The sequence below is a fragment of the Budorcas taxicolor genome, chromosome 23, assembly GCF_023091745.1.
Source record: "Budorcas taxicolor isolate Tak-1 chromosome 23, Takin1.1, whole genome shotgun sequence".
NCBI lineage: Eukaryota > Metazoa > Chordata > Mammalia > Artiodactyla > Bovidae > Budorcas > Budorcas taxicolor.
This window is the reverse complement of record NC_068932.1, coordinates 29,060,871-29,132,959: the sequence shown is the minus strand read 5'-3', so window position 1 is coordinate 29,132,959 and position 72,089 is coordinate 29,060,871.

Sequence of the window (72,089 nt, the reverse complement as noted above, 5' to 3'; positions counted from 1 at the left end):
CTTCTTTCTTCCCATTTCCCTCGTTTCCTTTGTAACATATTTGAAAAGACTTCTCAACGAATTAGTTTTTTATTCAGTCCTATTTTCTCAGAAGCATACAGCTCCCACAGATGTCTTATGGAGCCTTATTTTATAAGCACAACCTTCTGTTCTCACTTACCAATCTCCTAGATATTGGTCTTTTTAGCAAAAGGAACACTGAAGTTATCAGAGATGTTTGTTAGGATTGAATTCTTGCTACAAAATATAACTCTCCATGTCTGTAATTCTACATACAAATTTTACTAAGTCTGGAATTTAAAAAGCTGTTACTTTGTGAGTCTGAGTCCTGTCAAGGGACATTATGTATAGAAATCTACCACATTCTTTGGGTTAGGTGACATATTAAATCATTTATGAGGCGATTTCTAGCAAAACCTTCTGTTTTTCACTTTTTAGTTTTTTGCAATATGTCAGAAAAATGTTTAAAAACCTAAAACAGAAAAACAAATTATAGATTCAGCATGTCTCTCATTTTCCCATTTGTGTGTGTGGGTTTGTATGTGTATTTAAAATAAAAATGCTCGTAACAAAATACCGGAAATCCTTCCACACTACTTTTTACTACCCAGTTATCCTTCCCAGAAGTAAACTCTTTTTTATTTTAGTTGTTTATTTAAGTTTTTATTTTTAAATAATATATTTGTATTGATTTTTAAAACTTTTCTTGTCTTTTCAGTAATGTACAGTATCTATTGATATGCTGTAGTAATAAAGCTATATCATTCTTATACAGCACCATATCCTCAGTTAGTTTTTCCTATTCTGCCAGTACATTTATTCTAATATTCTTGGAATAAATATTCACTGTGTATATTATTATGAATATTACACTAGTCATTGAAGATACAGAATCATATTTTTTCTTTATGGAATATTTTATTTTTCCCTTAATTTGTATCTGTTATTTTGATCAGTTTCTTGAGTTTCAATATGCCTATTTTAATGTTTCATTGAATATATCAAATGCCTCTTGATCAAAATTTTCCCTGAAACACTCAAACATATCTAATATTTAATCTTTTAAAAAGTTTCCATGGAACTCTCTCGCTAGGAATCTTAATTCACCTGTTGCAACCTAAACTGGTTGATTTTTAGATTTTTTACAGTTGATGTTTCCTAGATTCTATATCTTTTTCTTTATTTATAGGCTTTGTTTCAGTAGGTAATAGTTCTTAGATTCCTTAGAAAAGTCTTCAAACAAAACACCACAGTATTGAATGTATGAAATGTCTATTTCACACTTGATTGAAACCTAAGATGAATATATAATTCTAAGGTAAAAATAATTTTCTTGAAAATGGCATGTTAAGTACAATTGTGAATTCTTTTTTAATCCTTCTGTTTTTTTTTTTTTTTTAATCCTTCTGTTGAAAGGAACAGGCTTCCCAGGTGATGGAGTGGTAAAGAATTCACCTGCCAATGAAGGAGACACAAGAGATGTGGGTCGATCCCTGGGTTGGAAAGATCCCTTGGAGTAGGAAATGGCAGCCCACTCCAGTATTCTTGCCTGGAAAATCTCATTCACAGAGGAGCCTGGCAGGCTACAGTCCATGGGGTTGCAAAGAGTCAGACATGACTGAACGATTGAATACTGAGAGCTACAGTCCAATTCCCTCTTCTTGAATCTGGGTTGGCCTTAGTGACTTACTTGAAAAACTTATCGTTGTTTAGTCACTAAGTCATGTCTGACTCTTTGTTACCCATAAACTGTAGTCCACCAAGCTTCTCTGTCCAAGGGACTCTCCAGGCAAGAATACTGAAGTGGGTTGTCATTTCCTTATCCAGAGGATCTTCCCAACCCAGGGATTGAACCTGGGTCTTCCGCGTTGCAGGCAGATTCTTTACCATCTGAGCCACCATTAGACTGGCAAAAAATATTTTGGGAATTGTGGAGGTAGATCATTACAACCATTGTGGCTTCCACCCAGTCATCTTGAAAACCTTGCTCTAGGGAAGCTGTCCCCTGGGACCACCATGTCATGAAGAAGCCCAGGACAACCATGTGAAGAGGCTGCCTGGAAAGAGAGCTGCTTGTGCAGCCTTCAGATGGTTAACCATCCCAGCCCATGCCCCAGATATTGAGAGAAGAAGTCATTTTGGAGATTTCAAACCCAGTAGACATTACTGGAGAAATAAAATAATCCATCCAGCAACAAAAACTGAGGCCCTAGACTTATGGCCCCAGTCAGCCTATCCCAGCTATTTTTGGCTGTTTGAGTCCCTTGGTTGAGGCCTCTTGGGGAAGACAGGACTGTCACCACTGTGCCTGGCCACAAATTTGTAGGTGTAATCAAGTCATTATTTCTTTATGTCACTAAATTTTAGGGACAATTATTTGTTACTTAGAAGTTGATTGAAAGTCTGCCTCTGTCTTCAATAATGTGATTGAAAAAGAATGAACTTCTGAGTTCCTACTCTGTTGGCTTCTCTGAAAGCTTTTAGGATTTCTCATTATTCTGAGATTCTGAAATTACACAAAGAGGCACATTGGTTTTCTCATTCCGTTTATTATGCTAAGCACTTGGTGGACTCTAAAACTGGAAAGAGGTATATTTTGTCTTTCATTGTGTGGATGTGGTATTTCACTTCACATTAATTGATTTTCATGTGTTGAATCATTCTTGCATCTCAGGAATAAATCCCATTTGGTCATGGTGTATGTTCCTATGAATATGCTGTTGAATTTAATTTGCTAGTATTTTGTGGAGGAATTTTACATCTATTTTCATCAGAGATATTGGCCTATAGTGTTCTTTCTTGTAGTGTTTTTGTTTGGCTTTAATATCAGAGTAATTCTGTTTTCATAAAATGTATTTGGAAGTACTCCTTTTTCTTTTATTTTTTGGGGGGAGGCGAGAATAAGTGAAGTTTTGAAATTCATTCTTTGAGTGAAATGGTGTATGACAAAACTATAGTAATGAAAATAGTATGTTTTTGGCACTAAAAAAAGACATATACATGATAGAATAGAATTGAGGTCAGTTAATATTTCAAAATGGAAGAGAGAATATTCATTGAGAAAAGGATAGTCTCTTCAGTAAGTAGTGCTGAGAAAACTGGATATTTGCATGCAAAAGAATGAATTTAAATTTCTATCTAATTCATTCTATCTCACACCACCCACAAAAACTAAATTGAAATTAAAAATTAACATTATTAAGGACTTAAATGTAAGACTTGGAATCATAAAACTTCTAGACGAAAGCACAGTGACAAAGCTCCTTGATGTCAATCTTGGCAATGATGTCATGTCTATGACCCTAAAAGCACAGCAACAAAATTAAATTTAGGCAAGTGTTAGTACATCAGACTAAGAAGCTTCTGCACAGCAAATAAAAACAATCAACTGACTGAAAAGGCAACCTGTGGAACAGGAGAAGACATTTTCATATCATATTTCTGATAAGGGATGAATTTCCATAATTATATAAGTAACTCCTACAACTCAATAACAAAAGTCTAGTAATTTAAAAATAGGCTAAAGACTTACACAAGACTGGGAGCTGACTGGCTCAAATCACGAACTCTTTATTGCCAAATTCAGACTTAAATTGAAGAAAGTAGGGAAAACCACTAGACCATTCAGGTTTGACCTAAATCAAATCCCTTACAACTATACAGTGGAAGTGAGAAATAGATTTAAGGGACTAGATCTGATAGACAGAGGGCCTGATGAACTATGGACGGAGGATCATGACATTGTACAAGAGAGAGGAATCAAGACCATCCCCATGGAAAAGATATGAAAAAAAGCAAAATGGCTGTCTGAGGAGGCCTTACAAATAGCTGTGGAAAGAGAAGTGAAAAGCAACGGAGAAAAGGAAAGATATAAGCATCTGAATGGAGAGTTCCAAAGAATAGCAAGGAGAGATAAGAAAGCCTTCTTCAGTGATCAGTGCAAAGAAATAGAGGAAAACAACAGAATGGTAAAGACTAGAGATCTCTTCAAAAAAATTAGAGATACCAAGGGAACATTTCATGCAAAGATGGGCTTGAAAAAAGGACAAAATTGTATGGACCTAACAGAAGCAGAAGATATTAAGAAGAGATGGCAAGAGTACACAGAAGAACTGTACAAAAAAGATCTTCACGACCCAGATGATCACGATGGTGTGTTCACTCACCTAGAGCCAGACATCCTGGAATGTGAAGTCAAGTGGGCCTTAGAAGCATCACTATGAACAAAGCTAGTGGAGGTGATGGAATTCCAGTTGAGCTATTTCAAATCCTGAAAGATGATGCTGTTAAAGTGCTGCACTCAATATGCCAGCATGTTTGGAAAACTCAGCAGTGGCCACAGGCCTGGAAAAGGTCAGTTTTCATTCCAAGCTCAAAGAAAGGCAATGCCAAAGAATGCTCAAACTACCGCACAATTGCACTCATCTCACATGCTAGTAAAGTAATGCTCAAAATTCTCCAAGCCAGGCTTCAGCAATACAGGAGCCATGAACTTCCAGATGTTCAAGCTGGTTTTAGAAAAGGTAGAGGAACCAGAGATCAAAAAGCCAACATCCGCTGGATCATGGAAAAAGCGAGAGAGTTCCAGAAAAACATCTATTTCTGCTTTATTGACTATGCCAAATCCTTTGACTGTGTGGATCACAATAAACTGTGGAAAATTCTGAAAGAGATGGGAGTACCAGACCACCTGACCTGCCTCTTGAGAAACCTATATGCAGGTCAGGAAGCAACAGTTAGAACTAGACATGGAACAACAGACTTATTCCAAATAGGAAAAGGAGTACGTCAAGGATGTATATTGTCACCCTGCTTATTTAACTTCTATGCAGAGTACATCATGAGAAACGCTGAGCTGGAAGAAGCATAAGCTGGAATCAAGATTGCCGGGAGAAATATCAATCACCTCAGATATGGAGATGACACCACCCTTATGGCAGAAAGTGAAGAGGAACTAAAAAGCCTCTTGATGAAAGTGAAAGAGGAGAGTGAAAAGGTTGGCTTAAAGTTCAACTTTCAGAAAACGAAGATCATAGCATCTGGTCCCATCACTTCATGGGAAATAGATGGGGAAACAGTGGAAACAGTGTCAGACTTTTTTGGGGGTTCCAAAATCACTGTAGATGGGGATTGCAGCCATGAAATTAAAAGATGTTTACTCTTTGGAAGGAAAGTTATGACCAACGTAGACAGCATATTAAAAAGCAGAGGCATTACTTTGCCAACAAAGATCCATCTAGTCAGGGCTGTGGTTTCTCCAGTGGTGATGTATGGATATGAGAGTTGGTCTGCGAAGAAAGCTGAGTGCTGAAGAATTGATGCTTTTGAACTGTGGTGCTGGAGAAGACTCTTGAGAGTCCCTTGGACTGCAAGGAGATCCAAACAGTCCATCCTAAAGGATCAGACCTGGGTGTTCATTGGAAGGACTGATGTTGAAACTGAAACTCCAATACTTTGGCCACCTCATGCGAAGAGTTGACTCATTGGAAAAGACCCTGATGCTGGGAGGGATTGGGGGCAGGAGGAGAAGGGAATGACAGAAGATGAGATAGCTGTATGGCATCACCTACTCGATGGACATGAGTTTGTGTAAACTTCAGGAGTTGGTGATGGACAGGGAGGCCTGGCGTGCTGCGATTCATGGGGTCGCAAAGAGTTGGACACAACTGAGCGACTGAACTGAACTGAAAGACTTAAACAACATGTCTCCAAAAATTTTTAAAAATGGCCAACAGGTATGTTGAAAGTGCTCAACACCAGTAATTATTAGAAAAATGCAAATCAAAGCCACAATGCTATTATATCAAACCATTTAGAATTGATTTTTCCAAAACACAAAAGACAAGTTTTGGCAAAGTGTTGGTTATACAGTTTTGGTAGGATTGCAAAATGCATCTAATGTGCAAAATAGTATAGTAGTTCCTCAAAAAATGTAAACTAGAATTGCTAATAACCTAACTTCTCAGTGTCTAGACTGAGAAGTATATATATATATGGAATCTGGATCTCAAAGAGATATTACCATTCCAATGTTTATTGCAAGACTGTTAATGACAGTCAAGATATAGAAACAACCTAAATTTTCATTGGTAGATGAATGGATAAAGAAAATGTGGCATATGCACACAACAGAATACTATTCATCTTTGAAGAAGAAGGGAATTCTGTAGTATGTGACAATTTTAGATTAACCTGGAAGACATTATGCTAAGTGAAATAAACCAGTCATAGAAGGATTAAAACTGCATGATTACTCTTGCATGAGGCATCTAAGGTAATCAAATTCATAGAAATAAAGAATAGAATAGTTGTTGTCAGGGGCTAGAGGGAGAGGGAAATGAGGAGTTGCTAATCCACATATATAAAATTTCAAATAATGAATTAGCTCTCAGTTCAGTTCAGTCGCTCAGTTGTGTCTGACTCTTTGCAACCCCATGAACTGCAGCATGCCAGGCCTTCCTGTCCATCACCAACTCCCGGAGTCCACCCAAACCCATGTCCATTGAGTCCAACCATCTCATCCTCTGATGTCCCCTTCTCCTCCTGCTCTCAATCTTTCCCAGCATCAGGGTCTTATCTAATGAGTCAGCTCTTTGCATGAGGTGGTCAAAGTATTGGAGTTTCAGCTTCAACATCAGTCCTTCCAATGAACACCCAGGACTGATCTCCTTTAGGATGGACTGGTTGGATCTCCTTGCAGTCCAAAGGACTCTCAAGAGTCTTCTCCAGCACCACAGTTCAAAAGCATCAATTCTTCAGCACTCAGCTTTCTTCATAGTCAACTCTCATATCCATACATAACCACTGGAAAAACCATAACCTTGACTAGATGGACCTTTGTTGACAAAGTAATGTCTCTGCTTTTTAATATGCTGTCTAGGTTGGTCATAACTTTCCTTCCAAGGAGTAAGTTTCTTTTAATTTCATGGCTGCAATCCCCATCTGCAGTGATTTTGGAGCCCAGAAAAATAGTCAGCCACTATTTCCATTGTTTCCCCATCTATTTGCCATGAAGTGATGGGACTGGATGCCATGATCCTAGTTTTCTGAATGTTGAGCTTTAACCCAACTTTTTCACTCTCTTCTTTCACTTTCATCAAGAGACTCTTTAGTTCTTCACTTTCTGCTATAAAGGAGGTGTCATCTGCTTATCTGAGGTTATTGGTACTTCTCCCATCAATCTTGATTCCATCTTATGCTTCTTCTAGCCCAGCATTTCTCATGATGTACTCTGCATATAAGTTAAATAAGCAGGGTGACACTATACAGCCTTGATGTACTCATTTTCCTATTTGGAACCAGTCTGTTGTTCCATGTCCAGTTCTAACTGTTGCTTCCTGACCTGCATATAGGTTTCTCAAGAGGCAGATCAGGTGGTCTGGTACTCCCATCTCTTTCAGAATTTTCCACAGTTATTGTGATCCACACAGTCAAAGGCTTTGGCATAGTCAATAAAACAGAAATAGATGTTTTTCTGGAACTTTCTTGTTTTTTCGATGATCCTCTAGAGATGTGATATACAACATTGTGCCAATAATTAACAATACTATGTTAGATACTTAATAATCTGTTTATAGGATAAATCTCATTCTAAGTGTTCTTAGTTTAATAAATACATGAATAGAACCACCAAACAAACTATGATCGGAATTTCGTCAGTTCAGAGAAATTCTCTAATAAATGTTGGTTGATCATTATCATTTTAAATTAGAAATTTTCATTCCATTATGCCCATTTGGAAAATAAAATTATTCAAATCCATTGTTCGTTGCTTGATTATCTGCAGATATTGTTTGTCATCACCATAATTGTAACTAATTAGTCATCACTTGCTGTTAAACTCATTTCCATGTTCATGTTTTGGCTCAATTTTGTCCCATGTTTTCCCTTCTCTTTATCCAAATACTCCTAGTCAACAGGGTCCAAGTCAAGTTTCATGTCCTTAGGAGGGTTTCTTAGTTTTCCATCTGTATTATTATCTGTCTCTTTTTCTCCCAAATTGCTAAAGGTTAGCACTTAATTTTTGTCTCTATTATATGGATGGAAGCAAGCAGTTCCAGATGAGTGCTGCCCCACAGAAATCTAATGCAAACCAAATATGCTATTTAATTTTACTAGTAGTCACCATAAAAAAGATTAGTTGAAAATAACTTAAATAATGTTTTTATTTAACTCAAAATATCTTTAAAAATTATCATTCAACCTGGGAGCAATATAAAAAACATTAATGGGACATTTTATATTCATTTTTGGTATGTAGTCTTCAAAATATAGTATGTATTTTATACTTGCAGAACATCACACAATGTGTTCTAGATAGTACTCTTTTGAGTTACTTATAATTTTCTCTAAGTAACTTTATTTGTATAAGAATTTTTATGATGAGATTTGTCATATTCTAATGTTTAAATGAACTTTCCTGGTAAGTTGAAGTAATCAGAGTTTAAATATTGCTTCTCCTGTTCTTTTGCTAAATGGCAGCTCAGGAGTTACAAGCTCCTTAGGACATAATGGCATGCATTATGTCAGACTCATTAGTTTTATTTTTACAACCACATTATGACATTTTTGTTTCTCTGTATCCTCTTACTACCTGGCATGATGTTGAGAATATTTTGAGTGTTCGACATCCTTGATTCCCTCCTTCCCCTTCTTTTTTTCTCACTTTCCCATTATTTTCCCTCTGTTCCAAAAAACTTCAAATTGCTTAAACAGCATGAGATAAAATGATGTTAATCCTATTGCTAATTATGTAATCAGGATGTTTTAGAATCTTCATTTAGAACTTTAGCTTCATAAATAATATGATATTTAGCAAGATACTTTCAACTGACATGCTCAGTGGTCATTTCTTCTCTAGGAAAAACAGTACTAGTTGCTTCAACTTTTCCTATGAAATGTTTGTATACATTCCAAACTAAGGAAGTTTCCTTTGTGATTGACTAAAAAGCATGCAAACAAACAAATAAAAAAAAACCTCATTTAAAATTATGTCCCTATATGCTTATGGTGATTGTAATAATTTAACCTCATGAAAATACTTTTTAATCAATTTCAGGGTTCTTATTGAGCCACAATCTTTGTTACATTATTTGAGAACAATATGGATGCCATTAAACATGTCTAAATAGAGAGAAGACATTTATTTTAATTGGATTTTTGAGTCAAATGAGACATTTTGATTCCATTTTAGCTTTTAACTACATTTTTAACTTAAATGTACTTTTAAGTATAGCTTTAAAACATCTCCTACTAAGTAACCACAATGTTTTAATTTTTAAAGTAATCATATTATAAAAATGTATCCACAATGGTCTGGGACTGAATCATTAAATATTCTACTTATATGCTTTTTTCCCCCTTAAATCCTTTTTTAAACTTACTTAACTGTACTTTAATTTTATGGAGTTTTAGAGTAGTCAGATACAAGATGTTATTCCAAATTTTTCAGGTTCCATTTTCAAGATCTTCAACAGAGAATTTTCAGAAGTAATGGAAATTTACAAAATATATATAATTTCAATAAGTTATCTAATGAAGAGTCATGGGTACAAACTGTTGAAAGCTAAAAAAAGAGAAGTTGATGTAATCAGTGAAGTAATTGGGGGTGTGGACTGGAGGAAACAAAGAAATGCTAATTTATACCCAGCAGTTTGGATGATTTCTATTATAAAATATCAACTTCCTAATATTCCTATTCCGGGCAAATTGTCCCTTCCAATTACTTTATTTTGAAGGACAGCTGAAGGGGAAGGAAAATTTTTTTGTTGTACAAAAATAAAATGATTCATCAGCTTTCTAGACATATATTATCTCAAGAACAAACCTGACTGATTCCCTCGCACAGACTATGCAGAGTAAGAATGTGACTAATACCACAGGGAAACAGTTATCTCCTGTGGGCACTTCTTGGGTGAAGACAGGATCCCTCTTCTAGTGCCTCAAGATGACATTATTAGTGTTCACTATGTATGACCAGAAAATGCAGTGGGAGAATTAACTGCAGGAAATTACATGATAATTAATGAGGGTTGATCTGGAATGAGCACTGAGCCCAGGTTAAGCTCAGAGAGGAAGCAAACAGAATAGTGACATATATAGTGACATATATATAATAGTGAAACATATATAGCACTTAGGTGCTAGGTGATGTTCTCAGTTACTTATGTCATTTACTTCAACCTACTTGCTAGATGGATAGGACTAATTTTGTTATACACTCATGCTCAGAGATATTGTAGATTTGCTTCCAGACCTCCTCAATAAAACAAATATCACAATAAAGTGAGTCAGTTCAGTTAAGTTCAGTCGCTCAGTCGCGTCCGACTCTTTGCGACCCCATGAATCGCAGCACGCCAGGGCTCCCTGTCCATCACCAATACCTGGAGTTCACTCAGACTCACGTCCGTCGAGTCCGTGATGCCATCCAGACATCTCATCCTCTGTCGTCCCCTTCTCCTCCTGCCCCCAATCCCTCCCAGCATCAGAGTCTTTCCCAGTGAGTCACCTCTTTGCATGAGGTGGCCAAAGTACTGGAGTTTCAGCTTTAGCTTCAATCCTTCCAAAAGACACCTAGAGCTGACCTCCTTCAGAATGGACTGGTTGGATCTCCTTGCAGTCCAAAGGACTCTTAAGAGTCTTCAACACCACAGTGCAAAAGCATCAATTCTTTGGTGCTCAGCTTTCTTCACAGTCCAACTCTCACATCCATACATGACCACTGGAAAAACCATAGCCTTGACTAGACAGACCTTTGTTGGCAAAGTGATGTCTCTGCTTTTGAATATGCGGTCTAGGTTGGTCATAACTTTTCTTCCAAGGAATAAGCGTCTTTTAATTTCATGGCTGCAGTCACCATCTTCAGTGATTTTGGAGCCCAAAAAAATAAAGTCTGACACTGTTTCCACTGTTTCCCCATCTATTTCCCATGAAGTAATGGGACCAGATGCCATGATCTTAGTTTTCTGAATGTTGAGCTTTAAGCCAACTTTTCACTCTCCACTTTCACTTTCATCAAGAGACTTTTTAGTTCCTCTTCACTTTCTGCCATAAGGGTGGTGTCATCTGCATATCTGAGATGATGATATTTCTCCCAGCAATCTTGATTCCAGCTTGTGCTTCTTCCTGCCCAGCGTTTCTCATGATGTACTCTGCATAGAAGTTAAATAGGCAGGGTGACGATATACAGCCTTGACGTACTCCTTTTCCTATTTGGAACCAGTCTGTTGTTCCATGTCCATTTCTAACTGTTGCTTCCTGACCTGCATATAGGTTTCTCAAGAGGCAGGTCAGGTGGTCTGGTATTCCCATCTCTTTCAGAATTTTCTACAGTTTATTGTGATCCACACAGTCGAAGGCTTTGGCATAGTCAATAAAGCAGAAGTAGATGTTTTTCTGGAACTCTCTTCCTTTTTCCATGATCCAGCAGATGTTGGCAATTTGATCTCTGGTTTCTCTGCCTTTTCTAAAACCAGCTTGAACATCTGGAAGTTCACGGCTCCTGTATTGCTGAAGCCTGGCTTGGAGAATTTTGAGCATTACTCTACTAGCGTGTGAGATGAGTGAGTCACAGGACATATTTTGTTTTCAGTGTATGTAAGCATTATGTTTACACTATACAGCAGTCTATTAAGTGCAAAATAGCATTGTGTCTAGAAAAAGTACATACCTTAATTAGAAAACATTTCATTGCTAGAAAATACTAACCACCATCTGAGTATTCAGTGCATTGTAATAGTGAAATCAGAGATCACTAATCACAGATTTCCATAACAAATAAAATAATAAAAAAGTTGGAAGCACTGTGAGAATTATCAAAACCTAACCCACAGATATGAAGTGAGCAAATGCTGTTGGAAAAATGATGCTGACAAACTTGATGACCCTGGGTCACCAGAACCTTTAATTTGTAAAAAAAAAAAAAATGCAATACCCATGAAGAGCAATACAGCAAAGCACTATAAAATGAAGTGTGCCTACTTTTACAAATGAGGAAATGGATGCACAGAGATGTTATGTGACTTTCTAAAAGCTACACATATGGTAAACTGCAAATTTGAAGTTTGAACCCAGAAGGTCTGATGGCTGAGTTTGAACTATTAGCCTTCTGTGGTGTGCTGAGTTACAGGTAAATTTTCACTAATTATGGTTTGAAAAGTGAAGTTAATATTGTGTGTTTAATTCAAAGCTATCTCTGTTCATTGACCTGCATTCTGATACATATTTCTAGTTATTATATTTACAATGAAGAATAAAGTGAGTTGAAATGAAGCTGGCTTTTTGTGGAGACTCAACATAGGTGTCAATTATTAGGAATAGTATTTCTGAAGTTTCCTTAGCAGTAAGATTACCTCACATTCTTGTTAAAATTGCATGTTTTGGAGCCCCGACTTCAGAAATTCTGATTTAAAAAGTCTAGTTTACATTCCTACAATTGGTATTTTTTTAAATAAATGATGCAAGGTGTTCTGGTACAGTTTAGAAAACTGTTTTATTAGATATATTTCCTGGCACCAAGACTGCTTAGCTGGCCCACATATTGCCCTCAAAAACAGCACACTTAACTTATTAGAATGCTTTCTACACTCTGGGGTCATTGTGCATTTACTTCTATTTCTCTCGTCATGGACTTTGAGATCTCTAAGGGCAAGAATCACATTACACCACTGGTGTATCTCTAATACACTGACCTTCCCTCAGATAGGTGCTTAACTGTGGAATGGATAGGAATAAGGAATGAATAAATGATTATGAGGCAATCTTATGCTATGCAAAGTGATGAATCATTTTCAGATGACTGGGTTTAAAATGCTTCATTGTCTCACTTGGTTGAATATGTGTGGATACAAAGATAACATTTTTTTTGTTTGTTTCAGTGATCTATTCTACATAACAAACTATCCCAAACTTATTGATTTATGCTTGTTTTTACTTCTCTCTCTGCTGGTATTGCTCAGTTTCAACCTTTCCTTTCAAATTCAAATTCATTTTATAGAATTTTTCAGAACTCGCTCATGGACTAAACTATGGTACTCACTGAAAATGTATACATTTATCTGGCAGTTCTTTTGAATGAGTCCAGGTTCCAGAATGGGGCATTTGCATCACTTTCTTCTTGGATGGGAGACAAAGCCTTGAGCTTTTGCATTAATGTCTTCTGTCCTAGCAAGGACCTTGATCAATGATCAACTCACATCATTCATTTTAACAAGTATTTATGTTGGCATGATATTAAATACCAGAGACCAATTTAGTATGCAGAGGGATTTTCAAATTTTTACATTTCCCCACACATAATTCCATTTTATTCTTGAAGTAACCATTTGAGCTATACAGACCACTCAATATAATTCTTATTTTTTCAAAAACTACTGAGTCTCATAAGCAGAGTGATTGCCCAAGGTTAAACAGCTGCTTAGTGACTCTGTTGGAACTGGAACCCATTTCATAAAATTGGAGAGAGAGTACAATCCAGATTCTCTCTCAAAGAACTCATTCAATTAAATCAACAAACATTTACTGAGCCAGCCTCCAGTGATGGCTAGTGAGCTAGGAACTGAGAACTCAAAGATGAATAAGAAATTCTACTTGCCTTGAGTAGCTGAGATATGACAGGAAGTAGACTTGTAAGCAAGTACACTAAAATCGACATAGCAAGTGATATTATAAAGATATGAACTAAGTACAGCTTGCAGAGGAAAGAGTAAAACCCACTGAGGGTCAGCAGAAAAAGCTTTTGTTTTCTTCTTAAGTTCAGTTTTGAGCATGAGAAAGACAATTTAGATTTGGGTACCAGCAAGATGGGAGTTAGAGGATATGAGAGCTGAAATGCTTCCAGGAAAAAGGAACAGCTTGGCAGAAGCATAGCATGATAAAAGACTCAGCTTGTTCAGGGCAAGTGCTGGCTTATAAAGTGGTGCCCTTTATACAGAGGGCAAGGAGAGACTGAAGACAGGGAAAAGTCAGATTGCTAGGTGGCAGAATTAATAAGCAAAGGGACTTACATATGAGGCTTGTCTTGGGTGGCCATGAGATGTGTGGATCTTTGCTTTTGTCCACTAGAATCTTAAAATTTATATACAAGTCTTATCTAGATCATGTATACCATTGAGATGGTCTCAACAACACATTGCTCCCTCAGGGTTGCATCAGTTAAAATGGCTCTCACAGTGGAACAGAATGTACCTCTCCCAAACAGGGGAGGAGGCAAGGAGCCTCCAATTGTCTAGATCCAGCTGTTAGGTCAACTACTGATCATGTCCTCTTGATGACCTCCTCCAAAGTCAAGTGGAATTTGCAGTGCCCTGAACCAGGACTTGGCAGGTTAGGAGTATGTCAGGAAGGGTAAAGATCTTGATGTTTCTCTTCACCAGCATGAATTTTATTTATTTATTTGAAGAGATTCACTGATAGCCTTTTAAGAGAATGGCCGAAAGAGAAGGAACTGTTATGGGAATGCTTCATCTCTGTTATTCCTCACAATTTGTTTGAATCTTATTTGTAGATATATGTCTCAGCACAGCAAATCTTAAGAAGGAAGTTTAGCTACCATGTTTGATAACTCAGCTTGCCTTTTGGAAGTGTTACCATCCTAAATATGCTTTTGAATCACATGCAGCCCTCCATTTTTTTTAAATTTAAAATATATTTTTGTGTTCCTTATAGATCAATATTCTGGAAACAGTCCTCTCTGGATAAGTAACTGAAGAGGAGGGTACAGGGAAGGTGTGAACAGCCTTGAGTGACAGATTAAAATATCTGGACTTATTCAGGTACTGGGAAACCAAGATAGCTTCTATGCAGGGAACTGTGAGGACTAGGTTTTACTTTTAAGAAGCTGTTTCTGGATTTCACCTTACCAGTTACATGAACTAGAATGGAGAGAGTCACTGAAATTGGAGAGACCAGAAAGAGGACTGTTGGGAAAGCATAAGACACCAGGGCCTGCTTTGGTGATGTTGCAATATCGTAGTATTGCATCCAGAAACACTATGAGCTACAGCCAGCTTCATATATAGATTGAGTTATTAGGAGAAGTAAAAGAGGAGCAGGGGTTTAAGGGTAAGTCCAAGGTTTCTAACTATGAAGACTGCTTTTCCTGTATTCAACATTGAGAAAGAAAAGAAAAAATAAATTAATGGAGAGAGAGGATAATGCTTTCTCTTGTGGCAATGTTAGATTTGAGGAGCCCCTTAGATATCAAAGTGAATGTATCCAGGATGTAGCTCCTGACTCCAAGTTCAATTTCTGTTGATATTTTGTTTTACTTTAATTTTTATTTTATATTGTTATATAGTTGATTCACAGTGTTGTATTGGTTGCATGTGTGTAGAAAAGTGGTTTAGTTATACATGTTTGTATATTCTTTTTCAGAATCTTCCTTTTCCCATATAGGTTATTGGAGAGTATTGAATATGGTTCCTTGTGCTTTTAGAGTAGGTCCTTGTTGTTTATCTATTTTACATACAGTAGTGTGCATGTTTTAAAATTAACTCATTTCTGCAAATTGCCCACTAGAGGTTAACATGTTTCAAAATCGAATGCTTGAATTGGGAAATGCTTGAATTTGATGATCTGAAACTAATATGTTAAATATCTTTCAATAAAAAATAAAAATTGAAAAAACTATCATTCACTTATAAGCTTAGACCAATAAAGACTCTATGTCTTTTCTTTAAATACCTCACAAATCTGAGTACTGCCACCATAGACTTACATTTCATTTTTTTAAAAATTTTACCAAAAATTTAGTAATTTTTTGTTCAGAGCTTATAAATTCTTCTTGCTTATTTCTGAGATTTGATATTAGCTCACATTCTAATCTACTGGCTGTGGGATAAGGTACAAATCTTTAATTTTGATCTTGATTATCCCCAAGACCATGACCATCATTTCTGATGGTGTGGCTCATTTTAATGAGACAAAATACATGATGGCAGGATGTGATTATATGGATAATCATTTCCATAGCTTTAATAAGATCATGTAATTTCCTAGTGCCTTATAATATCTGTAGCCATTCTCCATGAGACAGCTAAGAAAATATTCAAATATGTTCACATCAGTGCATAAAACAAGTGCCTGGAGGACCAGAAAGTAATTTCCTTTCCCATGGTACATTGTTGTTTTATTTCCTGGTTGTTTTAATCTTAGAATTTTGAGATATTGTTAATTCTGAGGGCAGAGGTTCTGGATTTGGCAAGGTGGCTTTTAATTCCAAACATGTCATAGCTAAGGCTCCAGAAAAACTGGGAAAACATACTCTCATCTCAGCCTCAGGATATTTAGGGGCTAGATTTGGAAGTATCCTTACCTATCACTTATTTCCCCAATTTTCAACCTATTTAATCAGCTAATTAAAACCATTCTAGGGAACATTTGCCAACGTAAAGTGTACAAAACTAAATTAGCTGAGAAAGATTAAATTTTTACTCCAATATGTCCTTCATTTACCAAATATGAGAAATTCAATGTTTAGTAAATTTCTCTACTCTTCAATATCTTTTAATCTTAGAACGATGATGATAATCCCTCCTTTGTCTACATCATAGATAGGTTAGCTTATATAAAACTGTAATTTATAAAATATCATATTTTATGCCCACACACTTAATAGTTTTGCTCCATCAAAAGAGAAGAACTAGGGACTTCCCTGGTGGTCCAGTGGTTTGTGTTTCTAGGGCAGACTCCATCCCTGGCTGGGAAACTAAGATCCCACATGTCACATGGCCAACAAATAAAAATTAAAAAAGAGAATCACTTATGATAGTACATGGTAAAGTGATAAGTAGGTAGTTTAAACAAAACGTGTTCTGGAAAAGACAAAAGGTTCTAAGCATTTTATGCAAAAGTCAGTTTCTACTCACTCCAAAGTTACCAAATGACTAGGACAAATCTTATAAGGACATATCATTCTACTGGTTATGTCAGTGAGTATTCTAACATGGCTGCTGCTGCTGCTAAGTCGCTTCAGTCGTGTCCAACACTGTGCGACCCCATAGATGGCAGCCCACCAGGCTCCCCTGTCCCTGGGATTCTCCAGGCAAGAATACTGGAGTGGGTTGCCATTTCCTTTTCCAATTCATGAAAGTGAAGAGTGAAAGTGAAATTGCTCAGTAGTGTCCGACCCTCAGCGACCCCATGGATTACAGCCTTCCAGACTCCTCCATCCATGGGATTTTCCAGGCAAGAGTACTGGAGTGGGGTGCCATTGACTTCTCTGATTCTAACACCAGACATTGTCAAAGACTATGGATAAAAAATGTGTTTCTTGTTGAAAATTTGGGAGTGGCTTCTTTGGTGGCTGGGCTCTTAAGGCTAGGCCTCTTAAAGAATTAAAGCTTCCTAATTCCTTAACAGAGAGGGATTTTGTGCTAAATTAGAGTTTGTGTAAGTGTCTACATTTTTTGAACCTTGTCACTTTCATATTTAGAGCCTAATTCTCCAATCCTTAACTATAGGCTGCTTTGAGATATGATTCAGTGAGCAGAATGTGGTGAAAGCAATTTTGTTCTGAGTTCTGAACCTAGATATCAGGAGGCTTTCTATTCTGCTTTTGCTTCTAGAATTTTCACCACTACCTTAATTTGAACAAATTCATTCTATCCCTTTGCAGAATGAGGGTATGTACCTGCAAAGACCAGCTCTCCCAACGGATCCAGCTTAGAACATTCAGCCCTGAGCCAGCACTGAGGCTGACTATAAAATGTGTGAGTAAGAATGAGCTGGAGTAGGTGAACCCAGCACAGACCAGGAGAATTTCCCAGCTCACATGCACAATTGTGAACTAGTAAATGCTTCAGGCTACTGAGTTTTGCGGTGGCTTGTTACATAGCAATAAATCCATAATTGTTTTAATTAGTGAGGTCTGCCAAGGGTGGAAGATAAGATTGATGTACATTTTCTAGCACTGTCATAGTTATCTTCATTCCTTTCATTCTTTCCCCTGCCTTTTCCTCTTTCCTAAGTTCACAGTTCTGGTCCAATAATGCTGAAAGTCACAGCATTTCTTTGGACAGTTAGTAGGGATGGGAGTTGAATGATCAGGCCTTCTGTTAGTACAGTATGTGTGTGTTTTCTGAGCCTTATTGTTTGAAACCATGACAGTCTGTCAGCCTATCAGTGCCTGTTCCTATATGTTTTTTCTCTCCTGTATAATGTGACACTGTTAGAAAATCCTTCATGATGAGGTCCATTGGAACCACATTAACTTGTGGGCTAACAAATTTAATACAGTATATTCCAAATGACTCCTACCACTAGTATATTCTGAATATAAATCCCAGTGCCCCACTGGGGAAATAGAAAAGTGAGTGAAAGTGTTAGTCGCTCAGTTGTGTCTGACTCCTTGTGACCCCATCGATTGTAGTCCCCCTGACTCCTCTCTCCATGGGATTCTCCAGGCAAGAATACTGGAGTGGGTTGCCATTTAGTCTTAATAAGTGATCACCAAACAGAACAGGACTGTGGGTGGAGTGCAACAAGAAATAGTGTATATAACTTCCTTTGCTGGTTCTTCATTTAAATATTTTTAAGCCTGTCCTAGGTGCTTGGCAAATAAATACTGAAGTTACCACTGAAAGAAGGAACAGAGGAAGATGAGCAATTTTAGTTGAAGAGAAATGAACTCTTTGTTCCCTAGAGGCAGAATTGTGTATATTACTGTATTTCTGAGTGTTTCTGATTTTTCTGTGTGTGGCTTCTCCCCTTAGCAATGGCCCTGCTCACGCCAAGGAAGACATAGTGAAAATGGCAGAGCTATTCCTAGATCATGACTCTATAAATATGATGAAGGATGAAAGTATTTGCCTTAAATCTAGATTTAGAATCCGTAGAAAATAGCCTCTTTCCTTTCTGAAACAGACTGAATGATTGAAGTAAATAAAAAAGAGCCTTTTTCTACATGATATTTTGTAGATTAATGAACGTATTGAACCATTCTAATGATAGATAGGGAAATTATTTCCACTGTAACTTAAAGAACTAAAACTGCTCTATCTTAAATTAAAAAGGTCTAAAATTTGTCAAGCTTATCAAAAGTGCATGAGAAATGAAGAAGTGTAAGTTTATTACCCATAATGGAGCACATTAATTTCTTAACATGGATAATTTTTCTGCTTCATTACTATTGATGTGATCCTTGTGGGAAACAGTAAATTTTGAAAAAAAAATAAATATGGGTCAGAATAATAGCTTTTAAGGGGAATATTAAGCTTTGTCCACTGGATTAATATGTTGCAAATTAATTTTATTTCTCTGGCATTGCCCTTTTTCAGCCTCTGTTTTCCAAACTAGAAACATGATCCACTTTGTTCAGTAATGAAATCCAGATTTGAACTAAATCCAGTGAAAATTTTAGCCAAGTCTGCAAAAATGGTGAACAGATGATTTAATAAAGTCAAGAAAGGCAGTTAGGAAAAGGTGATATCAAGCTAGGGAAGAATCTCCTCAAATCATGTAAGGGAAACTAGCTTCTGTGGTTACCTGGAAGGTAGGAAATTTACATGATGAACTTGTGAGCCTTGGAAAGATGCTTTTCATCCAGAATGTTACAAATACTGGTTGGTTTTGTTTTACTCCATATGAAAAGTTAGGAGGAAAGAGAAAGGAACTAAAGAAGGAACTGTTTTGTTTTAAGCAACATTTTGGAGCTATACAAAGAATAGGGCTTACTGGTTAGTAATGTATTTCTTTGCTTTAGATGTTCCAGACATTAAATAATTTTTCAAGTGAAATGAGTCTGGATCAAAGTGCACATCAAGGGTATACCTATAATACATTTCATCAAAACCTTTGAAAGATTTAAGTTGCTCCCCTGGTAGCTCCTCTCAAATGAAAGGGCTTGTGTGTTTTCTAGGAGAAACTTACTCCACATTACTCCTTAGCATGCTGACACAACCTATATAGAATCCTGTTTCAGATTTCCCAGTTATTTCTGTTAATACAATTTTTTTTTTGCATGTCTCTGCTTCCCAGAAAAGCCTTACTTACATTAAGCAGAAAGAGATATTCTATTTCCCAAGAGCTGCAAATAAAAATCTAGAATTGTATATCAATGATTCAAGTGGTTCAGGCTTGGGTCACGTGACTAACTCTAACTCAATCACTGTGGCCAGGTGTATGTGCCATTTTCATTGGTCATTCCTAAATGACATTTCAATGCCTGGTATTCAACTTTCTTTCTGGTTTATTTTTCAGACTGGCAGCTTGTTAATTGTAGTCTTTGCTACCATCCTGTCAGCCTCCAAATAACACAGACAGTCCTTCTCACTGTATTTCCTACCTCCCTTTTCTGGGCAAATGCACATCTCTTTACAAACACTCCATTAGTTTTGATGTTTGTCTGAATGCTGTGGTGTGCTTAAACGGTTTCTCTAAGCTCTGCTGACATTTCCTGATTGCCTGCTATGTGTGATTTGTGTTTTTCTCCTGGGTCATCATTCTTGGAGAGGCATCCACTTCATCAATATCCTTAAACACTGTTTGGATTTGTGGGTGTGCTTTCAAGCAGGAAGGGAGGTTTATGAGGTGAGCGGAATCTCACTGATATGTTTTGTCAAGTACCAGGCAAGTTTCATGATAAACAGAGGAGCAGGCTTAGGCAGGCAGGCTGCTCCTGTCATCTCAGGGCTAATAGGACAAAACAGGTAGGGTAATGGAGGGGCTGCTCAGGTGAGAAGGAGGGACAAGTTGTTGACTATATGTAGGTTAGAGTCTTAACATTTTATCTCTCTGGCGGAACATAAAGTCTTGAATATTTTAAACTGAGAGTAAGAAACTGTGTCCATCACTTTAACTAGAGTCTCAGGAAAAGATAGTATTGGTGTGTATTTCAGAGCTTCCCAGCTGTTCATTATAGAAATTCTCAGGTGCCCTTGACTGGTATAGGCATTTCTACTCAGACTCATAAGAATGGCAAAATTCATCTTGAAGATGCTCGTGTAAATGCAGTTTTCCTTGGCTAGTGCACACATCTTAGAGCATGCTAAGTAATGTCTGAGTCTTTGCGACCACCATGGACTATAGCTCGCCAGGCTCCTCTGTCTATGCGATTCTCCAGGCAAGAATACTGGAGTGGGTTGGTGTTGAGACCAGCTCAACAAGCAGGGTTTCCAAAAGTGTGATATGGCGAGAGAATGAGAAACCAGACACAAGGATTCAGTGAAAAGCGAGGATCGGGAGACCAACACCACTCCAAGGTGAAGGTGCCGAAACTGAATCCACGCCAGCTTTATTATACTTTCAGCCATGAAGGGAAGAATGTGCAGGGAGTTAAGCTGTAACTCATGTGGCCTTCAGGGCCAAAGAACAAAGTGACCATTAATCACTGAGTAACTAAGAAAGAGTAATCAATAACAAATCAGTAACTCAGACTAATATTCTTACCTATAGATTTTCCACCGGATACGTAAAACATGTGACTCTGAGACACCAGTTAAGAAACAGTCTGGGGTCGGTTTTCTGCCTCCAGGATCATATCTTGTTTTTAAGACTATGAACTGTTCCCTCTGGACTTGTTCCAAGAGTCTCATGCCTTGTGGCATCCAGTTTATCAATAATTATAAATTTCTTATGCAGCCTTTGCCGGGGCCTTTTCTTTGATTCTTCCTGTCTCCTACACATTGCCATTTTCTCCTCCGGGGGGTCTCCCAACCCAGGGATGGAACTCTTATGTCTCTTATGTCTCCTGCATTGGCAGGTGGATTCTTTACTATTAGCACCACTTGGAAAGCCCTCTGAGACCATAGTAGGGAATTTAAATTTCTGGATAGCTCTAGGCTATACTTAGATCCTCAACAGTCACCTTTGTAATACTTGTCACTTGATCACATTGAGGACTGTAAAATAAGGGGTATGTGATTCTGTACAATAGATGCTTCTTTTTCCTTTCAAACTTTCACCACCAACTCCTTTCACTATCCTAAAAAGGTCCTTGCCTGACTTACCTTTTTCATTGGTGATTAAAGTATTAGTTTTCTAATTTACCATTCCCTGATAGCTCAGTTGGTAAAGAATCCACCTGCAATGTGGGAGATCTGAGTTCGATCCCTGGGTTGGGAAACTCCCCTGGAGAAGGGAAAGGCTACCCACTCCATTATTCTGTCCTGGAGAATTCCATGGACTGTATAGTCCATTGGGTCACAAATAGATGGACATGACTGAGCGACTTTTACTTTCACTTTGTTATAGCAGAGAATTGACTTGGGAAGGTCAATTTTAAAATTGTACATTGTGAGATATATTGTCATGGATATAAGCATACCATGAAATAGTTGTCATGCTTCATAACCAACAAAACCTATGTGTTCTACAGGCCTGTGACAAATGTGTACAGCTGAGTGCTTTTCATTTTGAACCAGACAAAGAACATACTCAAATTCTTTTTGCCAATTCAATTATGGTAATTTTTCACCATATTTCTATCATTGCTTTTTCTATTTGTATCCTTAAAATGCTTACTTTACTAAACTCATCTCTTAAAGAGTTTGTCATGGGAGTGTGGTGGGCCATTGTATCAGTTCAGTTCAGTTCAGTCGCTCAGTCATGTCTGACTCTTTGCGACCCCATGAATCGCAGCACGCCAGGCCTCCCTATCCATCACCAACTCCTGGAGTTCACTCAGATTCACGTCCATCGAGTCAGTGATGCCATCCAGCCATCTCATCCTCTGTCATCCCCCTTTCCTCTTGTCCCCAATCCCTCCCAGCATCAGAGTCTTTTCCAATGAGTCCAGTCTTTTCCAATTAGTCATCTCTTTGCATGAGGTGGCCAAAGTACTGGAGTTTCAGCTTTAGCATCATTCCTTCCAAAGAAATCCCAGGGCTGATCTCCTTTAGAATGGACTGGTTGAATCTCCTTGCAGGGCCATTGTATAGGTTTCATTATGTTATAGTTCAAAGAGTATTGAACTCAGAGCCTAGAGTTACAGATGCTGCTAACCAGATTGTGACCCTCAACTTCCACACTCACAAAAAGATGACTGGCTTTACCTCTTTTTCCCCTAGAGATGTATAATATTTTTATTGAGGTATAATTAATACAGCACATTGTGAAAGTTTGAAGTATATAACATATTGAATTGGTACATTTATATATTGCAATATAATTACTACTGTAGTGAAGCTGGGACTTCCCAGGTAGCTCAGTGGTAAAGAATAAGACTGCCAAGCAGGAGATGTGGGTTCAATCCCCAGGTTGGGAAAATTCCCTGGAGACGAACTGGCAACCCACTCCAATATCCTTGCCTGGGAAATCCCACTGACAGAGGAAACTGGCAGGCTTACAGTCCTTGAGGTTGCAAAGAGTTGGATATAACTTAGTGACTAAATAAAGAGCAAACAGTATAGTGTTAGCTAATACTTCATTTATTCCTAACGTTGGTTGGTTCTGGAATTCTGTGCCTCTACAACTTTTTATGAATGATTTGATGGGTTCCAGAGAGCTTTATATAAAAGTCACTATGTTATTAAAGAACATCTCTAAAAGTTTCTCAGTCTCTAAAATTTTTTTAAGAGCATAGGCCTTACTCTATGTGCAAAATTCAGTATCACCATAATTATCATCATCATAATTATCATTATCACTATGACCGTCACCATTAACATTTACATTACCACTGACATTTCTTCAATGTATTTTATGTTCTAAGCCTAATGCTAAAGACATTATGTGTATTTTCACATGTGATCTTATAATAAGAGGTACTAGTATTATTCTTATTTCACATATGAGAAAAATGAGATTTAAAGGGAACTTTCCCAAGGATGTAAAAGAAGGAAATATGGAACGCAGTTCTTGAAATCAGTTTGGTCTGACTTTGAAGTGTGTGTCCTTCACTGCTACTTTATCAGTCCTGTATGGACACAATTAATGAGATAAATTATTGAACTCTTTATGAGGCCCATTATCAAATTAAGCAGTAGAACAAGGACATGTTATTCCATTTTATGTATTGGTCCCCTATAACTGTATATGCTTATAGATTCATTAATACCCATTCTTAAATTTTACCTCTATCCAATGAAAACAAGAGCCAGATTTGTCCACTATAAGGTTCCCAAAGTCAGGCTTCACACTTCAAAATGCTTCCCTTTGGTCCTCTTTTAAGTCTCTTTTATTGAGAGACTTCATTGCTCCATTTTCTAGTTTCTAGGTAAAACTTCATTTCTTCTTCTGTGTTTAACTATTCCCATGTATTTTCAGTATTGAATCTTCCAGTGACTCATTACATTTTAAAAATATTTTTTCACAGTAATACTAAAATTTAAAGTCTAAAATATAGAGAGATTTCTGTGCTGATGTCCAAGGAAAATTTGCCATTATTTTCTTCCTGCCAAATTTTCAACAATGGAAGCAGTTATTTTTGTGTCTTAGTTTTACGTCTTTACCAAATAATGAGTTTTTGATTTATCCACATTACCACTCATAGGGAAAGAAGGCAAATTCTAAGTTACCCAGGAATCTCAAACTCTTTTTTTTCCACTGTAGTCTACCCTTTGAGTCAACTTTTAAGGATTTTTCAGAGGCCAGAAGTGGAGAGAGGACTGTGGAGAAAATTTGCATATTTATGCTATTTGCATATGTTTATTCAATGTGATTCCAAACATTTCCCTGTGACCTTCAGTTGCAAGTTTAAAAATTAAAACCTTAACATTTCCACTCAATTTGAAGAAGGAAATTTTGCATAGAAGGAGAGAAAGAGAGAGGAGAGATAGAAAGAAGAAGGATTAATGAGCATGGGAGAGGCATGATAAGCAGAAATATGTGGGTATTGAGCACAGTCTGTAAACCTCAGTGTCCACTGTATTATGAGGGGATCACAGTAAACTTTAGATTCTGATTTAAGGGTTCTGATTTAGGACTGATATTCTGTGTTTCTATCAATTTCCCTGGTGATATTGATGCTGCTGTTTTGAGGATTTCACCTAGAAGAGGAGAGATAAGAGAACAGGTGTGTATGCAGGTGAGATGTAGTAAACATTAATAAGTTTGAAGGAGAAAATGAAAGATATACTATAAAGTGGAAACCTGCAGCCTGAGGTCAGGAATGCAGTGAAACTGAGAGTCAGTATTTCCTAAAAGTTTGTCTGTTATCCTGCTTAAAGTCAGGGGCATGGCTGAGAGCTAGTAAGTGCCTACTAGTTACATGAACTGGCTTTGGCAACAGTTGGATAAGGCATCACCTTATCTTTCCTCTCTTTCCTCCTTTCTCAGCTTGTGTGGAGTGAGCTGGCTGTGCCTTGGAGAGTAAATGCTTCACTGAGCAGGATCATAGAAAGGGTATAATCTAGTTCTGTTTTCAGGATAACATAGACCCTTCCACCACTCATTTCATACTTTCATTTCACACTTCAAATATGCTGGTTTTAACTTGGAGTCTAAAACTAAATTAATTTGTTTTCTTAATTGATTAAGATTACTTTCTTAATGTGTTCTCTTAGAAGAACATATGGAGAGAATATTCTCTTTAACTCTTCAAATAAAGGGCCTGATGCTGAGATCATATGAAAATTTCCAGTTATCTCAACATAAATTCTACATTGGTCCATTTTTCTTTCTCCCTGTAATTTCCACATTTAAAATTAATTGACCTTCCCATAAGTGAAAGCAGACACATAGCAATATTTCTGCACACATTAGAAGAAAGTGTTGACTGTCTTTCTCTGTATTCTTCCCTTCCCAGCCATTTGGGAAATAAATGATGTTGTCATGTTTACAGGAGTACCTACATGAATCTGGATATTTTATTATTGGTGTCTCATATTGACAAATTTGTGAAATGTGCTGATTTATATTTCTGTAAATCACCACACTAGAGTAATGAAGAATAAGTATTCAGGAGAAGGAATGGGCTTAGCAGATACTAAAAGGAACATTAGTCATTGTCCTTTTCCTGAAACTTTAGCCATCTTGTACATTTTAACTCCTTTCTCAAACTACAGCTTAGAATGATGGCATTAAGATGTGTTTCTAGGAAAGGAATGGCAAATGGGTTACATCTTATATACTGAATGAATCGTTTAATAAGTGGCTGATCAGAGTATGTATGAAAAAGGATACTGAAACCTGTATAGACCAGAAACTTCTGGCTTGATTATAGCTGACCATCATGGACACAGACAAGAGTGACAGGATACAAGCCATACAATTTCCCAGCTAGATATTTAAAAATATACCAAGATTGAAAGATTATGTCCACACAAAAACTTTCACACAAATATTTATAGCAGCTTTATTTATAATGGCCAAAACTTAGAAGCAGCCAAGATGTCTTTTAGTGGGTGAGTGGATAACTGTGGTACATGCAGACAATGGAATATTGTTCAGCACTTAAAAGAAATGAACTATTAAACTGAAAAGACATAGAGGAAACTGAAATGCATATTTTTACATGCAAGAAGCCAACATGAAAAAGCTATATAATGTATGATTCCAAGTATATGTCATTCTGAAAAAAGCAAATCCATGGAGATAGTAAAAAGATTGTTGTCGTTCAGTCGCTAAGTCATGTCTGATTCTTTGTAACCCAATGGACTGCAGCACACAAGGCTCCTCTGTCCTCTGCTATCTCCTGGAGTTTACTCAAAGTCACATCCATTGAGTTGGTAATGCTGTTTAGCCATTTCATCCTCTGTCACCCACTTCTTCTTTTGCCTTCAGTCTTTCCTTGCATTAGGGTCTTTTCCAAAGGCCAAAGTATTAGAACTTCGGTTTCAATATCAGCCCTTCCAATGAATATTTAGGACTGATTTCCTCACTTTATATTGTCTAAAACTGCTATAATAATTAAAGCCTTAAAAAAGAGAAAATATAGACCAAGGAACACATCAGATTTTAAAAACTGTGATAGAAATCAGGTGCCATAGAGCCTGGAGACTGGGAGAATCCTACAGTCACATCAGTTTAGTTCAGTTGCTCAGTCATGTCAGATTCTTTGCGACCCTAGGACAGCAGCACGCCAGGCATCCCTGTCCATCACCAACTCCTGGAGTTAACTCAAGCTCATGTCCATTGAGTGGGTGATGCCATCCAACCATCTCATCCTCTGTTGAACTCTTCTCCTCCTGACTTCAATCTTTCCCAGAATCAGGGTCTTTTCCAACGAGTCAGTTCTTTGCAACAGGTGGCAAAGTATTGTAGTTTCAGCTTCAACATCAGTCCTTCCAATGAATATTCAGTACTTATTTCCTTTAGGATGGACTAGTTGGATCTCCTTGCAGTCCAAGGGACACTCAACAGTCTCCTCCAGCACCACAATTCAAAAGCATCAATTCTTTGGCACTCAGCTTTCTTTAAGGTCCAACTCTCACATCCATACATGACTACTGGAAAAACCACAGCTTTGGCTAGACAGACCTTTGTTGACTAAGTACTGTCTTTGCTTTTTAATATGTTGTCTAGGTTGGTCACAGCAAATCTTCCAAGGAGCAAGTGTCTTTTAATTGCACGGCTGAAATCACCATCTGCAGTGATTTTGGAGTCCCTCAAAATAATGTCTATCACTGTTTCCATTGTTTCTCTATCTATTTGCCATGAAGTGATGGGAACAGATGCCATGATCTTCGTTTTCTGAATGTTGAGCTTTAAGCCAACTTTTACCTCTCCTCTTTCACTTTCATCAAGAGGCTCTTTAGTTCCTCTTCACTTTCTGCCATAAGGGTGGTGTCATCTGCATATCTGAGGTTATTGATATTTCTCCTGGCAAACTTGATTCCAGCTTGTACTTCATCTAGCCCAGCGTTTCTCATGATGTACTCTGTATATAAGCAGAATGATGATATATAGCCTTGACGTACTCTTTTTCCTATTTGGAACCAGTCTGTTGTTCCATGTCCAGTTCTAACTATTGCTTCCTGACCTGCATACAGATTTCACAAGAGGCAGGTCAGGTGGTCTGGCATTCCTATCTCTTTAAGAATTTTCCATAGTTTGTGGTGATCCACACAGTCAAAGGCTTTGACATAGTCAATAATGCAGAAATAGATGGTTTTATGGAATTCTCTTGCTTTTTTGATGATCCAATGGATGTTGGCAATTTGATCTCTGGTTCCTCTGCCTTTTCTAAATCCAGCTTGAACATCTGGAAGTTCACAGTTCACATACTGTTGAAGCCTGGCTTGGAGAATTTTGAGCATTACTTTGCTAGTGTGTGAAATGAGTGCAATTGTGGAGTAGTTTGAATATTCTTTGGCATTGCCTTTCTTTGGGATTGGAATGAAAACTGACCTTTTCCAGTCCTGTGGCCACTGCTGAGTTTTCCAAATTTGCTGGCATATTGAGTGCAGCACTTTCACAGCATCATCTTTTAAGATTTGAAATAGCTCAGCTGGAATCACCTCCTCTGGCTTTGTTCATAGTGATGCTTCTTAAAGCCCACTTGACTTTGCATTTCAGTATGTCTGGCTCTAGTTGAGTGATCACACCATTGTGATTATCTGGGACATGACAATCTTTTTTATATAGTTCTGTGTATTCTTGTCACCTCTTCTTAATATCTTCTGCTTCTGTTAGGTCCATACCATTTCTGTCCTTTATTGAGCCCATATTTGCATGAAAATTTCCCTTGGTATCTCTGATTTTCTTGAAGAGATCTCTAGTCTTTCCCATTCTATTAGTTTCATCTATTTCTTTGCACTGATCACTGAGGAAGGCTTTCTTATCTCTCCTTGCTATTCTTTGGAACTCTGCATTCAAATGGGTATATCTTTCCTTTTCTCCTTTGCCTTTCACTTCTTTTCTTTTCACAGCTATTTGTAAGGCCTCCTCAGACAGCCATTTTGCCTTTTGCACGTCTTTTTCTGGGGATGGTCTTGATCCCTTCCTCCTGTACAAAGTCATGAACCTCCGTCCATAGTTCATCAGGCACTCTGTCTATCAGATATAGTCCCTTGAATCTATTTCTCACTTCCACTGTATAGTTGTAAGGGATTTGATTTAGGTTATACCTGAATGGTCTAGTGGTTTTCCCTACTTCCTCAATTTAAGTTTGAATTTGGCAATAAGGAGTTCATGATCTGAGCCACAGTCAGCTCCTGGTCTTGTTTTTGCTGACTGTATAGAGCTTCTCCATCTTTGGCTGCAAAGAATATAATCAATCTAATTTTAGTATTGACCATTTAGTGATGTCTGTGTGTCTAGTCTTCTCTTGTATTCTTGGAAGAGGGTGCTTCCTATGATCAGTGCATTCTCTTGGCAAAACTCTATTACCCTTTGGTCTGCTTCATTCTGTACTCCAGGGCCAAATTTGCCTGTTACTCCAGGTATTTCTTGACTTCCTACTTTTGCATTCTTATCCCCTATAATGAAAAGGACATCTTTTTTGGGGAATTAGTTCTAGACAATCTTGTTGGTCTTCATAGAACTGTTCAATTTCAGCTTCTTCAGCATTATCAGTCAGGGCATAGACTTGGATTACTGTGATAATGAATGATTTGCCTTGGAAATGAACAGAGATCATTCTGTCACATATTGGCCTTATATCATGAAGACCATAGTTGGTATATTCTTTCAAAAATTCTGCAACTCTTGATCATGGAAGTAATGCTCAACATTTACTAATCACTTACTATGTTATGATGATGATTATTTCTTTCTGTCCTTACCAGAGCCACTGGATAGGTGCTATACATTTCTTAATTTATTTATTCTTCATGATAATCCTGCCTGGGAAATGTTATTATTCATACAAACCAACCTTGCAATCATTAGTGAGTTATCAGAATGATGAATATCAGATGCATAAACATGAAATTACTGTATAGTGCAAGTACCTGTCATAACTATATCTTGAAATTTAGCTTTTGGAAAACTGAACAGGAGAAAAAAATTACAGACTTTTTTATGATTTTTTCATTACTCATGTTAAGATCTTTAAATAAAAATGTAAAAAAATCATATTGTAGAAATATCTGTGTTCAATGGAATGCCCTATTTATATTTCTTTACATTCAGATATCATCAAATCCCACTTCACTACAGATAAATATTTTATTGAACTCTTTTGTGTTCCTAATTCATTATGAATCTCATTTCCCTTCTGCCAGTATGTGTAGTGCATTGTAAGAGCTAACAATAGTACATGGAAATTAAAATTATAGTTGTGGTGGGGGCTTCTTTTGTCAGCCACTTGTTTCCTCCACCAAAGAAATATTATCTGCAGAATATGGGTTGAGTTGATTTATTTTTATTAAAATTTGCTTTGCAAAATTCCTCTCTTTGTTATGACACTTGTGGTAAAATTATATGTCCACTTTCAACCCATTCCTTGAAAACTAATATTCAGATGGCTAACAGTTCACATGAGTAGGCTCAGGTCATGTAAACAAATCTTCAAACTCAGACATTATTATAACCAGAACATCTTGGAAATAAAGCCAAAATGTGAGTAACAGCCAATTGCTTCTGTACATCTACACATAAGTCTTGTTTGGAAAAGCAGCAACATTGCTTTTATCCCTCGTGGGTCTATTCAACTATAGCTGTACTGTTACTTCATGTAAAGCAGTGATGTTCAGGGATGAAGTATCAGATGGCAGAAAATGAAGTAATTTTCAGTTAATATTTCTTTTATGATAGAGAAGGTTTATATAAAAGAAATAATGGTAAAAATGATGTCCAGATGCATAGATATAAAGCATATAAAACCTTTAGCTATAACTGCAAAAATATTGCAGGTGTGTTCATGTGTGCTCGTCATGTCCAGCTCTTTGCAACCCCATGGACTAGCCTGCCAGATCCCTCTGTCCATGGGAATTTCCAGGGAAGAATACTGGAGAGGGTTGCCATTTCCTCCTCCAGAGGATCTTCCTGACCCAGGATTTGAATCCTCATCTCCTGCATCACCTGCATTGGCAGGTAGATTCTTTACCACTGAGCCATCTGAGAAGTCCTTGCAAAAATACTAGAATACAGATATAAACAGCTATGATAGAATTGGTAGGAGCAAGAACTTCAAACTCACAAAGTTCTACTCAAATCTTATATCTACTTCTCAGTTATTTGAGATTAAGCATGTTGATGAATGTTGCAGAAACTGTTTTCTCGCCTTTGAAATGGAGAACTAGGAAAATGCCCAATGCTGGTCTTATGAGGCAAGCTTGGTGCCAAGGTATGGATGGGCACCAGAGTAGGATCTCATCATCTACAGTATGGCCAAATATTGATTTATTTACAGAATGGCTTATTGTTTCTTCTGGCAGCAAAGTGGAATGAGGTAGAATCTGAAAAAGAGAAAGGAGGCTTGTGGTGAATATTAATGTTTGATGTTAAATTTTAAGATTATATCTCCATTAATAAACTATTTTGGTTAAAAATTTACAAATCAGAGTTGATCAATCATGGATTTTTACATTTTAAAACACTACTTTTAATTAGATGTGAGTATGTATAATTTGTCATTATTTTCTGATACTCTTAAAATTAGCCATCTTAACTATGCTTTTTTCATTTTTGATGCAATGTGTGAAGTGATGAAAAGGAAGGTCAACTGATGCTTTTAGTCTTGAATCTACTACCTTTTTTGATAGGTGTGTGATCTAGGACAAGCTCATTAACTTTTTAAAACCTCAATTTCTTCACCTAAAAACAAGTGTAAGAATGCTAATTGTATAATCTGATAGGCTTTTAGGACACTATGCACATTTTATGAGTTATATTTCCGTCTTGGAACAAACCCTACCCCCAAATCATCCTCTTCCATTCCTTTCATGTCATAGGTTACCTTTTCCCCTGTTGTCTTATTTGCTTTATTAGAACCTACAGTCCTCGAGGACAGGAAGTGTCTTATTTATTGTATTCCTAACAGTACTTCTTACATAGTAGGTGCTCAAAGATATCTATAAGGAGGGATTGAGAAAGGAAGGCAATGAGAATAGACTTGCTGATTTAATCACCAATCCATACTTTCATTCATCTCAGAAAGTGCCATAAAATTGTCATATTATTATCATATTCAGCAAAAAGAAATTGAACTTCTGACTTCAGCTCTTTTCATTGAAAGCATTTCGTTTTCGCTACTGCTATTATGTTTGCTCTTTTCCTGGACAAATAGCCTGTGAGTATTTTGCCTACCATTTTTCTTAGAAAATGTGTGAGGGTCTAAAGCAATGGGATCCACCAATAGGTTGTCTGGAGAGGTTGAGGAAAGATAGGACAAAAACAGATTAGTGTAGCTGACTTTATAGCGATATGGCTCCTTCATAGACATGACATCTTTCACTGTGCTTCCTCTTATGCTTTTCTTTGTAGGGAAACAATTTATTTCTTTACTTGCTTCTTTTCTTTAGAATTTGGTTATACCACTAATTATGTAAGATTTCGAAAATCAACTCCCTTGAGCAAAAAGACAAGTTTTCCTGAAGCCTGATGCTTTCAGACCCAATTTTTGTAACTTCACAGCATGACCAGAGATAAATCTATAGACTCAATGAATCCCTATCCAAATGTCAGTGGCATGCTTTTAAAAAACAGGGGGAAAAATCAGAAATTTCCTATGGAACCAAAAAGAAACCAAATAGGCCCCAAATTTTTGAGAAATAAGAATACACCTGAAGGTATCACACTTCCTGGTTTTAAAATATATTACAAAGCCATTGTAACAAAAACAATATTGGCCTAGAAATCAATGCATAGAGCAATGGAATAGAACAGAGTTAGGAAACAGATACAGACATTTACAGTCAACAGATCTTCAAACAGGGTGAAAAGATAGTTTCTTTAATAAATGATGTTGGGGAAACTGGATATCCACATGACGAAGAATGAAACTTTACCCTTACCTCAACATCTCGATACCATATACAAAATTAACTCAAAATGAATAATAAATGTATAACAATTAAATGTAGGACCCAAAATTGTAAAACTACTAGAAAATAATACAGGGAAAAACTTCTTGACACTGTTTTTGGATTTTTTTTTTTTTTTAGTCATGGCACCAAAATCATTAACACTATTAATAGATTAGGTATTAAAAGTAAAAATAGATAAGTGAGATTGCATCAAACTAAAAAGCTTCTGCACAGCAAAAGAATTAAGCAACAAAGTGAAAAGGTAACTTATAGAATGGGAGAAAATATTTGCAAACCATATATCTGACAAGAAGTTCATGTACACAGACACATAGGGAACTCAAATAACTCAATAGCCCAAAACCAAATAGCCCACTTAAAAAATGGGCAAAGGGCCTGAATAGGCATTTTTCAAATGAAGACATTCAGATGGTTAACAGATATGTGAAGAGGTATTCAATATCACTAATCATCAGGGGAATGCTAATCAAAACCAGTAAGATATCATCTCATACTTGTGAGAAGTGCTATTATCAAAGTGATAGACAGTTACAAGTATTGGTGAGGGTGTGCAAAAAGGGAACTCTTATTCTTTGTTGGTAAGAATATAAACTGGTACTATGTAGAGATCCATCAAAAAAGTAAAGAGAGACATACCATACAATTTAAAAATCCCATTTTTGGGTCTATATCCAAAGTAAATGAAGTCTTGAAAGCATATCTGTTCTTCCACATTCATTGCTATTTATTCAAATTAACCAAGATATGGAAATAACCTAAATGTCCATCAACAGTTAAATCAATAACAAGAAAGTGATTATATGTGTATATATACATTATTCAGTCTTCTAAAAGAAGGGAATCCTGCCATTTGTGGCCACATAGATGAATACAGAGTGAAGCGAGTGAAAGTTGCTTAGTCGTGTCCAACTCTTTATGCCCCCCGTGAACTATACAGTCCATGGAATTCTCCAGGACAGACTACTGGAATGGGTAGCCTTTTTCTTCTCCAGGGGAATATAGAGGGCACTGTGAAAAGTGAAATAAGTCAGATACAGAAAGACCAAAACTGTGAGTTTCCACTTTTGTTAGGAATCTAAAATAGTCAAACTCAAAAGCAGAGAGTAAAATGGTAGTTGCCATGGGATACAAGAGAGAAATGAAGAGATACTTTCTCAAAGGGCACAAAGTGGAGTACAGAGGGCACAGAGCTTTGGAGATCCAATGCACAGAGTGATGACAAAAGTTAGCAATACTGTATTGTATTCTTGAAATTTTCCAAGATGATAGATATTAAATAAAGTCTTCTCACAACACAACACACACACACAAATCCAGTTCTATCTACTATATCCTTAAATGTGGTTCTGATCTGCCCTTCTCTGTTCTTTGGAGGTGGCGAAAGGGTTGTATACATTCAGAACCATGACCAAAACGATATTGCTTTTCATAAGCCATCGTATCAGTATCACTTCTCTCAGAAGCCCATTGTTATTTTCAGCAAGGTCTCACAGCTACAATGGAGGGAGCTCTGTAAGACACTATCACTGGGAGGTTCATTTTTATCCTCAAATTAGTGACATGTTCCCCAAAGTTGGATATTTTCTCTTGAGGTTCTCTAAACGCCCAGCTTCTTCCTTCCCTAGAATTAATTTTTGACTAGATAATACTGTTACAGCTAAATTCTCCTTGTGGTCATGGATATTATATTGAATAAAAACTAGCTTCAGACAGAGAAAATATAAACAGAATAGGATAGTAGCCTTAAAGTACTAAGCAAATAGGGTCATGGGTGGGAACTAAACTAATTGGCTCTTTGAACAGAACCCTCCTCAAGGGGCTCCAGTGACCTTTCATTTTAATGAGTATTTGCCAAAAATTAGAGACCTCTGTAAGTGACAGTCACCTAGGTATAGTGCAGAATTGTTAAAGGTCTAAACTAGAAACGTTTCAGTGAATCTGACAGAGAATGGAGTATTAAGAAGATGCACTATTGTTAAGAGCCCATTGGCATTATTTTAACTTCCTTCATTCCCACAAAGCTCAGGAAAAGTAACTTTATTTACATCCTATGAATAGTATAAACTGAAGCTCCTGGTAGTTATAATTAGTTACCCAATCAGTTTGTGAATTAGAACTCATAATTTCTGGACTCCACACTGGAACTTTTACCCATTAGCCCAGTCATTAATAACCACTTCTATTGTATTAGTTACCTTTAACACTTATGACACTTAAATTCTCTATTATTCTTTTATTCTTACAATAAATATTTCCCTAATTACCTGTATTGGAGGAGATTAGTTGAGAACATTTGAAGACCCTTCTATTTAATTAAGATCTGGACACATAATATAATTAACATTATATGTGTTAAATTTGTCTTCAGAATACCTGCTTTAAAATTATCACCAGAGGTGCTATGAGAAGTCTTCTTAATGGTAGTAATGGTTAAGAGAGTTGATATAAATGATGAGGGAATATAAACGTGTTGTTTATAATAGCCAAGACATGGAAATAACCTAAACGTCCATCAACAGAGGAGTGGATAAAGAAGATGTGCCATGTACACTCAATGGAATATTACTCGGCCATCAAAAATAATAAAATAATGCCATTTGCAGCAGCATGGACTGACCTAGGGCTTCCCTAGTGGCACAGTGGTTAAGAATCTGCCTGCAGTGCAGGAGACGTAAGAGACGTGGATTTGATCCCTGGGTCAAGAAGAACCCATGGAGGATGGCATGGCAATCCACTCCAGTATTCTTGCCAGGAGAATCCCATGGACTGAGGAGGCTGGCAGGCTACAGTCCATGGGGTCACAAAAAGCCAGACAAGATTGAAGCGACTGAGCACAAGAAAGGACTGACCTAGCTATTTTGGTATTCTGAGTGAAGTAAGTAAGACAGAGAGAGAGAAATGTCATATGATATCACTTTTATACAGAAGCTAAAAGGAAATGATACAAATGAAATTACAAAACAGAAAGAGATGCACATAGACAATTTTATATTTACCAGAGGGGAAGATGGAGGGAAGGATAGATAGGGAGTTTGGGATTGACATGTACATACTGCTATATTTAAAATGTCGATGTATGGCAAAACCAATACAATATTGTAAAGTGATTAGCCTCCAATTAAAATAAATAAATTTATATTTAAAAAAATAAAATAAAATGAACAACCATCAGGGACCTACTGTATAGCACAGGAAATGCACCTCAATATTGTATAACAACCTAAATGGGAGAATAAAGAAGAATAAATACATGCATATGTATAATTGAATAACTTTGCTGTATACTTGAAATTATCACAATACTGTTAATCAACTATATTCCAATAAAAAGTTTAAAAATTTTAATAAGGACTTTCAAGCCTGATTATTATTATTCCCCGAGCAACTGATCAACTAGCATGTATACAGTACCATTACAGACTGGTGAAAGACTTTGCCTTTTCCTTGCTTTGCTCTCTCTGTGTCGCTTATTGGAGAAGGCAATGACAACCCACTCCAGTACGCTTGCCTGGCAAATCCCATGGACGGAGGAGCCTGGTAGGCTGCAATCCATAGGGTCTCGAAGAGTCAGATACGACTGAGCTACTTCACTTTCACTTTTCCCTTTCATGCATTGGAGAAGGAAATGGCAACCCACTCCACTGTTCTTGCCTGGAGAATCCCAGGGACGGGGAAGCCTGGTGGGCTGCTGTCTGTGGGGTCACACAGAGTCGGACACGACTGAAGTGACTTAGCAGTAGCAATAGCAGCAGTGTAGCTTATATGGGCACATGGGTGATACTCAAGGCTTCCCACGTGGTGCCAGTGGTAAAGAACCCACCTGCCAATGCAGGAAACACAAGTTCAGTTCAGTTCAGGCATGTCTGACTCTTTGCGACCCCATGAATCGCAGCACGCTAGGCCTCCCTGTCCATCACCAACTCCCGGAGTTCACTCAGACTCACGACCATCAAGTCAGTGATGTCATCCCGCCATCTCATCCTCGGTTGTCCTCTTCTCCTCCTGCCCCCAATTCCTCCCAGCATCAGAGTCTTTTCCAATGAGTCAACTCTTCGCATGAGGTGGCCAAAGTACTGGAGTTTCAGCTTTAGCATCATTCCTTCCAAAGAAATCCCAGGGCTGATGTCCTTCAGAATGGACTGTTTGGATCTCCTTGCAGTCCAAGGGACTCTCAAGAGTCTTCTCCAACACCACACTTCAAAAGCAGCAATTCTTTGGTGCTCTGCCTTCTTCACAGTCCAACTCTCACATCCATACATGATCACAGGAAGAACCATAGCCTTGATTAGACGGACCTTATTCGGCAAAGTAATGTCTCTGCTTCTGAATATACTACCTATGTTGGTCATAACTTTTCTTCCAAGGAGTAAGCGTCTTTTAATTTCATGGTTGCAATCACCATCTGCAGTGATTTTGGAGCCCCTCAAAATAAAGTCTGACACTGTTTCCCCATCGATTTCCCATGAAGTGATGGGACCAGATGCTATGATCTGCGCTTTCTAAATGTTGAGCTCTAAGCCAGCTTTTCACTCTCCACTTTCACTTTCATCAAGAGACTTTTTAGTTCTTCTTCACTTTCTGCAATAAGGGTGGTGTCATCTGCATATCTGAGGTTATTGATATTTCTTCCGGCAATCTTGATTCCAGCTTGTGTTTCTTCCAGTCCAGCGTTTCTCATGATGTACTCTGCATAGAAGTTAAATAAGCAGGGTGACAATACACAGCCTTGATGTACTCCTTTTCCTATTTGGAACCAGTCTGTTGTTCTATGTCCAGTTCTAACTGTTACTTCCTGACCTGCATACAGATTTCTCAGGAGGCAGGTCAGGTGGTCTGGTATTCCCATCTCTTTCAGAATTTTCCACAGTTTATTGCAATCTACACAGTCAAAGGCTTTGGCATAGTCAATAAAGCAGAAATAGATGTTTTTTCTGGAACTCTCTTGCTTTTTCCAAATCCAGCTCATGTTGGCAATTTGATCTCTGGTTCCTCTGCCTTTTCTAAAACCAGCTTGAACATCAGGGAGTTCACGGTTCACATATTGCTGAAGCCTGGCTTGGAGAATTTTGAGCATTACTTTACTAGCGTGTGAGATGAGTGCAATTGTGCGGTAGTGTGAGCATTCTTTGGCATTGCCTTCCTTTGGGATTGGAATGAAAACTGACCTTTTCCAGTCCTGTGGCCACTCAATTTGCTGGCATATTGAGTGCAACACTTTCACAGCATCGTCTTTCAGGATTTGAAATAATTCAACTGGAATTCCATCACCTCCACTAGCTTTGTTCGTAGTGATGCTTTCTAAGGCCCACTTGACTTCACATTCCAGGATGTCTGGCTCTAGGTGAGTGATCACACCATCGTGATTATCTGGGTCATGAAGATCTTTTTTGTACAGTTCTTCCGTGTATTCTTGCCACCTCTTCTTAATATCTTCTGCTTCTGTTAGGTCCATATCAGTTCTGTCCATTATTGAGCCCATCTTTGCATGAAATGTTCCCCTGGTATCTCTAATTTTCCTGAAGAGATCTCTAGTCTTTCCCATTCTATTCTTTTCCTCTATTTCTTTGCATTGATCACTGAAGAAGGGTTTCTTATAGGACTGGAGAAGGAAACACAAGAGACATGGTTTAATCTCTGGGTTGGGAAGATCTCCTGGAGGAGGAAATAGCAACCCACTCCAGTATTGTCTGTAGAATCCCATGGGCAGAGGAGCCTGACAGGCTATGGTCCTTAGGGTTGCAAAGAGTCGGACATGACTGAAGTGACAGCGTACACGCAAGAGACGCTCAGCAAACACTTGTCAACCTGAGGCACAGTATAGCTCAGTGAAAAGATTTAAAATCAAATAGATTTTTGACGTGTTCACTGACCTTGTGTCAAAGATAAATATGGCTCAGGATTGATTTTCCTCTGTTGATGAGGACACACAATCTGCCTCATTGTACTTTTCTGAGCATCTCTTCTCACTTTAAAAATCTCCCTGAGCAAATGCATCCACATGGTTGCTTCTGCTCCCATCTATATGCTGAGAATGTCCATTACTGAATTTCCAACATCTGAGTCTCTGCTTGTTTGCCTGACATAGTTTACATGATAGCCACCAGATAGCTAAAAAAAAATTGAAAAAAAAAATGAGAGAAAAAAGAAGGTATTCTTTCTTTCTGTTCCCTCCTTCTCCACAGTCTCCTATTGCTCTGATACTCTTCATAGCAGTGGAGAGTAACCTGTCCATCTCAAAAATTCAGTTTCAGAAAAAAGTCTCAAATAACTGAAAGAAAAACAAACAAACACACAAATCTGCTCCAGCAAACAAAGGATGGTTAACTATATCTTGTTGCCTCTGGGGTATTTTTTTGCACCAGACATATATAAATAATTCTATTTATATTTTCTAGAGAATTCTATATATATTCAGAGGAATTAATACTTATACATTTTAATTCTCAAAGGTTTTGGAGGGACAGTAGATGTAGTTTTAACCAGAAAAGCTGTCTGGCTTCAATTACTTTTCACATACCACTTAACCAGTATCTTTTCTAATAACTTGGGCTTGCCCGGGTTTCTCCTACACTCAAACTTTGCAGTTGTTAATACGATTTTTATTTTATTGCATTTTGTTTTGGCTACACTGTGTGGCTTGTGGGATCTTAGTTCCCCTTCACAGTGATTGAACTTGCACCTTTGGCAGTGAAAACACAGAGTCCTACCCACTGGACAGCCAGGAATTCTCCAGTGAAAATTTCAAAATCAATGCATACATGAATGGATTATTGAATAAGTGCCCGTACTGTGGATCCAGTAAAAGTGGATATAAGCACATGCCTAGCTGGAACAGCAGTCTCCTACACCATGAAACTCCTGAATTCTACCTAGTTTGGCACTAAACTCAGAAGACTGAAAATAAATTTCACTTAAACTGTAGACAACCATATTGATACCTATTGCTCATGAATTTCAGATCATTAGCAGTGAACTCTTACTCCACAGTTTCTTAGAAATGATATAACAAAAACTCCAAAAGTGAGGATATAGAGTTTTGAGAGATAACATAAATGTGAGCTTAATTTTTAAAATTAATTTATTTATTTTATTTGAAGTAATTTAATTACTTTACAATATTGTGGTGGTTTTTTTCATACATTGACATGAATCAGCCACAGGTGTACATGGTCCCCCATGCTGAACACCCTTCCCCATCTCATCCCTTTGGGTTGTCCTAGTATACCAGATTTGAGTACCCTGTTTCACGCATCAAACTTGGACTGGTCATCTATTTCATATATGGTAATATACGTGTTTCAATGCTATACTCTCAAATCATCCTACCCTTGCCTTCTCCCACAGAGTCCAAAAGTCTTCTCTTTATATCTGTGTCTTTTGTTGTCTCGCATATAGGGTTATTTTTACCATCTGTGTAAATTCCATATATATGCATTAATATACTGTATTGGTGTTTTTCTTTCTGACTTACTTCACTTTGAAAATAGGCTCCAGTTTCATCCACCTTATTAGAACTGATTCAAATGCATTCTTTTTAATTACTGAGTAATATTCCTTTGTGTATATGTACCACAGCTCTCTTATTCATTCGTCTGCCGATGGACATCTAGGTTGCTTCCATGTCCGAGCTATTGCAAACAGTGCTGTGATGAACATCGCAGAAGTCAGCCTTTCTTCTGTGTTTGGAGATGCTGCATAAATTTTTAGGACCTGAATTATTAACTTTGTAATCTGACAGATGATATAAAAGACCCAAGTTCTTATAAAAGAACTGAGAACTTTGGTTAGATTCTAAACCAAACTACCCTCCTAATTTCAATAATTAGACCTTAGGGCTTTTGCTCATTTTTGAGTTAATAATATATATGCCTATATACAGTATACTATATATTTATAGAAAACATTATATAGATACTATGTATATATAACATAGACTATAGAGTTCATGGAATTCTCCAGGCCAGAATACTAGAGTGGGTAGCCATTCCCTTCTCCAGGGGATCTTCCCAACCCAGGGGTTGTACTCAGGTCTCCCACATTGCAGGTGGATTCTTTTCCAGCTGAACTACCAGGGAATCCCTTATATAACATACATGTAACATATTAACAAATGTTATATAACATGTGTTATATGTTTAAAAGTATGCTTATATATATATATATATATATACTTAAAAATTTAAAAAAATTTTTAAATTGAAGGATAATTGCTTTAAAGAATTTTGTTCTTTTCTGTCAAACCTCAACATGAATCAGCCATAGGTATACATATATCCTTTCCTTCTTGAACCTCCTTCCTTTTTAAATAAAAAGTAAAGTGGGAAAAATGGCACTGTGCCTCTGGAATTTTTGCTCTACGTATCCCATGAATCACTGAGACAGAGGTTTTTGAAGAGTTTCCTCTGCTGTTACATTTGGGTGCTGTTACATTGGTGTGTGTGTTTTTGTGCTTAGTAGTCTACACCTTATTTGATTTGGGCGTGTCATGATTGGCAGCAGTTGTGGCAGAGCTCAGCTTTACTGAAGAACAACTGAGATGGCTTAGGTTGATGGGTAAGTGGTTGCTAATCTTTAATCATCTCACAAGAAAGGGAGGCTCAACTCTAACAAAGTTGGCACTTGTTTTAAGGGAGACCTACCCTAATTTAATCTTGCCTTTTTTTTTTTTTTTCAGTTTAGTAATTATGTACAACTCTTACTGGTGCTAAATTTGTAATAATAAGTTATAAACAGGTGATAATATGACCCTGCCCTATACTCTGGAAATATCAGAAGTTGGATGAAAATCTTTCCCAAATTCCTTAAGAAACTCACTCAAAGGAGTTGGTTAATAAGGATATGGACAGATTCTTTCTAGCAAAAGGAGAGGGCAAGTGTAGATAACAATGCAAAATTTTAAAAGGATATTGTTTTGTGCAATTAGAGGAAAATCCTTACAAGAAATGAAACCACATTCTTGGGAAAGGGTATGAATTGAAGATAAATGTCTGCTTGAAGTGTACGTTTGGAATTGATTCAATACAGAGAAGCAAGCATAAAATACAGCCGTCTTCATTTACTCCAAATCCTTTGAAATGCTAGAAAGGATATTCAGAAAATCTATAAGTATTCTTGAATATAGAGGGATATCTTTCAATGGATGAGTAGCTGTGAAGAATCCTAAGCTGATGAAAAGCAAAATGGGATAAACTTCCAAAGGGAACTGCAGCTCTGGCATGCACAGCAGAGGACTGGTAAGGAAGGAGAGGGTGGGTATCTTTTCTAGGTGTCCTCCAAGCCTAGTGTTTTACCCATTTGATAAACATGAAATATAAGGCTCAGTATAAGTAGTTTGTCCAAGTCAGTTAAGTTTCAAACCCAGAAGTGTTTCACGCTCAAGCCTTTGACTTAGTTGTTGTTCTAATTGCTTCTCTCTGTCTCACACTTGATCTCCTATTTCTCATTGATTCCTTACAAAAATTCTTTGAGTCTTCTCTTATTTTACAGTGAGAAAACTGTATGTGGACATTGAACTGGTTATCCCAGTAGGACCATGTTTTCTAGGAGCCTGTTTTTAAAATCCACTCTTTCTGCATCTTTCTCCCTGTAGTAATATTAGTAAAGAGCCCAATAAAGATTTCAGGCCTTCTAAATCTACACTCTCTACTCATTTAATTGGAAAAGTTAATCTTTATTCTGGATTTAACACATTATCATAGATGTGTGTTTCACATTGTCATATTCTAACCTCATTTCATTGTTGGAAAAAAGATTATTGTTGTGAGCATTTATCTGTATCCCCATTTTATATCCTAGCCTTTGGCCCTGGTCATTGGGTTCAGAAGTTATAAAGCTTGATTTGATATAGCTTGACATAACAAAAGTCAATTTGAAGTATAATTGTTATGATTTTGCTACTATCACAGAAGGTTTTGGAAATGAGTTTTATGTATTCAATTTCTGAGAGTAAAATGATGACTGAGTGACCAGGAGAATCAGCATCTAAAGATCAGAGATGCAAAATTCTTACAGGAGATTCCTTGTTTGAGGAACCCTAGATACAGAGAGCAGAGTCACAAAGCTGAGGCATCAGTGAGTGGCTATCAATTTTTAAAAAGATCTGATGTACAATGGAGTTAAACTGGGAGGCTCTTTAAGTGGTAACTTCAACTTTTTAAGTGTTGGTTCGTAGCCCATGGTCAAAGGAAGGATCCAATGGAGGTGTAAAAAGCATTGAGCTAAAATGAAATAAACTATTACATACAGAATATAAATTTCAAAGATGTGGTATTTTTAAAATAATTGATAAAAAGCAAGGTAGAAAATGCTTTTGATTCATAACAACTTCAGCATATCAATTGAGGCCATCTTAGTCAATGACAAAGCAATGAGTTAAGTATTTTCAGCTTTTTTCTGATACCTCCATACTGTTTTCAGTGGCAACATCACTAACTCAATGGACATGAATTTGAGCAAACACTGGGAGTTAAAGAAGGATAGAGGAGCATGGCATGCTACTGTCCATGGGATCACAAAGAGTCGGACATGACTTCATGAATGAACAATAACAACAAGCACAATTTTACATTTGCATTAACAGAGTACAGGCGTTCCAGTTTCTCAGCATTTTCACTAACACTTGTCTCCCTCTGTCTCTCCCTTTCTCTCTCTCTTTCCCTCCCTTTTCCCCACCCACCCTCCCTCTCTATATATATTTTTTAATTATATCAGTTCTAACAGGTGTGAGGTACCATATGACCCAGAAATCACACTTCTGGGTATATATCCAAAATAACTGCAATCAGCATCTCAAAGAGGTTAGATTTTATCTTTATTCAACATCATTCTCAATAGCCAAAATATGGAAAGAATGCAAGTGTCACACTAATACATAAAGAAATTGTAGAATATATGCAATGGAATATTGATTAGCCTTAATCCTGCCTTTTGTGACAGCATGGAGAAATCTGCGGGACACTATGCTAAGTGAAATAAGCCAGTTATAGAATGTAAAAAATGACATGATTCTACTTAGAAATCTAAAGTAGCCAAATTCATAGAAGCAGAGAATATAGTAGTAGTTACCAGGTCTGGAGTGGGTGAGAGAAAATGAGAATTGTTCAGTGAATTTAAAGTTTCAGTTTTATTAGATGAATACATTCTAGAGAGCTGCTTACAACATAGTCTCATGCATTGTCTCAACCCCTAATGCAGTCCTAGAACCTGGAGTGATATGAAAGATGAGATCAATTAGATTGAGGATTGGAAATAGACTATTCCTTTTTTCTTTTTTATATTATAAGATAAAAAATGCAGATGAAGTGTTTAGTTTGCTGTGGGTTTCCTAAGACATCTGGGCTATAGTTTAAGAATTACTAAATGCAATCCAAAACCCTGAGAAAGAATGTGATTATATTTTAGATTACCATTAAATGAGTGAGGCTGCTTGTTCCCATTTAGCTATGATAGTACTTACAAATAAGCTGTGTAGTTGACCTACTGCACATACAGATAACTGAAGAGAACCCACTCAGGTTTCTGTTGTTGGGTTGTAGCCCAGTGAGACTCAGCTGGAAAGACAAGGTGAAATAGGCAAGTCTCTGAACTTCAACATGTTTCTTTGTATTTTTTTTTCCTTTATATTCAAGCTTTTGGCAGGATTTCTAAGGATCTTGGTTGCTGCCTCAAATGACAGTCTTTCTTTGCTCAGTTGTCATCTCCTTATAGAAACCAATTTAAACATTTCCAGCTGAGTCTGTGGTAAGATGACAAGGACTCTGAGAGTGATCGAGCTAAATTCATGATGTTCTAGAATTACATAGATGCATTTTAATATGGATCCAGTCATTTCTTTTGACCTAGTGCACCACAATGAAGCTTTGAAATCCCGTGTATCAGATGTTGTCATGCTGCTTGTTTGAACTGTGAGTGTGTGTGTGTGCATGTGTGCTCGGTTGTGTCTGGCTCTTTGTGACCCCATCAACTGTAGCCTGCCAGGTTCCTCTGTCCTTGGGATTCTCCAGGCAAGAACATTGGAGTGGGTTGCCATTCCCTTCTCCAGGGGACCTTCCTGATCTAGTTATCAAACCCGCATCTCCTGTGTCTCCATTACAGGTGGATTCTTGAGCCACTGCGGAAGCCCTTTGAAGACTTTATGAAAATTTTATTCTCAATTTGTCTGTCTAATTTTTCTGTCTAATGCCATATACATTGCATTCATTACCACCTCCTCAGAATCACCTATTTGCCTTACCTCAGATAGAAAACCTTTTCCTCACCCACATATTCATCTATATTTTAAGTCCTATCAAGTTACTCTTCTCAGATAATTTAGTTCGACTCGTGTCTCACCGATCCTTGAAATGCTTTTGAGTACTTCTCCTTAGAATTACTCAGGTTAATCCTTAAACATACTTAACTTGTTTCATACTTACAAGTATTTAATATGCATAAGGCCTTAGTCAACAACTCATAACAAGAGGCTAGGAATAATGCTCTAAATTCTTCATGGTACCCAGTTACTGGAGTTAATCTAATTCTTCCCTTATCACTATGGCCATTCTCCAGTTCTCACTTGTATCTCACCATTGATTTCTTAATGCAGCTGAGAAATACATGTACAATTTCAGTGTGTAACATTTGGGAAAAATTTCCTGGACCCCAAATCAGGATATGTGATTCAGTTGATTTTGGGGGAATTCATGAATGAATCTTTGTGATTCTAAGGAAGGTGAGTCAAATACTGAACTCTGAAAAATATTTTCATAGATCCTTAAACATCGTCTGTTTACAGAACTTTAAGGTATCAGAAGACCAGAGACCTTGGATTAGAGCAGGCTCTTGATACAAGTGAGTGGGAAAACTATTGTTTGGTTATGACATTCACTTTGAGAAATTTCAGAAACTGGGAATTAAGGAGTCACACAGGACAGAGTGGGTATAAGTTTTATACAATGAAAGGCTCCCTGCACTAGATGGTGGGAGATCTAGGTTTTAGTGCTCAAGTAATAAGAATGTCAGATGCAAGTGTTTGTCAGATACTTCCTATATACTCTAATTTAATCTTTACTAAAATGTCTTCAGACTGGTATTATCTCATCTTTATTTTATGGATGTAAGACACAAAGTGTAAAAAACATCAAATGAAATGACTTGTCCATGATAATAGCTAGTAAGTGGAAAAATGGGGATTTTTAAACTAGGAGATTTTACTGCAGTAATGCTAAACTGGGTATTAGTTTTGCTTTGGTCCTATCCCTTCATTCTTTCTGGGGTTATTTCTCCACTGATCTCTTGTAGCATATTGGGCACTTACCAACCTGGGGAGTTCCTCTTTCAGTATCCTATCATTTTGCCTTTTCATACTATTCATGGGGTTCTCAAGGCAAGAATACTGAAGTGGTTTGCCATTCCCCTCTCCAGTGGACCTCATTCTGTCAGACCTCTCCACCATGACCCGTCCCTCTTGGGTGGCCCACACGGCATGACTTAGTTTCATTGAGTTAGACAAGGCAGTGGTCTGTGTGATCAGATTGGCTAGTTTTCTGTGATTATGGTTTCAGTGTGTCTGCCCTTTGATGCCCTCTCGCAACACCTACCATCTTACTTGGGTTTCTCTTACCTTGGACGTGGGGTATCTCTTCATAGCTGCTCCAGGAAAGCACAGCCTCAACTCCTTACCTTGGACGAGTTGCCCCTCCTGACCTTGAATGTGGAGTAGCTCCTCTCAGCTCTCCTGTGCCTGTGCAGCCGTTGCTTCTTGGACGTGGGGTTGCTCCACTTGGCCACTGCCCCTGACCTTGGATGTGGGTTAGGTCAGATGATGCTTTGAAAGTGCTGCACTCAAATATGCCAGGAAATTTGGAAAACTCAGCAGTGGCCACAGGACTGGAAAAGGTCAGTTTGCATTCCAATTCCAAAGAAAGGCAATGCCAAAGAATGCTCAAACTACCACACAATTGCACTCATCTCACATGCTAGTAAAGTAATGCTTAAAATTCTCCAAGCCAGGCTTCAGCAATACGTGAACCTTGAACTTCCAGATGTTCAAGCTGGTTTTAGAAAAGGCAGAGAGAGGAACCAGAAATCAAGTTGCCAACATCTGCTGGATCATGGAAAAAGCAAGAGAATTCCGGAAAACCATCTATCTCTGCTTTATTGACTATGCCAAAGCCTTTGACTGTGTGGATCACAATAAACTGTGGAAAATTCTGAAAGAGATGGGAATACCAGACCACCTGACCTGCCTCTTGAGAAATCTATATGCAGGTCAGGAAGCAATAGTTAGAACTGGACATGGAACAATGGACTGGTTCCAAATAGGAAAAGGAATACGTCAACGCTGTATATTGTCACCTTGCTTATTTAACTTATATGCAGAGTACATCATGAGAAACACTGGGTTGGAAGAAGCACAAGCTGGAATCAATACTGCCAGGAGAAATAACAATAACCTCAGATATGCAGATGACACCACCCTTATGGCAGAAAGTGAAGAGGAACTAAAAAGCCTCTTGATGAAAGTGAAAGAAGAGAGTGAAAAAGTTGGCTTAAAATTCAGAAAACGAAGATCATGGCATCTGGTCCCATCACTTCATGACAAATAGAGGGGGAAACAGTGGAAACAGTGTCAGACTTTATTTTTTTGGGCTCCAAAATCATTGCAGATGGTGATTGCAACCATGAAATTAAAAGATGCTTACTCCTTGGAAGGGAAGTTATGACCAACCTCGATAGCATATTAAAAAGGAGAGACATTACTTTGCCAACAAAGGTCTGTCTAGTCAAGGCCATGGTTTTTCCTGTCGTCATGTATGGATGTGAAAGTTGGACTGTGAAGAAAGCTGAGCATCGAAGAACTGATGCTTTTGAACTGTGGTGTTTGGAGAAGACTCTTGAGAGTCCCTTGGACTGCAAGAAGATCCAACCAGTCCATCCTAAAGGAGATCAGTCCTGGGTGTTCATTGGAAGGACTGATGTTGAAGCTGAAACTCCAACACTTTGGCCACCTCATGTGAAGAGTTGACTCATTGGAAAAGACTTTGATGTTGGGGGAGTTTGGGGGCAGGAGGAGAAGGGGACGACAGAGGATGAGATGGCTGGATGGCATCACTGACTCGATGGACATCAATCTGAGTGAACTCCGGGAGTTGGTGATGGATAGGGAGGCCTGGCATGCTGCTATTTGTGGGGTCCCAAAGAGTCAGACACGACTGAGCGACTGAACTGAACTGATGAAATTGCTTATAAAAGTCCATAATGCTATTCCATGGAGAGTACAGAAGACTTAAGTGTCTGCAGGGACCAGGCAGGAAATATGAGCCCAAACTAAAGGGAGATCTGGCACATTGCTGTTGTATTGGGATGTAGGCCCAGAATTGCGAGATTTCGAATTTTTAAGGAAAATCCAAGATTTCTTAGTTCAACTGGTAACTTTTTACTATTAAATATAGGCTTAAAATAACAAAAATGAAAGAGAACTGAGGTTATGAAGGTCAACAAAACATACCTAGAAACTACTGGTTTGAGATATCTGTACCATATAAGTAGGAAATCTTATTTTTTTCACAAATAGTTATTGTACTAGAAAACAAATGCACACACTCACATAAGTTATATAAACTTTGGTAAGGCATAAGACCTCCTAGGGTCTCAATTGCCTCAGCTGTATTCTCCCAACACCTGTACACTTTTCCTGTCCCAACTCTAAAATCTCAGATATTTACAATAAAATTCATGATGCTTAATTTGCATTATTCATAGGATGGTTGAGGAGATGCAAAATACTTAGATTAAAAAAAAAATGTTTCTAAGATTCTTTTGTAGCAGAAGACAGATAACTTCAAATGGGCTCTTACATGCATCTTTGGTCTCTTGTCAATTGAAGATAATTTGATTAAGAAAATGTAAAATTCAAAGGTATCCAAGTAGTCAGAACCTAGAAAGTATTTAGACACCTGGAACTCTAGCTGTAGAAAATATTTGGCAAAGATTAGGTCAAAATGAATTTGGAAAATGAAGATTGGCAATTTGGTGACCAATATATGAGTCTACAATATGGCATATGCCAATTGGCAATATGGTGAGCAATATATGATTTCAAATAGATTAATGGCTATCAGACACAAAGAGGTGTTTATTTTTATTTTTCTGCATGACTCTAGGTTTGCATTTGCATCAGCAAATGAGGAATGCTGGAGAGAAACTTCGCTTGGGTGGAATAAATAGCATTTTAAATCTGTTATATATAGACATATGATTCAAGAGGGATTTTGAGTTCATTATTTAAAATGTTTAAGCCGAAGTTACAGAAACACTTGGCAACAATATTGCAAAAGGGAATTGAGTGATGGAATTTATGGGGAGATTAATAACATGGTGATTTGCAAGTATGACTGCTATCAATCTCACTTAGAAGGAGTATTCAGTTTTGTTCAGTTCAGTTGCTCGGTCATGTCCAACTCTTTGAGGCCCAATGGACTGCAGCATACCAGGCTTCCCTGTCCATCACCAACTCCTGGAGTTTGCTCAAACTCATGTCCATTGAGTCAGTGATGCCATCCAACCATCTCATCCTCTGTTGTTCCCTTCTCCTCCTGCTTTCAACCTTTCCCAGCATTAGGATCTTTTACAATGAGTCAGTTCTTCACATCAGGTGGACAAAATATTGGAGTTTCAGCTTCAGCATCAGTCTTTCCAGTGAATATTCAAGACTGATTTCCTTTAGGATGGACTGATTTGATCTCCTTGGTATCTAAGGGACTTTCAAGAGTCTTCTCCAATATCACAGTTCAAAAGCATCAATTGTTTGGCACTTAGCTTTCTTTATAGTCCAACTCTCACATAAATACCTGACATGTATGGATGTGAAAAGGAGTATAGGCATATATTAAACAGGGTGGGTTTCCCTTGTGGCTCAGATGGTAAAGAATCTGCCTGCAATGCAGAAGACGCAGGTTGAATCCCTGAATCAGGAGGATCCTCTGGAGAAGGAAATGGCAACCCACTCCTGAACCCACCTCCCACCTCCCTCCCCATATCATCCCTCTGAGTCATCCCAGTGCACCAGCCCCAAGCGTCCTGTATCCTGCATTGAACCTAGACTGGCGATTCATTTCTTATATGATATTATACATGTTTCAATGCCATTCTCCCAAATCATCCCACCCTCTCCCTCTCCCAGAGTCCAAAAGACTGTTCTATACATCTGTGTCTCTTTTGCTGTCTCGCATACAGGGTTATCGTTACCATCTTTCTAAATTCCATATATATGTGTTAGTGTTCTTGCCTGGAGAATCCCAGGGATGGGGGAGCCTGGTGGGCTGCCGTCTATGGGGTCACACGGAGTCGGACATGACTGATGTGACTTAGCAGCAGCAGAGGCAGCATACTGTATTGGTCTTTTTCTTTCTGGCTTACTTCACTCTGTATAGTTGGCTCCAGTTTCATCCACCTCATTAGAACTGATTCAAATGTATTCTTTTTAATGGCTGAGTAATACTCCATTGTGTATATGTACCACAGCTTTCTTATCCATTCATCAGCTGATGGACATCTAGGTTGCTTCCATGTCCTGGCTATTGTAAACAGTGCTTTGATGAACTTTGGGGTACACATGTCTCTTTCAATTCTGGTTTCCTTGGTGTGTATGCCCAGCAGTGGGATTGCTGGGTCATAAGGCAGTTCTATTTGCAATTTTTTAAGGAATCTCCACACTCTTCTCCATAGTGGCTGTACTAGTTTGCATTCCCACCAACAGTGTCAGAGGGTTCCCTTTTCTCCACACCCTCTCCAGCATTTATTGCCTGTAGACTTTTGGATGGCAGCCATTCTGACTGGTGTGAAATGGTACCTCATTGTGGTTTTGATTTACATTTCTCTGATAATGAGTGATGTTGAGCATCTTTTCATGTGTTTGTTAGCCATCTGTATGTCTTCTTTGGAGAAATGTCTATTTAGTTCTCTGGTCCTTTTTTTGATTGGGTCGTTTATTTTTCTGGAATTGAGCTGCAGGAGTTGCTTGAATATTTTTGAGATTTAGTTGTTTGTCAGTTGCTTCATTTGCTATTATTTTCTCCCATTTCGAAGGCTGTATTTTCACCTTGCTTATAGGTTCCTTTGTTGTGCAGAAGCTTTTAATTTTAATTAGGTCCCATTTGTTTATTTTTTGCTTTTAATTCCAGTATTTTGGGAGGTGGGCCATAGAGAATCCTGCTGTGATTTATGTCAGAGAGTGTTTGCCTATGTTCTCCTCTAGGAGTTTTATAGTTTCTGGTCTTACGTTTAGATCTTTAATCCATTTTGAGTTTATTTTTGTGTATGGTGTTAGAAAGTGTTCAAGTTTCATTCTTTTACAAATGGTTGACCAGTTTTCCAAGCACCACTTGTTAAAGAGATTGTTTTTACTCCATTGTATATTCTTGCCTTCTTTGTCAAAGATAAGGTGTCCATAGGTGTGTGGATTTATGTCTGGGCTTTCTATTTTGTTCCATTGATCTATATTTCTGTCTTTGTGCCAGTACCATACTGTCTTGATGACTGTGGATTTGTAGTAGAGCCTGAAGTCAGGCAGGTTGATTCCTCCAGTTCCATTCTTCTTTCTCAAGATTGCTTTGGCTATTGGAGGTTTTTTGTATTTCCATACAAATTGTGAAAATATTTGTTCTAGCTCTATGAAAAATACTGCTGGTAGCTTGATAGGGATTGCATTGAATCTATAGATTGCTTTGGGTAGTATACTCATTTCACTATTGATTCTTCCAATCCATGAACATGGTATATTTCTCCATCTATTAGTGTCCTCTTTGATTTCTTTCACCAGTGTTTTATAGTTTTCTATATATAGGTCTTTAGTTTCTTTAGGTAGATATATTCCTAAGTATTTTATTCTTTTCATTGCAATGATGAATGGAATTGTTTCCTTAATTTCTTTTTCTACTTTCTCATTATAGTGTATAGGAATACAAGGGATTTCTGTGTGTTGATTTTATATCCTGCAACTTTACTATATTCATTGATTAGCTCTAGTAATTTTCTGGTAGAGTCTTTAGGGTATTCTATGTATAGGATCATGTCATCTGCAAAACAGTGAGAGTTTTACTTCTTTTCCAATTTGGATTCCTTTTATTTCTTTTTCTGCTCTGATTTCTGTGGCCAAAACTTCTAGAACTATGTTGAATAGTAGTGGTGAAAGTGGGCACCCTCATTTCTTTTAATTCGTTTTTCTTTTTTCCTCTCTGATTCATTTATTTCTACCATTCTATCTTCTACTTCACTAATTCTATCTTCTGCCTCCGTTATTCTACTATTTGTTGCCTCCAGAGTGTTTCTGATCTCATTTATTGCATCATTCATTATATATTGACTCTTTTTTATTTCTTCTAGGTCCTTGTTAAACCTTTCTTGCATCTTCTCAATCCTTGTCTCCAGGCTATTTATCTGTGATTCCATTTTTATTTCAAGATTTTCGATCATTTTTACTATCATTATTTGGAATTCTTTATCAGGTAGATTCCCTATCTCTTCCTCTTTTGTTTGGTTTGGTGGGCATTTATCTTGTTCCTTTACCTGTTGGGTATTCCTCTGTCTCTTCATCTTGTTTATATTGCTGAGTTTGGGGTGGCCTTTCTGTATTCTGGCAGTTTGTGGAGTTCTCTTAAGTGTGGAGTTTCCTCACTGTGGGTGGGGTTGTATTGGTGTCTTATCAAGGTTTCTTGGTTAGGGAAGCTTGTGTCAGTGTTCTGGTGGGTGGAGCTGGATTTCTTCTCTCTGGAGTGCAATGAGTTATGAGATGTCAATGATTGTGGAGTGACTTTGGGCAGCCTGTATATTGAAGGTCAAGGCTGTGTTCCTGTGTTGCTGGAGAATTTGCATGGTATGTCTTGCTCTGGTACTTGTTGGCCCTTGGGTGGTGCTTGGTTTCAGTGTAGGTATGGAGGCGTTTGATGAGCTCCTATCGATTAATGTTCCCTGGAGTCAGGAGTTATTTGATGTTCTCAGGATTTGTACTTAAGCCTCCTGCTTCTGGTTTTCAGTCTTCTTTTTACAGTAGCCTCAAGACTTCTTCTATACAGCACCGTTGATAAAACATCTAGGTTAAAGATGAAAAGTTTCTCCACAGTGAGGGACACCCAGAGAGGTTCACAGAGTTACATGGAGAAGAGAAGAGGGAGGAGGGATTTAGAGGTGACCCAAGGGAGATGAGGTGGAATCAAAAGAGGAGAGAGCAAGCTAGCCAGTAATCACTTCCTTATGTGCACTCTACAGTCTGGACTGCTCAGAGATGTTCACAGAGTTATACAGAGAAGAGAAGAGGGAGGAAGGAGACAGAGGTGGCCAGGAGGATAAAAGGGGGGAATCAAAAGGAGCGAGACAGATTCAGCCAGTAATGAGTTCCATAAGTGTTCTGCACCATCTGGAACACACAGAGATTCACAGAGTTGGGTAGAAAAGAGAAGGGGGACGGAAGAGACAGAGGCGACCTGGTGTAGAAAAGGGAGAGTCCAAAGGAGGAGAGAGCAGTCAAGCCAAGTAATCTTGCTCCCAAGTAAAAATGGGTACTGAAGATTGGGTTTTTAAAGGTACAAAATTAATAACAAATACCAAAAAGCAAAGATTAAAAATCTAGAGTAGAAGTTGGATTTTCAAAAATATAATATTAAAGAAAAGAAGATGAAAAAAAAATTCCAAAAATTATTTTAAAATATATATATATGAAGTTTGCTTTAAAAAATAGTGTCTTTTTTTGAAAAGTAATAGTAGGTTATAAAAATGAAAATTAAAGAAGTAATAGAGGACTTAAAAATTTTAAAAAAGTTTAAAAAAAGAAAGAAAAAAAGAATGATTGCAAAAATAGTAAAGATTTATCTAGGACTTTCTCTAGTGTTGTTGTGGGCAGTGTGGGGTCTGTTCATTTTTGGATAGTTCCTTGGTCCAGCTTATATTTCTCAAGATCTATAGGCCCCTTGCTATGTAGTCGGTACTAACTCTAGGGTTTTAATTTATTGCACCTGTCATTTCCAAGGTGTTCCCTCTGTTTTAGCTTCTTCTATTTGCTGGTCTCTTCAGTGTCTGATTTCCATCCTGACTCAAGGTGGGGAGGGGGGGCAGTGGTGGAGACTTTTTTAGGCTCACATGTTCAGTCACGCTGTGGGGAGGGAGGGGATGCTGCAAACAAATAACACTTGCATGTGCTCGCAGTGTCTCAGCCACACTGGGCCTGCCCCCGATCACGGTGCATGTGCCCTCCCTGCCCACACAGCTCAGGCTCTAGGTTGTTCTGCTGGGAATCGTCCGAGGCCGGCCCTGGGCTGCATGCACCTCCTAGGTCTAAGCCGCTCAGGATCAGGCACTCAGGTAGTCCTCAGAGGTGCAGACTCGGTTGGGCCTGTGATTTGCACCCTTCCCAGGTCTGAGCAGCTCAGGTGATGAGGTGTTTGGCAAGCGCAGTTGCTGCGACTTATTGCTTCTCCCGTCCCTGATGCTGTTTTCTGGGTATACAACTGGCGCACCTTCTCAGGTGAATGATGACTGTCCAGAACCCCAAGAAGTCTTAGTTAGCAAAGAAGCCTACTTGCAGTTTGGTAGATAATGTCTCTCTGGGGCTGAGATTGCCCCCTTCCTGCTATGGCTGCCTGTCACTGGAGGGAGATGGTCTGCAGCCCGCTAATTCTATTCAATCCTTTGTTCTGTGTGCGGGCCTCGTTGTGTCTTAGGTTAGGGCTGGCTTTTCATGTGGTAGCTATCCCACAGTCTGGTTTGATAGCCCAAGTTAGTTCGCTCAGATTGCCCTTGGGGCATTCAGGCCAGATCCTTACTCTAAGCAATGCAGCCCATGCCTCCCTACCCAGCCCCTGCTTGCTAGTGGCGGATGCAGGCGTTTGCACTGCTTCTCCGCTGGGGCAGTTACTGGTGGGCTCATAATCTGTGGGTTTTAATTATTTATTTATTTTCCTCCCTGTTATGTTGCCCTCTGTGCTTCCAAGGCTCACCACAGACTTGGCAGTGAGAGTGTTTCCTGGTGTTTGGAAACTTCTCTGTTTTTAAGACTCCCTTCCTGGGATGGAGCTCCCTCCCTACCTCTTTTGTCTCTTTTTTTGTCTTTTATATTTTTTCCTATCTCTTTTCAAAGACAATAGGCTGCTTTTCTGGGTGCCTGATGTCCTCTGCTGGCATTCAGAAGTTGTTTTGTGGAATTTACTCAGCATTTAAATGTTCTTTTGATGAATTTGTGGGGAGAAAGTGGTCTCCCCATCCTATTCCTCCACCATCTTAGGACTGCCCCCCCGCTTTCAGTCATAGTATTGAATTCACTATCTATGGAGTTGAGAATGAAAAAAAAAAAAAAGCCAATGTACATTTATTTATTTTTTAATCAAGCAGCTCTAAATGATTCTGTTGAATCCACCTGTCTGCAGAAACACTTGGGTAGATTTTCTTAAGCTTCTCATATCCCCAGCATTATCAAAAAAGAAGAAAAAAGTGAGTATTAACATCCGTAGAGCAAATGCTTTGTCCCAGGTATTGGCTACTTGCATTATATTTATTTCATTGTAAGCTCACTCATCCTTACTGGTTTATGGGTAATAAAAGTGGGCCTTCAGAATGTTAAATTAAATGGTAATCATGAGGTTGCATGGTAATTGAAGCAGCAGAAATTTGAAATTGGAGATTTACTCCAAAACCTTTTAACTCTTAGATATATTGTCCATGGTTTTTACTGTGCCATAGAATCTGCTCTTGGAGACAGGGTCAGGCGGTGAGTGGGGTGATACTTTTAGGAAGAGATTAGTACCTTTGCCAAGAATCAGCATCTGTAATCTTCTTCCTAGAACAGATAAATCGCAACTGCTACCTTACCCCTAATCACTGAGGTGGCATCTATGATTATATATGAATAAATTAAGACAAGGGGCAAGGGCAAAGATAAAATGAAATGAGGTAACAAAATAAAACATTATTTTTTAAATGGAATACTATTTATCTGATTGATGCTCTAGGCTTACTGCTAGCATTTAATGAACATTGCTCTTTGAGCCACACAGAACACTGTAATGAATATGAGAAAAACAAAATAATACAAACACAAGCAAGAGGGTCTGTTTCAGAGGGGAGCAGGGGCAGTGTCTAAAGTGTTATATATTTTAATTTTCAATATCTCCATAGTTGGAGCAAGGCAGAGCAATGCCTGTGTGATTAAGCAGAAAATTGTATTCATTTCTGCAATTTATTCATTCTTCCAAGATAGGGCAATGCAAATGTGAAGGCATTTCTGTTCATAACAAAAAGACCAAATTTTGCCAAATTAAAATAGTCTCTAGGTTGTAAAATTTGGCCTTAGCCTTGACTGGTTTTATTTATTCTCAACAAGTCAATGTCCAGTTTTTGTTGCTTTCAAATCTTTCAACAGAGATACTTGAAGATGCCATGAGAAATGGCCAGTGATTCATATAATATGTTACAGAATTATAAATAGCTGAGGAAGTTTCTGCACACACATATACTCACAGACACATACACTTATCACAGTCACATTGACTAAGGACACTAAAAATATATTGCATATGATATAATATTAAATTTAAATATAATGACCTTTATAGAAAAAAAAAAAAAAACAATGGGACCATTGTGTTGTACAGTTCTGCTGCTTGATGGTTGATGCTTGTTTAGAGACTGCAGTTATAGAGGTGTTATTAACAAAGAAATCAAGTGACTGCTAAAACACAGCATATTTCTTCTTCTTTTTTTTTTTCCCTAAAATCTTGGGATATATTTATATCTTCTTTATGGTGCAAAACAGACATTAGCTTCCCAGATAGACTGACAAAAGTCCCTGCTAACAAGTATAATATATAAAGGAAGAGAACAAGAAGTCCGAGAGAACAACTGTGGGAATGATGCCATAGGGTAGTAGAAACAGAAAGTGTGAATAGGACTTGAGGCTCAATTCAGAGACAGTATTTCTGCCTGTCACCATGCAAGACATGTAATAAGCTCCCAATAAATGTTGCTTCTTTTGAAACTGAATTAAACCTGGCAACTGATTGGATAAAGGACAAGTTAATGCCGACTGTAAGTTGAAAGCCAACATGTTCACGATAGAGGACCCAGGAGGACTCTGCATTAGTATTAATAGTTTTAGTTTCCACAAGTCACTTTTGCTAGTAAAACCCATTGGATAATGCACCAGTTTGAGGGAAATGCTCTGTCCTTAAAAATGAATGACATAAGAGTCAGAGTTGTAAAGCATATATATGCATCTTAAAGTCAGGGTCAATTGTACTGTGGTGATGTCTGTCACTTGAGTGAGCATTTCATTCTATCAGGACTTTGACGTGTTACCTACTTACATAGTTATCATCCCTTTAAAAAGTCTCAAATTTCTTGAATGTACAAACTCAGAAATGTTATCGTTGGATAGATTTACATAAAGGTGGCTAAAATATTTGATTTACTTCTTATTTATTTAAAATCCTTTGCATCTTGAATTTCAATAACTTTAATGAGAAAATAGAGACACATTGATACTTGTGATCATCAGGGACTTAATGATCCCTTTTTAATAACTAATATCTTAAATAGGTATTTCAGATTTCTAAGCCTAAAAGTATAATCCTACCTCAGTCACAAATATGGTGGTTGTAGGTTACCATGTCTGTTTCTCTCTCTCAGCATGGTTTCATCTCTTGCCTTCACTTTCTACTTAAAGAAACTAGAATACTGATAAGCCTATTTCATGGATGCTGATGGGAAAGACACATTTGACTTTCTTTCATTGGTGCAAACTGGCCTCATTGAAAATCACATTAATGTTTTCTCTGGACTTAGTTTCTGGTGCCCCCCCCACCCCCCCCACCGCCCGCCCCCACCACAAAGAGTCCAAGAAAAGAGAATAATATTCAAGTCTTAAAGAGGATTCATGTTTCTTTTAAATCATTTCTCTAGTATTCCTGGTTAGTTTATTTCTTTGGGTGTATAGTGGTATCCTTTCTATTGTTCATTGTATTGATCCAGAAAGGAGATATTTTTGATTCCTGCCAACATAGACAGCCTTCCTAAATTCTCAATTTATAGCTCCACATTCACAGTTAGGCCACCTCTTTGCAGAGTTTCTTATGCTGTTCTCAAAAGCAAATGTATGCTTTCCTATTTTGGGCATGGAGAACATTCTTATCCCAAACTTAGTCATTTGGTGTCTCCTAATTATTTGATCACATTATGAAATAAATTTCAAACCCTTCTTGCTAGCCATGCATCACAGGACATAACCACAATTGCAAAGATACTAAGCAGTGCAGGTTATTTGATGCAAAGAATATATATAGGAACACTGTTCATAAAGGAGCTCCTCAGAGCAGGCGTTTTCCTTTTTTTTTCCAGAGATAGCATTCAGTCTTCCCTGAGAATGTCCATTGAAGTTGAGCATCTGGGAACATCCCTCAATACTGCCTGTTTTTAGTCAACTGGACAATGGATACCAACTATCTAATGTTTTTAAGACCTTTGATTTAACATTATTTCATACTGAGCAGATGTTCTGCATTCCTATTATATACTATTTTTTAATCCTTGCATGATAGAATAGTTCCACGTTCTCAAATACCTAATTGGAAGCAGGCACTTCTATCACCAGTAAGTCTCACTATAACACATTACAAAACAAAATCACAACATTACATGGAATGGTGAATTACTGGGAGTCAACTGAATTTATAACTATCTTTTCTTTCCAAATGTTTTTATTTTTCATACTACATGATATTTGAAATTCAAATGGATAAAGCCTCCAATTTACCTATGAATCAGTGAATATAGCAATTTGGAATTTGTTACTTGGATATCTTACGCTTTTAGCATGTGGGATCATCAAAGTATCCTAGGGGAAGTGATAAACCTTTGAATAAGCAGTAATTCAATTATCTCTGTCCAAGAAATGAAAGGTTTTACAAAAGTTAATTATTGTATATTGCTTATCCTCCAAATCAAAGCAACTTGGGAAAGGGCATTATTCTGTAAGAGGTTTAAGTCAGATAAAAAGGGAAGAAAAGACTGAGAAAGGGTAGCATACACTAATCAAACTGCAAACTGAAAATATCTGAGTTTCACTTGTGTCCACAAATATTGCACTAGTTATTGCCAGGTAATCCTGGAGAATCCAAAGAGAAATACCATTTTCTAGATGCAAAAGCAGGGACTTATGAAGAGAATTTTGCTGAGAATCTGAGAAATTTATTTATTATCTACCTATCTATATGAATCTATGTGTGTATTTGAATCTCCCATATGTATGTACAAGCTGAGCTATCAAGGAAGCCCATGCATTTTCTAATTGATCCTTCATTTTATCATATACTGAGAAAAAATTGTAAAGAAGGGAAATGAATCTCTTCTGTAGTGGAAACTGAGCTTAAAATGGAAGAAGTTCCCTCAAGGATAAGACTATCATATTCCTTATTCTGGATGCAATAATCTCTCTTCAGAGAAATGTGGATAAACTAATGAAAGATAGGTTTGAAATTCCAGGTGGAAAAATCACAATATGTATTTTCAGATTTATTGCCTTTGGAAAGGTAGAAAAACTGGCAGCTTCATCAAAATGAGGTCTTCTGCTTACCATCATGATTTTGATGAAGGTGGCTTCTCATATTCATCCCAAATTTTGACTTCTCAGAGACAGTTTTTTTTCCACAATAAATGATAAATTAGCACTTTTAAAGCAAAGAGCTATATAAATTTTTTTAGGGAAACTGAGCTGGTAACTACATAAAAAATCAGCTGTTTCTGTTATGAGCCACCCCTTGGCTAGATCACAGTTATTTAGACCCAGGATCCTGGTAAGATGCCTGGGTTACCAGTTGTTTTTGTTTGAACTCAGCTGGCTGGCAATATATTCCTTCTAGTCATTGATGTAGAAGACACTAAAGTATACAACCATAACTGAGCCAAGAGCTCTTTATGCTTGACAGCCTTTCCCACTATGATTATTCATTCTCTTCTCTGCTAAAGCTGGGCCTTGATGTTTCCAAAATTCACAAAAGGAAACATGTTCACAGAACATCTTCAGTGGATTAGGTGCAGGCACCTGTAATTCACAAGTGAACTAGGTCCTGTCCCTGCCTTCAAGAAGCTTACAGTTCTCTGAGGGGAGACAAACAGATGAGCTATTGTGTTATTGGTAAGAGCTACTATATTTTGCATGTCCAACGTATAAGAGGAACAAAGTAGAGGAATGAGCATGGGGGCGGTGCAGCAAGGAATGTCAGCCAAGGGTGTTTGAGGATCTGTGGTCTGTATGTTGAAAAATTAACAGGGGATTCTAAGAGGGAAAAAAGAGTATTTATAATAGTAGCCAACACTTGTGGAGTGCTTACTAGACATGTTACTGACACCCTCTATCACCCTATATGTAGGGCTTCCCTTGTGGCTCAGATGGTAAAGAATCTGCCTGCACTGCAAGAGACCCAGGTCTGATCCCTGGGTTGGGAAGATCCCCTGGAGAAGGAAATGACAACCCACTCCAGTATTCTTGCCTGGAGAATTCCATGGACAGAGGAACCTAGCAAACCATACACAGTCCACGGGGGTTACAAAGCGTTGGACATGACTAAGCGACTAACACACACCCTATGTGTAAATTGCTATTAGTATTTCCACTTTACAGATAAAATAAAACTTTGGGGAGGTTTATAAGTGATGAACAAGATATTTAAACCCATCTTTTTACAGAGACTATGCTTTTGGCCAAGGTTCATATATGGCAACAGAGGGAGGGGATCAAATAAAGGTGACACATTATAACTGTTTTTCACATGTTTGTAGTATGGATATATAGGAAAGTAGAGAAAATAAGACGATACTAACTATACTGAAGAGGTAGGAAGGAAATACATCAGGTAGAATCATCTGAGCTATAGAGTATGGGTTTTATCTGGAAAGCAATGAAGTACCACTGAGAAGTTTTGAGTAGTATATTCCACTGGGGTCAACTGGAGTTCAGCTATATTATTCTGCTGTTCATGGAGACACCTTTAAATCTTTGTGTGTAGACAGATTGGCCATTGGCTGATTTAGGGTAACTTTGGCTGGGACAAAAGTGATCTGACTGCCTCCATTTGCTTCTTACTCTCCAGCACCTAATCTAAGCATCAGTTCAGTTCAGTTCAGTCGCCCAGTTGTGTCCTACTGCATTCTGCATTAGAATGCATTTTGCATTAAAATCCATTCTGCATTACCTAGTTATTATTTTGCTCAGCACTGTACTAGTAGATACATATGATTCTGAATGGAAGAGGGTATCCTTCCTTCTATAAACATTTTGCGGCTTAAATTAAAAGTCAAGGATAACACTCTGAGTGGAAATGACATAAAACAAAATATAATTTTGAACTACTGGGGCATTTAAAAGCATAATTTAGAATTCTAGTTTTTGTGCTTGCTGCTCAAATGTGTATAACTCACTCATCTTCTCTGAGGTTCAAATTCCTCAAAGAGGACATTTTGTTCATTCCTCAGACCTAGAACCTTGTTAAAAAAAAGGTGATAGTTCACCTGTTAATTCCATGTCCCAGCTTGGGGGGAAATTTCTCCCTCTTAAAAAATGCTAGAGTGAGAGAGTAATATTATTTATATTATTCTGTAATAGTTTAGAAAGAAATAGAAACACATGGAAGCTATTTGGAGCTAGGCTGCCTGCATATTACATATTTCCCAAGAAGTGACATTTATCTGTTACAAAAGTACTGAGTTTTAGATGAATATCTATACATCTGTTTTATCTTGCAGAGGAGGGAGAGAAAAACCTCCAGGGGAATACTATGGAAAATTTCACACAATGGCAATATATCAGGAAAGGCCAGTCCACATTAAGGAGAATGGAACTTGAGAAGAATTGTTGGAAGTCACTTCACAAAGGTAAGTTGCTATGCACAGAGGAGAGAATTTGAAACCAAGAACTCCTAGAAAGAGGAACATTCTAAATATATGTGTGGCCATCTCACCCTCAGGTATGAGGTTTTTCCTCCAAGGTCAATTTCAAAGTGTTATTTGAAATGAAAGTTTTATTCAGTCTGTAATGCATTGAGATTTCAGCAGGTAGATCTCATAGAGAGAAAGTCTTCCTGTAATAACATAGGATTTATTCAACTGTATCTCTGAGATATTAAAAGGAAATTGTCCATGGGGTTTTGTCATTAAAATTGCTCCAAACTGTGTGTGTGTTCGGTCAGTATGTTTTAAAGTAATGAAATAGTCTGAATAAAAATACATTTGAAAAGGTATGCAATCATTTTCATTTGTTGAAATTTGCACTTCAGAGAAGTTTATCTCTTCATATATATGGCAGACTGAATAATGACCCCAAAGATGGCCATGCTATAATTCCCCAAATCTGAGACTATGTGACCATGGGCTTCCCAGGTGGCACTAGTGATCATGAACCTGCCTGCCAATTCAAGAGACACAGGAGACGTAGGTTCCATCCCTGGGTTGGGAAGATCCCCTCGAGGAGGGCATGGCAAACCACTCCAGTATTCTCGCCTGGAGAATTCCATGGACTGAGGAGACTGGTGGGCTAAGGTCCATAGAGTTGCAAAGAGTCAGACATGACTCAAGTGACTTGGCACGCACGCAAGAATATGTGATCACAAATATAAAGGAGAGTTTGCTGATGTATGTAAATGCAGGGTTTTGAGGTGAGGAGATTAAATAGTTGTCCCCATGTAGTTAGAAGGGTTCTTATAAATAGGAAGCAGTAGGTAAGAGAGACAAGGAGGTAGTGTGAGGATCCAAACAGAGATAGGAGAGATGTGGCTACCTGGTGAGGAAAACCAGCAGCCTCTAGGAGCTGGGAGAGACAAGGAAGGGATTCTACCCTGGAGCCTTCAAAAGGAAACAGTCCTGATAACACTTCAGTCCTGTAGAAGTCCTCTGTCTTTTGATTTTCAAATGTGTGATGTTTTAAGCCACTAAATTTGCAGTAACTAGTTAACAGGAATATGAAACTAACATAATATAGAAAAAGCTTAAATAAATGAGATAAAGAACAGAGTCAATCCACTCTTAGATTTACCAAAATCTGTAATTCTCCAAACCTCTAAATCTCTAATTCTCCAAATTTTCTAAATCCCCTAGTACAAATAGAAACCAGCTCTAATCAGAGAACCTTGAGCCACCAGTTCAGTTCAGTTCAGCCGCTCAGTTGTGTCTGACTCTTTGCAACCCCATGAACCACAGCACGCCAGGCCTCCCTGTTCATCACCAACTCCCGGAGTTTGCCCAAACTCATGTTCATTGAGTCAGTGATGCCATCCAGCCATCTCATCCTCTGTTGTTCCCTTCTCCTCCTGCCCCCAATCCCTCCCAGCATCAGGGTCTTTTCCAATGAGTCAACCCTTCACATCAGGTGGCCAAAGTACTGGAGTTTCAGGTTCAACATCAGTCCTTCCAACGAACACCCAGGACTGATCTCCTTTAGGATGGACTGGTTGGGTCTTCTTACAGTCCAAGGGACTCTCAAGAGTCTTCTCCAACACCACAGTTCAAAAGCATCAATTCTTTGGCGCTCAGCTTTCTTTATAGTCCAACTCTCACATCCACACATGACCATTGGAAAAACCATAGCCTTGACTAGATGGACAAGTAATGTCTCTGCTTTTTAATATGTTGCCTAGGTTGCTCATGACTTTCCTTCCAAGGAGTAAGCATCTTTTAATTTCATGGCTGCAGTCACCATCTGCAGTGATTTTGGAGCCCCCCGAAATAAAGTCTAACACTGTTTCTACTGTTTCCCCCTCTATTTCTCATGAAGTGATGGGACCAGATGCCATGATCTTAGTTTTCTGAATGTTGAGCTTTAAGCCAACCTTTCACTCTCCTCTCAACTTTGTGTAACTGGTCATAGCGAGAAAGGAAAGGCCTCCAACGCCCACACTAAAAGCTGCTCTATAACTGGTCACCTGCTAGGAAACTCTGTTAAGAAATTCAGTTACACTTCAAATAATGAACAGAACTCGAGGCACTCCTCTAAATAATATTTGAGTCTTTTCTTATTAAGGTATGAACACCTGGCTTTCTTGTTCTGAGAATGATGAGTGATGGTTATCAGAATTAACCTCCTGCTGAAGTAAATATGACACTGTGTTTAATTCATGAAAAACTTACTTTCGGGTATTGGATGACAAGCAGCCCAAATATATGATCCTTGAATGAAGAGAAACATGTGAAGTGAGTTCCACATTTGTGTGAAATTTATGCCGGGAGGAATCTCTAACCATGGGGAGGTGAAGTGAAAACACAGAGTAGTGGTTTTTCTGGGCAGAGAAAACAGAAATTTGGACTGAGATCCTAGCTGAACTTTGCAGGGAAAGGAATTGGAACAGAAGAGGTTCTACAGAGAAGTAGCCTCATTGTCTATGTTAGGGTCCCCTTGCATTTCTAGCTGCGTACTGAGCTTTGCATGCATAAAACAAGGTCCTATGGGGCCGGATAGAGAAGAAGCTTTGAACTTATTGAATATTCTGTAATTTGCAGTGTTGGGTAATATTAAAATTCCAACTAGCCCAGGATGGATAGACATCACTAAGTAACTGAGGCATTTATTCAAAATTCCAGAAAAGCTACATTTGAGAAGTAAATTTTATTTAGCCCTAGATTAGCCCTACATTAGACCCACCCCAACAAAGTCTAAAATCAAACCTAAATAGTGTCAAAATAAGCCAGTATTTAACTGTCCATCAGAACACCACTAAAAATCTTTAGGTGTACAGCTTAATTCAGATTCTCAACAACACTAGCATTCACAGAGTTCAGAATGATAGTCAGAGAAGTTCACCATTAAGGTTTCTCTTCAAGAAATAACTTGCTGTCCAGCTGCAACCAGGCCAGTTAGCTGGGAACCTCTGGCTGCAGAGCTTTCATGATTCAGCTCAACTTATGAGACATAGATTTTGAGGTCAGCCTTCTGCTGCTGTAAGGCTCTCAAATAAATGCTTGGGGTTTTAAGTGCTATCTTTTCACTCTAGCTAGTTGGAATTCTCTTATCTGCTAGCATTATGTGACCTCTACATCCTCCAGAATCTCCATTCTGCTAAAACCATCTAATCATAATTAAATTCTTACTTTTCATCACTGTGGCTATCAGATTATTTCCAAATATGGTTGCTTATTCTTCCCTAGTATCTTATCTTTGTGACTGCTTTTCTTGACACACAAGCCTTCCGTTTATATAATCTTTCCAGTTTGCTCCCTCATTATTTCTTCCCTAGATTATTGTAAGCACATCATACCTGATCTCTAAAAATGCCTGCTGCTGTTTGCATTCTAGGAATCTGGGGCTCCTCTAGTTCCCTTTATCCAAAACTTTCTAAGAAAATTGCAGGCATAAAAAAATTAAAGAATTTTGCAGTGAATACCAAATTATCTGCCACCAATATTATGCAATTAATATTTTTAGGCTCTGTTTGTAGATCTATTCATCTGCTGATCGATCATTTTGTGTTAAATTTCAAACTTCTAGTTATCAGTAGTTAGAGCTGAATGTATTTAACTAGAGGTTAGTATTTTGCAGTACCTTATTTTCTTCTGAGATAAATTTATGTACAAGAAGGTGCATGTATTTTGTACTTTTTCTTTACATCATAGAATAGCAATAGTTTTGGCAAGTCATGGGGCACCACCTGACCTGCCTCTTGAGAAATCTGTATGCAGGTCAGGAAGCAACAGTTAGAACTGGACATGGAACAACACACTGGTTCCAAATAGGAAAAGGAGTACATCAAGGCTGTATATTGCCACCCTGCTTATTTAACTTATATGCAGAGTACTTCATGAGAAACGCTGAGCTGGAAGTACAAGCTGGAATCAAGATTGCCGGGAGAAATATCAATAACCTCAGATACGCAGATGACACCACCCTTATGGCAGAAAGCGAAGAAGAACTAAAGAGCCTCTTGATGAAAGTGAAAGAAGAGAGTGAAAAAGTTGGCTTAAAGCTCAACATTCAGAAAACGAAGATCATGGCATTTGGTCCCATCACTTCCTGGCAAATAGATGGGGAAACAGTGGCTGACTTTATTTTTTTGGGCTCCAAAATCACTGCAGATGGTGACTGCAGCCACGAAATTAAAAGATGCTTACTCCTTGTAAGGAAAGTTAATACCAAACTAGGAACCATATTAAAAAGCAGAGACACTACTTTGTCTGCAAAGGTCCATCTAGTCAAGGCTATGGTTTTTCCAGTGGTCATGTGTGGATGTGAGAGTTGGACTATAAAGAAAGCTGAGCACTGAAGAATTGATGCTTTTGAACTGTGGTGTTGGAGAAGACTCTTGAGAGTCCCTTGAACTATACGGAGACCCAACCAGTCCATCCTAAAGGAGATCAGTCCTGGGTGTTCATTGGAAGGACCAATGTTGAAGCTGAAACCCCAGTACTTTGGCCACTTGATGTGAAGGGTTGACTCATTGGAAAAGACCCTGATGCTGGGAGAGATTGAGGGCAGGAGGAGAAGCAGATGGCAGAGGATGAGATAGTTGGATGGCATCACCAACTCAATGGACATGTGTTTTGGTAGACTCCGGGAGTTGGTGATGAACAGAGAGGCCTGGCATGCTGTGGTTCATGGGGTAGCAAAGAGTGGGACACGACTGAGCGACTTGAACTGAACTGGGGGAAATAATGGTAGAAAAAATGAACAAAAAGAATGTTTTTTCCTTTATATAAAAAACATGCTTACACATACAAGTATCTGCATGAAATTGTTTGAAATAGATATGAAAATATTAGTTATAGTATTTGGGTAGTAGATGGGAGGATTTTAAGAAAGTTAAGTTATTTAGGTTACTATTTTATGTTTTTTTTTTTTCCCAAGAGTCTAACTCATAATATTTTTATCAATAAATTAAAATAAGAGGTGTTGATAAGAGTTACTTGAAAAGAATGAACATGAAGACTGAAAACACAGAAACTAGGAATTTTACAGAGACCTTATGATGAGAGATACAGGATGGGAGAAATGCTTTGCTTATAAATGCCAGGAAATCTTCTTCAAGGCCAATTAATTCATGTTAATTTAGCTTTATTAATTTAGTTCGGTGTATTTATTTTGGCACTGCATATTGAATATTTGGAAGATGATGTAGGCAAATCATCACACATATTGTAAATATCTGGAGGTAAAATAGAGGGTTTTCTCAACTATATTCAATTAATTAGTGCTATTAACAATATCCCTACTGCTATTACTATTGCTAGAACTTTTATTTGTCAATATTGTTTGACTCTTCCAATTTGCCAGTCGCTCTAAGTATTATCTATGGTTAATATGTACAGATAAGAGATGGTTCTATATATCCTGCATTTTTAAACACTATAAATACTATTTTATTAGTAGGTCACTTAATTTATGTTGTTACTGCTAAAAAATAATTTCTTACAAATAGCATATGCACTTTTAAAACTCAACAGATTTTATTTTAATCACAATTAATGAGAAATCAAGCCGCCAGATGTTCTAGATGAGCTAGCTAAAAGTTCTTTCATAAATAAGATCCATGAATTCCCAAATAGAGCCTTGCTCAGTTAATAGTGGAATTGGTTCTGAAGGTGATGGCTTTCCCCTCTGCCCAATAACTTGCCTTCCCCAGTTCATCCTTAGAAGCCTACATTTTTCTTCTAACAAGAATGTCATCCAATGCCCAAGGAAGTCTGAAGAACTCTGGAGATTGGGTGATAGAAAATGACTAAACTTTAGTTAAACCTGAGGGCACTCACAATTATCTTTGCCTCCAAAACAGAGACTGGAGAAGGAAATTGCAACCCACTCCAGTATTCTTGCCTGGAAAATCCCATGGGTGGAGGAGCCTGGTAGGTTACAGTCCATGGGGTCACAAAGAGTCAAACATGACTGAGTGACACGACTAACTAAGACAGAGAGACAGAGAGGGAACCATAGTAGGGGAAAAGTACCTTGGAAGGAAGTATGGTTTCTTCTATTAATTGCCTTTGCATAATTATAAAAGTAAATGATATTTAGTTTAAACAGTTTGGAAACTACATAACAATAGCACATGGAAGAAAGTAAAACTCCTTAAAACCTCCTCACACAAAGGTGAACACTGTGTGGTGTAAATATTTTTGGTTTTGTATATTTTGTTGCTATTCAGTCACTCAGTTGTGTCTGACTCTTTGCGACCCCATGGACTACAGCACACCAGGCTTCCCTGTCCTTCACCATCTCGTGGATCTTTGTTCAAACTCATGTCCACTGAGTAAGTGATGCCATCCAACCATCTCATCCTCTGTTGTCCTCTTCTCCTCCTTCCTTCTATCTTTCCCAGTATCAGGGTCTTTTCCAATGAGTCAGCTTTTCCCATAGATGGCCAAAGTATTGGAGCTTCAGCTTCTGTATCTGTCCTTCCTATGAATATTCAGGATTGATATTCTTTATGATTGACTGGCTTGATCTCCTTGCAGTCCAAGGGACTGTCAAGAGTCTTCTCCAAATCCTCAGCTCAAAAGAATCAATTCTTCAGTGCTCAGCCTTCTGTATATTCCAAATCTCACATCCATACATGATAACTGAAAAAGTCATAGCTTTGACTATATGGATCTTTGTCGGCAAAGTGATGTCTGTGCTCTTTAATACTCTGTCTAGCTTTGTCATAGCTATACTTTCAAGGAGAGCTTCCCTGGTTGTTCAGATGGTAAAGAATCCACCTGCAGTGCAGGAGACCCAGGTTTGATCCCTGAGTTGGGAAGATCCTCTGGAGAAGGAAATGGCAACCCACTCCAGTATTCTTCCCTTGAGAATCCTATGGACAGAGGAGTCCAGGGGTTGCAAAGAGTCTACACTACTGAGTGACTAACACACATACTTCCAAGGAGCAAATGTTTTTTAATATCATGGTTGCAGTCATTGCCCACATTGATTTTGGAGCTGAAGAAAATGAAATCTGACACTATTTCCACATTTTCCCCATCTATTTGCCATGAAGTGATAGGACCTGATGCCATGATCTTAGTTTTTTTAATGTTCAGTTTTAAGTCAGCATTTTCACTCTCCTCTTTCATTTTCAACAAAGGGCTCTTTATCCTCTTCAATTTCTGCCATTCAAGTCATATCATCTGCATATGCCAGCAAATTTGGAAAACTCATCAGTGGCCACATGACTGGAAAAAGGTCAGTTTTCATTCCAATCCCAAAGAAAGCCAATGCCAAAGGATGTTCAAATTACCATACAATTGCAGCACACATGCCAGCCAGATTATGCTCAAAATCTTTCAAGCTAGGCTTCAACAGTATGTGAACCAAAAACTTCCATATGTATACACTGGATTTAGAAAAGGCAAGGAACCAGAGATCAAATTGCCAATATATGCTGGATCATAGAAAAAGCAAGGGAATTCCAAAACAAAACAAAACATTTAATTCTGCTTCATTGACTATGCTACAGTCTTTGACTGTGTGAATCACAACAAACCGGAATATTCTTAATGAGATGGAAATACCAGACCACATTACCTGCCTTCTGAGAAACCTGTATGTAGGACAAGAAGCAACAGTTAGTACTGGACAAGGAACAATGGGCTAGTTCGAAATTGGGAAAACACTACATCAAGGTTGCATATTGCCACCTTGCTTGTTTAATTTACATGCAGAATACACTTCTCCCATTATCAACATCACTCACAATAGCTGTATGTTTTTTACTGAGGATGGACCTACAGTCACATGTCACAGTTACCTAAAGTTCATAGCTTACCTGCAGACTCAGTCTTGGTGTTGTACATTCTATGGGTTTGGATAAATGCATAATGACATATATCCATCTTATAATATCATGCAAAGTGTTCTTCACTGCTCCCTAAATCCTCTCTACTCTGCCCTTTCATTTCTCCCCCAACTTTCAGTTAGCGTTTATTTTTTATTGTCTCCATAGTTTTGCCTTTTCCAGAATGTCATATAGTTAGAATCATAGTATGTAGCCTTTTCATATTGTCTTCTTTCATTCAATAATAAACATTTAAGTTTCCTTCATGTTTTTCATAGTTTGATAATTAAAATCTTTATAACATTGATTAACATTACTTCCAATATGTTTGTATCTTTAGGGAAAAATTCAACAACAATGTTTTTTCTAATAAAACATGTCAATAATAATTGTGGATATTTGAGTTAACATGTCTTATTAGTGGAAACTCATATTAAATTTGGCTTCCCAGGTGGCTTATATGGTAAAGAATCTGCTTACATTGGGAGAAACCTAGGTTCAATATCTGGGTTGGGAAGATCCCCTGGAGGAGGACATGGAAACCCACTCCAGTATTCTTGCCTGGAGAATCCCCATAAACAGTGAAGCCTGGGGTTGCAAAAATTTGCACATGACTGCATGACTAAGCATAGCATAACATATATTAAATATGTATGATTTTCCTATATTTTGAATATTAATTATCAATGTACAAGGTTTATTTTCTTACTGATAGTAGGAACTTTTTGTGTATTTAGTACATTAACTCTTTTCTGATGTATTTCAAATATTTTTATATGATTATTTTAACGTGTTGGTAAAAGGTATTGTTTCTATTTGTTTATGTATTTGTTTTAGGGGTGGAAAGTGATAGAATAATTCTTTCTAAAATCAATATTTACAACATGAAAATTCAAAATTCACTTGCCCATATCACTATCTTATTACAGATTGCGTTCCTATAGAACAGAATCAGTGTTTGATTGTTTTTACCCTTCAATCAGACATACTTGTTTCACAATTTGAAGTTCTCTCTGCCCAACATTTAAAGAGGTTGATGTTCTTGCATTGCAAATACTAAATCTATAGGAAAACTGCCCATAAAGTCTCTCTCAAGGTGCTTAGTGAGGTAGGCTTTGGAGAAATAGAAAATTTGACCTATATTGATTCTATGTCCTTTGAGAAACAGGCAGCTTGGGCTTGATTAATGAGCATTTCCCATCTCATTTATGTCCAAAATTCCTGAAATTGACATCCAAAAATTCTCATGGATTGTGCTGATTGCCTTCTCTGGTTGTGTGTCTCTTTAAATGGCCAAGTGCTGTATTCCTAGCCATGTAAACTGCAGCCAGTTTGGGAAGAAGCAAAAGAGACAAAATCAAAACAAAGTAAATCAAACAAAAAAATTGAAATATGATAAATATGCTCTGAATCTTAGACTATAGCTATATTGAAATAATTTTGAGATGACTTTTCTTGCATCCCTGGACTCTCAAAGGACTTTTTTGTTTGTTTGTTTTTATATTTAAAATAGAGTAACAATATCAGTATGAGTTAACTAGTGGGAGACTAGAGATTTTTGTGTCATTACTCTGAGATTAAAATTGCATCTTCTATTTCATGAATTTATAATCTGACATCTACAGTGAAAGACTCAGAAACATAAGGGATCTTGCAGATATGTTAATGGAGTTTTTCTGGTAAAGGGTATACATTAAAATCATCTAGGAATATTCTATCTGTTTTCAAAATACACATGTCAGGCTTATCTCCTAGAAGAGGGTTTGGTAAAAACTCTATAAAGGGCCAGATACTAAATATTATAGGCTCTTCAGTCTAGTCAGGGTTCATAGAAATGACTCAACCTCTGCTATCATAGCCTGAAAGCACCTGTAGATAATACCTAAACAAATGGGTATAGCTGTGTTACAATAAAACTTTATTTCTAAAAATAGATGGTTTTCCAGATTTGGCCCAGGGCTATAGTTTGTTAACCTCTGCTCTACAAGATTAATCAGATATGTTTGTGGATTAATTGGCTAATAGAGAAACAATAGCATTTGTCTTCAGAGAAGAATTGTAGAAACCAGAGTATATCTCTGATGTATCACCGACAATGTCTTGAAAAACTTAAAAAATGCTGGACATGAAAACAGAATATGTCAGGCAAGTAATACTTTAAAGTAAGAGTTTCACAAATTGCTCAAACATTGAAATTAGCAAAGCCTTTAAAATAAGGTTATAAAGTATATCAAAGAGAATCAAGCTTAATTAGAACTAAAGAACACAATAAACAGAAAATAATAAACATGAAGATGAGACAATAGAGAGCTAAATGGATCTCGGGTAAAAGGAAGATGGGCATTCCTAGCAGAAGACAACTTTAGTAAACTCATGGCAGCATTAGAAAGAAGTACATGTGATAAAAACTGCACAGAGGTGGAATGACTTGTCCAACATCATGCAAGAATTCAGTGACAGAGCTTGTTTTCAGGTTCGGTATTCTTTCCCACATCTTCTTCCCCGGTTGTTAAGTATCCAGGTTCTGCCTAACACA